Source organism: Ambystoma mexicanum, chromosome 4p (genome assembly GCF_040938575.1).
Source record: "Ambystoma mexicanum isolate Mex_15411 chromosome 4p, UKY_AmexF1_1, whole genome shotgun sequence".
In the NCBI taxonomy this organism is placed as follows: domain Eukaryota; kingdom Metazoa; phylum Chordata; class Amphibia; order Caudata; family Ambystomatidae; genus Ambystoma; species Ambystoma mexicanum.
The window spans coordinates 1068126989-1068199077 of record NC_090927.1 but is presented as its reverse complement, the minus strand read 5'-3'; positions in this window follow the sequence as shown (position 1 = coordinate 1068199077).

Genomic DNA, 72089 nt, shown 5'->3' with positions numbered 1-72089 from the left:
ACTTGTTTCGTTCCTTGGCGTTTTTCAAAACTGGACATAAACCCAATGTTTTGTAATTTAGGCCCATTATCTCTTTGCAAAGTGCCCCAAAAATGTTTGTGAATCAGGTTTAAAAAAAATGTCATGTCATATCTTTGGCTAAGTGCTGGATGTATTACCTCTAATTCAGCCCCAACCTTGGACTTTTGCGGAGTGGGAAAAATAACACTAAGGCCCTCATTAGGACTCCGGCGGAAAACCATGTTGCTATTAGCACCATGGTCGATGCCGGAGTCCTCCATGGCGGAATGGGGAATTACCACCCCATTACAAGGTTGGCGGGGCGGTAATTCCCCATGCCACCATGGCCCTTCCCCATTCCCATTTTTGCCCCATAGGGCATAATGGGAATGGGGAAGGAGGTAAGTACGGTACCGCAAATTGCAGTACCGTACTTACCTCGAGAGTCCCTTTGCAGGCCCCTACTTTAACGGCTGGTCTAACGCAAAGGGACCTCGTAGTAAGGTGTTAAGGGTTTAACAGTGCCGACACCTTTTACAGCGCCGTTAACCCCTTAACGCCAGGGTCCTAATGAGGGCCTAACTCTTTTATGACCATATTTTACCACTACGACCATGCTTGTAATGAGGCCCTTAATGCCAAGCATTACCAAGCAGATACGTTGCTCGTGATGCAGTGGTATCTGCGAGAGGATATCTTCTTTACTTTCAGCGGCAAGTAGTGCTTCTCTACTGGGAGCATCTGTTTAAAGCGAGCATTGATATAGCCAATAAATGTTCCTGTTGTGTAGGCATTTGCAGCTACAATCTTCTCTTCCAACCCGCTGCTCATTAATGGTAGCAATAATTTGGGAATTTTGTCAATCTATGTGCAGCTTGCTGGTTCACATCTGGCCCAATACCAGCACTGGGAAAGAGCGAGTAGGCTTCCCACCTCTCCTGCTGCTTACAGTAGCAAATGACCAAGGCATCTATGCTCCACCCTGTCCTATTGAGCATGCATTCATAATCAGTATTGGAAATACTATACAACAGTCTTCTATGTGCTATCCGATGAGGTACTGCACTGGATTCGAGCATTTAGTTAAAGGAATGGTTTGGCCAAAAAATGTTATTGCCCAAAAAGATGGGCAATAATAAAACAAATATACTCACACTTTTTTTTGTTAAGTTCCTATGTAAAATTTTGAGCAATTCAAGCTCAAAAATTGGAAAAGCAAGCACATGGGCGCATCCATTTTGTGAAATGGATGCCCGCCTCTGCTGGCTTTTGCGGCACTAATGAAGGAAAAGCCAGCCTGCTGTAGTAAGCAAAAGCTACCACTGGGTGGCTTTTCCTTCATTGGTGTCGGCACTCGGAGGATGTGGACCGGAGACTACAGGCAGAAAAGCTGCAGCTGAATCTCGGTAAGTGCTATTTTTTTTTTTTTTAAATAAGCACTAGCTTCTTTTTTTTTCTAAGTTTTCCGGGCTGGAGGAGCCTGGAAAACTTAGAAATAAAACTGCAGCTTTAAAAACGTATTTATGTTTGCGGTAGCTTTTGAAGCTACCGCAAACATAAATACAACGTTATTATGTTTGAAAACGCTGCAGTTTTTCTTTTTTTTGTTTTTCTCCATTGAGCGGCAATGGAGTTTCACCCTGCCTGGAAGTCATTGAAATCCCTTCTTTCATATGTGTTGCATGCTCAGTTTCTGCAGCAAAATATTACGTCATCAGGCAGTAGTGTCCAACATCATTACTTCTTTTAATCTAAGATTTCTTTATCATACTCTGCTCAAACACTGTTTAGCCATGTTTGCATACTTACTTAATCTGACCATTTGTAATGTGTGTTTCATCAGTATTACAAAAAGGTATCATTTGTAGGACCCCTTTAGAACGTTCACAATAATACATTTAAAAGTATAGATTTGTTAATGACTTATCCATACCTCCTTTGTAAGATTCCTGTATTGGGATCCAGCCAAACCTAATTGAGCCATGTTTGTATGTTAAATTACTTGAGGTAATGTGTGTTTCTTATTGCAAATAAGAGTGCTTTGTAGAACTCCTTTGCCTAATCTGATTGGTAAAATTTACAATAAGTATTTAGTGCAAAATTACCTAAACCTAGTATTATTACGTAAAAGGGAGACAGCAGAAATCCCACAAACAGATCAAAGAGTATTGCTGAAGTAAAGTGTTCTTACACATTAAACAACATACTTTACACTGTGATGTTGATTCTTAAGGTAATATTAGCTGTTGCAGATCTCCTAATGGGGATTGTTGGGATAATGAATTGATGAATATTGTCATTATCATTACTAAAATCATTGAACTAAATGATTACAGATCAACCTCAATGGAATATGTTCTAATTTGTTGGAGAATATGCAGTTAAAGAAATATATACCTATTTGCTGATTCATATTGAGTCTGAATTGGGCTGTTCTTTCCTTACGAATATATCTAGCTTTTATCTGTCTGTGTTTTGGCATTCTGTTGCCACTTCTTGCAGGTGCTTTTTTAAGTCCCAGAAATGTAATATTGTCCTTCCTTTTAAAGTCTGTTTTGCCAATGTTGCGGTAAAGTACATTTGCAATTTTGGCTGCTTATGTTGCTGATATGTTCACATATTCTTGCTCCCACTTCTCTGATAGTACTGCCTATGCACAATGCACCACATACAAAGACAGTACATTATGCAACACGTTTGCTTTTTCAAATAATACATTGGAAAATTTGCATAGATTCCTTATTATTTAAAAATAAATGTTTGGTATGATGCTTTGAAAATGTAACCACACCACATGACCCACATTTTAAGAAGACTGATTGATTAAGCCTGAGTCAACTATATGCTTGTATGTACTCGTATTGTTTTGCATAAAATGAGGGCATCATTTGTAATGTCAATTTTGGCCTCTCTTGTAATCTATCACTGGTTTTGTATCCAGATATTGTTTGTGTACCTCATCAAGCATAACGATATGTAAGTGTTTTTTTAAAGATGTCATGCATAATATTAATTTCACTGATATATTGTGTAACACAACCAAAACGTTGTACTTGCTTCTCTTTGTCCCTACATTTCGGTCTAAACAGGTCGGTCCTTTGTTGGTAAGATATTTCTATTCTGATTTATTTGCCCCTATCCTATTATATCCTGCTTTTAGGGCCCTTCTGCAAAAAGATATCTTTCTAACTGAAAAAACATGTTCCTCAGAGAAATCTCTGTGTTCATTTATCATCTCCACTGTGTGCATATTTTCAATAGTGCAGTTACAGTGAGAGTTACCTGCATGCAGTATTGCATTCACCTCTTTAGATTTCTGATATGAGATTTATTATTGATCACTCTAATATTAAGGTAAAGAAAGGAAATCGTGTTTTGCTAGAAGTACATGTTAATTTTCAAATGTATGGATTGTTGTTTGAATAATCTGTATATCGTTGTAATGATTCATCTGTTCCTTTCCAGATCATGAACATGCCAGGGTTCAACCAAGAGTTCTAGTGTATTTTCTTTAACTCATTTTGAAAATATCTGTCAATTTGTTAGCTAAATCTGTGTCTTCTCGATTCATTGAAGTCAGCACGGATATGAAGCATCAATCCTCTAGGAATTCTAGCTTGTTCCAAATATTTCATCAAGGTTACCCTGTGACAACATATTGATCTCCTTTTTAGATACTTTTCAAGTCTCACAAATTTGTATCTCAGTGTTTTCTGTAAATTGTGTGATGTTCCAAAAGCGTGACATACTCCCAATTGAGGAGAATAGTGTTTCTCATCTCGTTAATTTTTAGTTGTTGTGTTACATTAACAGTAGAAATTGAATGTCCTAGCAGCAAAGATTTGGTGATCATGAAAAACAAAGAAACAGATGGCAAAAACCCAATAGTTCCTTGTGCCTTCAACCTTATAGTAGCCAGTGCAGTTATCTAGCTTTGTGTCATTATCCGGCTTAAGGCACTCGACCCATGTGCCAAAAATAAGTGCAGTCTTCTATGTGCTATCTGGATGAGGATTTGCTTTGGATTTGAGAATTTAGACTATCTTAGCCATCTTTTGTAGTTTAGCTATTTCTATTTTGTAATAAAAAAACAAAAGCTGCCTAATGCCAACATGTGGGAATCCATCTATAAAGCACTGTTGCAAGTAGGTTTTGTCTCTGTCCTGCTACTTACAAGTAGTACATGGTCATGGCATCTATGTTCTCACCTGATTCTGCTCAATTTGAGCATGCACTCATGATAAGTGGTGGAAATGAAAATATATATACTCTAGGAACTGACACAGCCTATAGATCAACAGACAAATTAAGACGGAATACCTGTTCTCTTTTCTTTTTATTTGTACCAACAAAACAGGGATTACGTGTTAACTCTGCCCTCAGGATGGGTAAAGGTTTCCAAAATGAGTCAGCCTTTTTTTAAGACGTGGTCATTGGGTCCTTCCCACTCTCCCACAGTTCACATACAGCATTGTGGTAGCAAACTAGCCTTTCACAGTCTCTGGGTTTTATAATGTGCCACATATCTTTCTTGGCCTTTGTTGAGTCTTTCTTTGTCATTGCGAATGAGGTGTTAGTCCACCTGGACACTCTCACTATGTGCCACCACCTCATATGCATCAGTCTTCTTTCGGGGTGGGGCATCGGATAAAAATGCACAAATGGATGAATCCTGTGGGTTATCAAACATCCCGATTTCGGGGGTCATTTTCATCCTCATCTTGTGGGCCTCCAAGGTCTTTGTCTACGATCTTAGGCCTCTAAACTACTCTATTGGGGTCATTCCGAGGTTGGAGGTAAGTATTGGTTTTTACCGGCAAGGCGGAAAGAGCGAGTCCGATCTGGTACCACGCCGCTATTTACAGGCTATTCCGACCTTGCGGGCACGAGCTTTCCGCCATGCCGGTAAATCCCCTAGCGGCATACCGCATACAGCTAAAGGGCCCGTTAAACCCCTTACCGGCATGAAGCGAGACGTTCTTAACAACACCGCCATCGAAGCTTCGCCGTCCGTAATTAGCGGATACGGAAATTACGTCATCGCACAGGAATGGGAAGGAGCGCGGCAGCCATCTTTAAAAACACAATCCATTGCCATCCTCTCCAGGCAGCACCCTTGGGACGAACCTGAACCTCGGAAAAGGCCGCCAGCTATGCCCAAAGCACCGAAAAAGTCAGCGGACTGCCTCCGCAAGCAGCGCTTCAGCCCCAAGGAGCTGCAGGCCTTGGTGGGCCACCTGGAGGAGCAAGCAGACATAGTGTTCAGCAACGACATGCGCAGAGAGGCAGTGGTCCGGAAAAAAAACATATGGGCAGAACTTGCCCAAAGGGTGAGCGCAGTAGGCACCACCCCCCGGAGCATCCTCACAGCCAACCGCAGCCAGGCACTGCAGACTGGAGGTGGACCAAGTTCACCAATGAAACTAGCGCCATGGGAGGAGACATGCGCTGCATTGATTGGCACAGAATCAATCGAGGGCGTCGGTGAAATGGAGTGTGGGGCTCCGTCGTCTGCTGATGGAGGTGAGTGTCCAAAGTCAACACCGACAATGGCAAATACATGCTGAATACACTTCCAAGCCCCGTCCAATGCACCTTGCCATACTGCCCTCCACCCATTCTGATAATGGCAAGACAACTGCCACCAAGGGACAAGTCCTACCACATAATGCCCACCAACCACAGTGCAGTAACTAGCACATCCCAATAAGCACACTGTGCAGCAGGCTTGGCAGTGTGCGAGTCAGACTGCACATGACCAGGCCAGGATTAGTGACTCCCACACCTGCGTAAATATCCGACACATCCATAGAAACCAGTGATGTAGTAACGGCCAAAATGCCACCAATCCAAAAAGACTGAAATGTGAATGTTGCCATTAATGACATTAGCGTCTCACACAACCACTCATGTTGTACCTTTGTTCTACACCCACAGGCAGTGAGCATGAGGGCGATGAGCCTGAGAGAAGCCGTCCCACCACATCCAGTGCCAAAGGCAGGGACCTCCGCGTACCGGCCAGGAAGGACAAAACCACCACAGCTCCTCCAAGGCCCATTGAGGTTGCACCACCCCCATCCCTCACTGCATCAGCACCTGTAGCAATCACCACACCAAGGTCAGAGGAGTCCAGCATCTCTGGGGAGGTGGCAGCCACGGCCCCTCTGCAAATCGTGGACAGCCCCTTGTCCATCTGTGGGACGTCAGAGGAGGACTCCTACCCCACTGTATGCACCCCGAGCCCTGCAATTTCCCCCAGGTGTCATGCAGTGACTCTGGGGAGGGTGACACACCAGTCCGAAGTGCACGTGGCGATGCACCGGGAGACGCAGATCCCGTGCCCTTTACCCCATTCGAGGCCCTGTCAGGGCATGTCGACCCAATCCCCTGCAGGGATGATACGCCATCCCAGGAAGCACTACATGCAGGACAGCTCACTGCCCTCATCATTGACTTCAATGAGGACAACCGCCAGGGCAGGTTGGAGTTACTCGAGGAGCTCAGGCAAATGCGTCAGGTGTTCACGGAAAGCACCAACCGTGTGTGTGAGGCACTTGGACGCATTGCAGACACCCTTGTGGCAGCACGTCCCATTCATGCGACTCAGCAGGAGGACACCCCCTCAACTAGTCCCCCCACCCCGGCAAGCCCAGCGCGCACCTTGCTGCGTTCTCAGCGGCGCAGGAACATGCCCCCCCGGGCACCGGGAGCATGGATCAATAGACAATGCTGCCACATGTGGCCTCAATGTGCCACACGGGACTACTATTGCAGAGTTGGGGGGGAAGGGGGTGAGGGTGTGTATGGGAGTTGGGGGGAGGGGGGTGAGGGTGTGTATGGGAGTTGGGGGAGGAGGAGAGGGTGTGTATGGGAGTTGGGGGGAGGGGGGTGAGGGTGTGTATGGCAGTTTGGGGGAGGGGGTGAAGGTGTGTATGGGAGTTGGGGGCAGGGGGGTGAGGGTGGAGGTTTTGTTGTTCACGTGTGAACCTACTAATACAATACACCGGTTGTGCATAATAAATATCAGAGTGGACATTGATCAATGTGCATTTGTCTTTTAATGACTCACAGTGCATGGTGTACATGTATCCCCACAACCAGTGCCCGATGCCCTGTCATCCTGACACCCTCAGCTGACTTGAGTGTCAGAAATATTGTCCAATCAATGATTGCCACACGGCACATCCCTCCTGTGCATCTGCACTGTGATGCTGTCCTGCCAATTCTTCATCCACCCCCTCATCATCATCTGGTGGTAGCAGTCCCAGGTCAGGGGGCAGTGGCACATTCCGACGGATCCACATATTGTGCAGCTTTACACATGCCATGGTGATCCTGGCCACCTTCTAGTGGCTGTTGATGAGTGCTCCACCCGAACGGCTGTGGCAACAAAATGGTGCCTTCAACAGGCCAAATGTCTGCTCTATGGCCACCCGTGTACGGGTATGGGCTCGATTGTAGTCCTCCTCATGCCTGTTCTGTGGGTTGCGGTTAGGGGCCATGAGCCACGGCTTCGAAGTGTAGCCACCATCACCTGCATGGAAGGGGAATGAAGGTAAGTGTTTGTCGATTGATGGTGGCGAACTGTAGCAGTCTTGCATGGCAGCTGGTGATTCCTGGCCATACACACATGTCCCTGGTTGCATCAAGCCCATTACTGGCCCGGCTATGTGTCCTGTGCCATGGAATGATGGAGGGGTAGCTTCTTCAAGATGGCTTATGGTGTGCACTCACATCTTGTTGCACGTGCACCGTATGTGCGTGCAGCAGTGTTGGCCTGAATTCATTGATGTGTTAGGTTCTGTGAGATTTGGTGGCAGGGGGTGTTGACTGTAGTCAGTAGCATACTTGTCTTACTGCACTGATCAGTACCATGTTGACTTGCACCATTACTATGGGTGTGCGGAACCAGTGACACGTTGCCGAATCCCGGTTGGGCTCACTTCTATGCACTCCCAGGGACGTCTGTCTTGTGTGGTGGGATGCAGGAGGCTGCGAGATAGTGCATATGCAGTGCATGGTGCAGGATGCCCTTATGGTGTGTGAGGTCCGCCGATGAGAGGTGCTTGTGTATTGGGCCAGGTTACCTGTCGGACGAGTAGTGTTGTATTTTCTACATTCTAGCATCGCTGTGAGGTTAGGCAGTCATGTGCCATATCGATTGCCTTGGGGCACTGTGTTCTGCGGGGTGCACATTGTGAACCGGCATCAACATTCCCACACAGGTGTAGTATGCACCCCCCCTTTCCCACCAAGTTGGGGTATGCATCCACCCTACTCATGGCCCCAATACGCTGCCATGGCCCAATCAGGTGACTCACCAAGCAGCCAGGCACGTTGTCCAGCATGTTGCTCCATATAGCGTGGTAGCGTGGAGTTCCGCAGGACCAGGGGGTCATGTGTTCATCGGGGGTATCTGGCACAGCAATGTGTGATGGCTTTCCTGGCATTTCATACCATCTGGACGTCAATGGAGTGGTATTGCTTGCGGTTGCGATACGCCACCTCCATTGCATGTGGAAAGAACAATTCCACGTGGGTGCATTCGAGGGCATCTATGCAATTTGGCATGCCTGCCAGTGCATGGTAGGCAACTTATGTATCCAATATCTCCTGGGGTGTCCGGGGTAGGGATATGTAGTCCTTTGTGTGTTTGATGAGGGCATCCAGCACTTGGTTGAGTATCTCTGAAAATATGGCCTGTGGTATGCCATGCATGTGCCCCACTGTATGCTGCTACGTGCCTGTGGCAAGGAAGTGGAGAACAGACACTACCCTGAGTAGAGGGGGGATTGCAGTGTGGATTTCTATGAGGCTCACTATGTCGTCATGTGTCAGGTCCACTATGGTGGTGATGGTGTCCCGGTCAAGGCGGTACATGGTGTGGATCTGCTCTGGTGTGAGGTTGAAGGGGGAGGCTGTGATGCGAGGGATTGGGGGATGCCGGCGTGGTAATGGTGGCTGCACCGGTAGGGCATGCTGGGCCTGTATCACCCTCCTTCTCCTCCTGTGTATCCTCTGTGGTGGGGGCTGTGGTTGTTGTTGTTGCTGTTGTTGTCGTTGCTGCCTTGCAAGCAGGGCCTCCAGCTCCAGTAATCCTGCTACAATTGGTATCATCTTGGTGTGGGAGGGGGTGTGGTGAGTGGGTGTGCTCTTTTTGTGCTGTGCCAGACTCCATTGCCTCCACCTGTGCTGATGGAGTGCACCTGTGCCTCTAGGAAACACTGCTCAGGGTTCTTAACACCTTCTTGGCGATGCCGGTATTTACTCCACGCCGGTAAGGTACTTTGCGGCCTTGTAGCGGCCATTCTTTGCATGTCCGCATGACTTGGGATCAGCTCCGGTTTACGCCATGCCGCTAATTTCGGCATGGGGTGTCGTGCACGTGCCACAAGACTTCTATTTACGGCCTCGTACTTTACGGCGCCGTAAATAACGGTCCAGAGGGTCATAATGGCCCGTAAAGGTAAACGATGCCGGTAATCCTTTACCGGCATCGTTTTTCCCTTAACGCCCAACTCGGAATGACCCCCTATGACTTTTCTTAAGACGGATTATCTTTCTTTCTTCCTCCCCTCCATCTTTTCCCCCTATGCTCACTCTCTAAACGTGCCCCTGCACTCCTCTTCTATCTCCCTTTCCCTCCTCCATTGCTGTCTCTCTTAATCTCTTCCCATCCTCTCCTCTGTTTCTACCCTCCAATTACGACTCCTCTCCACCTCTCCTTTTTCTCTGCTCTGCCTCTCGTCCAATCTCGATCACTCTCTCTGCTCATCGACTTTCATGAGGTCTCTCTCTCGTCCTCTCTTCTTTTCTGGTCTCTGTTCCTTTCACCGTGCTCTCTCTCTCTACCCCCTCTCTCTTGCTCTCTCTCTCTCATGCCCGCTCTACCACCATGCAATTCTGCAGTTCTTTCCTTTCCTCCATTTGCTCCTCTCTCTTCTCTTCCATGTCACTCTGCCATACTCACACTTATTTCCCCCTCTTCTCCCATTCCCTCTCCTCTCCACCATACTGCTGATCTGCCATGTTCTTTTTCTTTTGTCCTTCTCTTTATCGCCTCCACATCCCCTTACCACTTTGCCTCACCCTGCTTCTCTGCTTCTTCTTTCATCCTTCTCCTATCTATCTCCTCCCATTTCCTCAATGTCCCACCGTTGTCTATTTCTCTACTCCCCTTCTCCTTCATCTTGCCTCTTCATCAACTTGTTTCTCCACTACACCATTTTCTCCATTCTCCAACTCCTAAGTTGCACTCCATGCGTCTGCTGGTTTTCAATTAAAGAGATCTGCAGGGTTGGAGATGAGCTATATATTTTGATGATGGGGCTCGGGTGTGTTAGTGGTGAGAGCGTGTCTTCAGAATGATTTGGGTTTATGTGGTCTACCAATTCCTCATATGTTTAATGTCAAGTTGTACACTGTCCCATGGCTCCACTTCCCAAGGATACAAGATGTTTGCCCATCATTCTGATACCAGACTGACTGGAGCCCAGCCTCTGGCATCCATCCCAGCAAAGTTGCTTGGATATTCTCTTTGGAGTCTCTGCACTTCACAAATCGTGGCTTCTTTCAGATGACCACAGGATGTGTCTGAACTCCACTCCCTTGTACAGTGTGTGCTCGCTATGCTTGTGATGTGGAGTTACAAGCATTTTCATGATCTATGTGTTTTTGCACATGTACCAAATATATTTTTCTAATATGTTATGCGTTAGGCAGAATCACATTCAGTACCTTTGGGGAACACTACATGCAATTAAGACTACAAGTGGCAGTAAAATTTCACCTTTGGTACAAGCCTGTACTACACAGTAATGTGGTAGCAGTGGCTGAGCAGCCAGACTTATCTCAAGAGTAAAGTGAGCAATAGAACAAGTTACACAAAGGACCAACAAATACAGTGATTCAAACAAACACTTACTCAAGGTTTCTTGGTAAAGGAATATACATTTATTTACACATTTATTTGGAAAACATTACACTAGCAAGAGCAGCTCAATATCATATACTAATATACTACAAATACACAACTAATAAGTTACTGAACAAGTTCAGCTCCCCTGAAGTGGGAGCAAAATGGCACTTCAGTTACTATAAAAAGGGGTAAAAAGACAAGGTTATAAGAAATGAAGCACTCATACTTTCATAGGCAGGGCAAAGGGTTTCAGTTAACTACAACCAGCAATCCAGTTCATAGGCTTGGGTGAAAGTCAATGGTTCAGAGTCTTTGTATTAGATAACACAGTTCTGGTAGTAAACCGTTAAGTCTTTGCCACGGATCTTAGAAGAATTTGGTCAGACAAAAAGTTAGATGTTGGTTTAGGGAAGGACAAGCCTTCGAAGTCATGAAAGTTTCACAAACTGTCACCATGGCTGAAAAGATTTCCAGACCGTGTTTGCACAATACCTTTAAAGTGAAGAAGAGATGTAGCTGAGGCAGTTGTTCCTTGCAGTTTGAGCAGATCTTGCTGTTCCTGAGCTTCAGTCATGGGGACAAGAAGGAGGACGTTGGGCGGTTCCTGCACTGCCCAGGGAAGAGGCCACAAGCATGGCAAAACATCGGTTTAAGGTGTGAGTGACATAAAGACCACAGTCTGGTATCCCTCCCACTGGCTATCCGGTTTTCCACAGCACTCTGCAGAAAATTCGACCAGGAGGGGACGGTGTCCAGACGGCTTGCGAGTTGGTTGTTCCCACCAAACTCAAGGGAAGAAGTTAACTTTGAAGGGCTTCTCTGTCAATGGAGTTTCAGACAATTCGGACCTGCAGCAGGCCTTCACCGGTCGTCCAGGTGTTGCTGCAGTCCTCTTCCTTCAGCTCATCTCGGTCCTTTCGTTCCAGTGGCCGACTCAGCTTTCCAAGTCCCAGAGACCTGCTTTTAAATAGTTTTCCCCCATTAATTCCAGCCTGGCTGTCACTCACACAGCAGGGTGGCTGTCCTTGCCAGACAGCCAGCCGGCCAATCACACCAGAGTGCATTCACGTCTCCTAGGAGACTAAGCAGTGGGAGTTTCGGGCACCTTCCTCACATCCTGTCCACCCCAGACACTCAAGCGCTAGAGGAGGGCTTCAGCACTGAAGCCCGCCAAAGGCCAATGAGCAAAGGGACCAAACCTGGTTTGGCGCGCAGAGACAAACACAAGAAGGACATTTCCAAAAAGAAATGGTGAAAAAAGTTGACCGGAGTCTGTTTTTACAGACAGGTGTTGGGTGCCCTATTGAATAACGTGGCTGGCCTGATTTTTAGCTACCGCTGTTCGCAGTCAGGAAAAATCATGGTAGTTTGATCTAAACCACTGCCACCATCAAGTAGGAAAGGGTAACATTTGACTGTTACATGAGTGTTTTGACCCAAGGGATGCTAGACAACCCCTCCAGCACTCTATGGGAAGATAGTGTGTGCTGAGTCTGTACATCTGTACATTTAAAGAGACTAGTAAAGTCAATTTAACTTTGCATGCTCTGGGAGACAGTAGTCAGTCCCAGAGAAGGTATTTAAACCTCGGGAAGTCTGAAAGACATCCCTGTGCCACTTCACTGAAGGTGCTGTGTGACACACAGAAAGAGATGATGCCTATGCAGTTGTTTTAAAACTCCATAACCAAAGAACACAAAAGTAAAACACATTGAAAATGAAAAGTTCAAAGCCCCAACATATAGCAAAAGAGCTGGAGGGCTCTAAGGTAGAGGGAATTTAGCACTTGTGTGAGAAATCTCCCTAACATTATAGCCTTGAATAAATGCCCTTTGATCATCATGTATTAAGTGCGGCTCGCATTTATTTAAATCTCTGCTACTATGTTAGACACTATTTGGCTTTGTAATCAATTAATGATATATGACTCTACTTGCTGCATTAACCAGGATTTACAATTAAGAATTGTTAGGATAATCAGATGTGCATAAGCAGGGAGTTCTTTTTTAGATGTGTTTCTACCATGTTCTGTAGTATTTTGGACCCCTTCTCTGGTCATGTGACCAGGGCAGATATCAAACATTTCCCTCTTATGGAAACCGGAAGCTCGCTGAGAATATTCTCTAGGCTAGAGCTGCAAGATGTGCTGTGTGGAGTGGTTCTACTGCATTTGAATTTTGGTCATTCACTTTTTTAGGAATTCCCACAAATGTTGAATCATCCTTGTGAGAGAACGGGATAGTTATTTCTGGCTGATTTCAGTTGCCCAAGCTCTTCTTCAATAACTGCATTAACGTGACCCTCCGAAAGGATGTCAGAGTAAAGGAATAGACTGTTAGCTTTCCGGTGTAACAGAGTGTGATTCGAAACAGACCTAAGCAAAAGGACTTTGCAGTGGCCTTGGGAGGACAGCGTTCACATGGTCAGTCTTTTCCTGGTCAAGTGTAATAAAGTTGATCTACTGCCTGCTTTGAATATCCTCAGGTACAGATGCACACCTCCCTTTTGTAACTTTCCATTTGTGACTTTCAAGGAAGTATTAGAACCATGAAAGGGCTATGCCAGAAATCTTTGAGTAGCAATAAAATATTCAACCTGATGTGGTAAGCCAAGGAGTAATAACGACCATCTTCTTCCCTTGATATTGAGCTTGCAAAATGTACTCACAAATTCCCAGGAAAGCTGCGTCACTTAATTACTGAAGTCTGAATTCTGCTTACACATTGACGAATAGATTTGTGCCTTTCAAATGTGTCCGCAGCTGGAAAGGTGAGGTAGACCATAATGGTAAACAAAATGTACAATATACAACATACATTGTTATACAAATGTGACAAAAAGGCAAATAGAAAAAAGATACACAAAATGCAAAAAGTTGTAGTCCTTATATGCCCTTCTGAGTATTTCAGGAATATTATGATTCCCTGTCGGTACCTCTGCTCTCTTTGATCGTTTATTTTATTGGATTGTGTTGCATGTTTGCCTTTTCTTTTTAGTTCAGATGTTGGACTACAATGTTGTCTTTTTAAAATCATCTTCTAACAGACACTGGATTTTGCCACTGGGCCACTACACTTTCTACCCACCCCTTTATGAAGAGGCAATGGTTTACTCTCTAGCACTACTGAATCAGCCTCGTCTTCTTATGCTTTTACCAATTCTTTTTTCTTACCCAGAATTCAGTGAGGGAAATTGAAGATGGTGGGGTGGTTCTGTTGATTCACAGGTGCTCCGCAAGTCTGAACCGCCAATATCTCTTTTTTCACACTCTTTATGAAGAACCTTCCCAATACTCATCCTTTGTAGTAAACTGTTACTAGTGCGCATAGCAAGCTATTGCAGTAAACATATGCTATGATGAAGACTCCATGAACAGGAAGGACATGTTAGATAAGTAGGGGACACTTTTTTATTGATCATGATCATTGAATGACGCATGTACGTAGGGGACCACAGTTAGGTAGCGAGGTAGGGAGAGGCAGACCCACAGGAGCATCCATTCATCAACTGCTCAGAAACTAACTGAAACACCTGACACGTTCACGCTAGCACACATGCGCCATCCGTTCACCATTCCACCTGAAATAGTTGACATCATCAGGTCAGCCACACGGACACACCCAGAAACACGAGACCAGACTCCTACAATTCTGCCACTGGAAGACACAAAACACACAAAAGGTCATGTGGTTAATCTCACCAACACTCCAGCAATGACATGGGTAAGCTGTGTGCACACACATATACACACTGCACACATACAATGCACAACACATGCACAGAAGAAAGCACATCTCTACACATCTTCATCTGATAGCAGAGAAAGTAACACACCCCAATAGGCTTAGGGCACACACTAAAACACATGCATCAACCTTTGGTTAAAGGTTGTGTATACAGGGTATAAGGTGTTCTTAAGCACTGCACAGAACCCCTGCCAATGCCAATGTTGATCAGACATGAAAGCATGGTCCACACAACAGGTCGACTAGAGCGGCCAATGGGAAAACACATAAGAGCACAAATGGGCACCTCTAGCCACTAAGGATGACAGGGGCATAAGTATGCCGTCAACTGTCAACACAATTGTAAGATCAAAGCACTATCAGGGCACAAATCTGACATTGCATGGCAGGAACCAGCACAGGGACACCAACTGCATCACTGTGGGTGAGAAAGACCAGCCCTAGGATAACAAAAATAAATGGAAGGGCTATAAGGTTTGAATATGTCCCACTCCAGTGAACAAAAACACTCAACTACGTGGATGAAAAACATTATCAAACTAAGAGAGCCACTGAATCCAGGAAGAGAAATGGAAAGGCAACCTCAAACCATTGCACAAGTAGCTCCATGGAGCAAGTTTGCTAAATGTTGCTGTAATGCAAACACAGGGAGGCCCCCTGTTGTGCCTCCAGAGCACTTGCACATTAAATACCTTTACGCCAGGCCTCCACGACACCAGCATGTTCATGCAATCAAGCCACCATGGCCCTATGCCGCAAACACAAGGATACCCAGGGGTGCTACCATCACACCAGTGCACACACGCACCTACATGCAACCAGCATGTTTATGACATAACACATCTAAATGAGAGGACCACCCTGCACATACCATTACACTCCCAGCAAGCGTAACCCTATGCCACAAGCAGAAGATACCCTGGCTCACTAACCCCTCCCAGCTTGCGCAAACCCCTACATGCATCTAGCATATTTAAGCCACAACACACATCATTCTGAGAGGTCCACTGTCCCCATAAATGAAATGGAGAACAGGTCAGTAAAAGTATCACCACGCTCAATGAGTAAGAGAGTGGGAATATAGCAGAACGTATGCAACACGATAATACATTGGATAACATTCCCCAAATATTAGGGTGACCAGACGTCCCGGTTTTTGGGCCTCTCTAAATTGTCCTGGTTTTGGAGAAATCGAGGGTGACAGTCCCGGTTTTGGGGAAAGGGTGGTGTTGTGTTGGCCATATGGGCAAGATTACTTGAGTGGGCCACACTCACTCTCACAAAAGTAGAGGACACAACCCATATAGTCCTTGTATACCTTATTCTTACACTAACTGTTCCCTGTGCGCCGCAACGTTACTTCCCATTCCCACCCCATCCCCTGAGGTCCCGCCCTCATGAGAACTAGATTTGGAGCAAGACATTACATCTCTACCTTTCTTAAATATCTAGTCCCACCTCCTACCCCATGTCTTCTATCAGTCTCGTGGGTTTTATGCAAGACCTCATGGGTCTGCCTTCTGATCGTCATTTAGGGGTCTCCTCATTCCACTCCTGATTGGATTCTTCACCATCCCCTAGGTAGGAGTTGGCGTTGTCAGCCTCACTCATTCGATTGTTGGACCACTCCTCTGTGTTGTCCCAGCTGGACCACCTCTTGAAGTGAGATATGTTTTGCATGATGGATCTCTGTCTGCCATCCCTTGCAGTTATCATGGTACCTTGTTTGTGTGACACTGTCATCGGGCCAGGTCTGAATGTGGATTCTTCTTTCCTGTCTCTAGGTTGTTGTACCACTACACAGTCACCTTCATGTAGATCATTGTCTTGATCTCTGTGTCGTTTAATTTTCTGCTTGTTTTCATCATCCTTGTGGCGGGCGTAGCTTTCCGCCTCTGTTTTTTCCTTCTCACACAGACTCTGTGGTAATCGTGTCCTCCCTCTGCAACTGAACATTGAGTTTTGCAGGGCATACTCCTCCAGTGCCGTGCGGGGTGAACCTATAATCACATAGCAACTGGTATAATGTCTGTTACAAAGGTTGGTTATTAATGTGTGTGATCCGCAATGTCCTTTTCACGTTAGCCATGAAATGCTCTATGGTGCCATTGGCCTCGTGCCACAGTGGAGTGATTCTTCTGTGTTTAAAGCTCATGTATTTGGCAAAATGTTCAAAGTCTTGACTGGTGAACGGCGGACCATTGTCTGACTTGAAGACTTGAGGAATACCATAGGTTGCCAATATCCAATCAAGTGCTGGGACAACACTTGTGGCTGCTGTCTACGCTTCTGGGAAAACATGAGTGCTCATCTATCACTATCAACACAGCATATACGTGCTGTCTCTGGTCGGTCCAAAGAAATCCACTGTTATTTCTTCTCATACACTGCCCAGTAGAGGTGGCATTTGTAGCAAGCTTGGGTGCATGGGTGGTGCTGCTATGCAGCAGGTGGTGCACGTCCGTATCATGTCTCAGACTCTGGTATCCATTTTAGGAACCATACCTTTTGCCTTAAGTCTTTTTGTGCACACTATCCCACAATGGTCTTCATGGGTGTGCTCCATCACTTGCTGATGAAGGGTCTTTGGTATCACAACCTTGCACCCTTTTAGGAGCATGTGATCTTCCGTCACAGTGAACTCTTCCTGTACCAGGCTGAGATGTTACACCTCTTTCTGGCTGTCTTGGTCCAGTTCTTTTGCCATGCCCTTGGCATGTTTAATTTTTCCATCTCTTACGCATCGTGCAATGATGGCAAAGGCTGGATCCAGTTGATGGGAAAAGGTTTCATCTGATGCATTACGTAATTGATGTTTGCATCAGCGATCAAGGGACCTTTAACGTTAGCCGTGCTTGGATGATGGGATAGATAATCTGCTGGGTTTTCATCCTTCCCTGGTCTGTGTCTGATTTTGAATTTATAATCTTGCAGACCCAAACCTCCATCTTGCTATTCTGGGAGGCATGCAGGCTTTGGGGTTCCCATACATGGTGATCAGAGCTTGGTGGTCTGTTGTTATTGTGAATTTCCTGCCATATAAAAATACGAGGAAATGTATGCATGCCCACACGACAGCGAGGACTTCTTTCTCGGCATGGGAGTATGCCTATTCCGTACGCGGCAGGCTTCGACTGGCGTATGCAGCTATGATACAGGATTTTGGTGTCTTGTCAGAATGGCAGCTAGCCGGACTGGTCCCACATCCACTGTGCTTTCGTTTCCTTTTCAACATTGAAGTATGCCAACTTTTTGATATACTTGCATGGATGCGTTCAAATGCCACCTGGCATGCCAGTGACCTCAGATCGGAGACGTTCACTGGCGATGGGGCCTCGTTGAGTTCTACAATCTTGTCAGGGTCTGGGTGAATGCCTTGCTCTGAGAATATGTGCATAAAGAAATTGAGAGTTTTCTTTTGTAACTCACACTTGGACTTGTTCAGTGTGAGGCTAGCTTCTCCTAGCACCATACAGACACTCTGCAGTGTAGCATCTTGTTCCTCGATCTTCTTGCAAAAGACTAAGATATCATCGCTGTCATTAAAGCTGTTCGGTATATGTTGTATTATCTTGTGTAGCTCCTCTTGAAAAATCTTGGCCACTGATGAGACTCCGAAGCTTAGCCTTTTGTATCTGAGGAGGTCCATGTGTGTCACAAATGTGGTGATATACCGTGAGTCGCGGCTGAGCTCTAAGTCCAATTTGGAGAACATTGTTGCTCCATGTAAGAGGTGTTAACATGTCATATATTATTGGTGCCTGGTGTCTCTCCCTTTGTATGGCTTCATTGGCCCACCTCATGTCTGTGCAGAGTTGTATCGCTCCATCTGCTATCTTCTTTGGCACTGGCACTATAGGGGATACCAACTGCCCTGTTGCCAGTTCAATTATGTTTTGGTCCAGTCATTTTTGGATCTCTGTCTCTACTTGCCTTTGAATGTTGAAAGGTATACTCCTGTAATGTTGGGCTACTGACTTCACGGAGGGATCTATATGCAGTTAGACTTTGCATCCTTGTAGTTTGCCTAGGCCTTTAAAAAGATTTGGGAAAGTTGCTTCTCTATCGTGGTCCACTGTCATGTATTTGTGTGCCATAGTTTGGTTCAAAAAATGTACCAGACCCATGCTCATCATGGTGCGGAAACTGAGGATGCATCCACTGTTTATTTTGGTCTTCAAGACATGCAGCTGGATACGGACCGAGTGAGACTTATATGAGCATCCTTCTGTGATTAACCCTCTGCATTGTAACAGGGTGTTTGATCCGTAGGAGTATATAAATCGACCTTGTAAGGTTTTAGCTTTGGAAGGTGGGGCATGTACTCAGTACATTTACTTTTGCTCCTGTGTCTATGAGGAACTCAGCTGGCGTATCATTTACTTGCATTGGGAGCATTGGGCTGTGTTCCTTCGTGGCTTCGTTCCCTAAGGCCCACCCATAAACAATTTCCTTCCATCTTCATTTGATGAGGCGGACTCGCTGCTTGAATGTGATTGCACTTCAATGTACCTTACAAGATTTCTAGGGCAGCTAGTTCTCACCTTTCCGGTGACATGTACATTTTCTTGTCGTGGGACCTACTACCTGCTCTGTCTGGTTGTCAATGACCCCTGCTCACCTTTTGGTTTATAGCCACTGGCTCTATATGTCGTGTATCTCCTTCCTTCTATGGGCAATGCATATCCTTGTCATCCTGGCGGCCTATTTCTGAATACCGCTTAAACTTAAAAATGTCTTTCGACCCCGCAGGCAGTGCATTTTTGTCTGATGGCAGGACAGGTGCCCTGATGAGGGTATTCATATGCGCAGTTCATGCATGACTGCTTTAATTTCCTTGGGGTGATGGGCACTGCCATTCATTTGTGAGCCTTCTACACACCCTTCGGTTCTGAGTTTAGGTGAGGTTTGCTTGTTATCACCATTTGTTGGTCAATCGCCAGTTCCACAGGTGCCATTGCCAGTATGTCTTCAAGGGATCTCTGTTTTTGCAACAGCTTTTTCCGGAATGCAGGAGCTCACACCCTGCAATGATTTGCGAGCAGAGTGCTTCTAGGATGGAGCAGTGGTGGAAATCACAGTGTTTCATGCATATGCATAGGAGCATTATGAAATTGTCCATGCTTTCTCCTTTCTCCTGTCTGGTGGAGTGAAATATGTGTCTTTCATAGTCCACATTGGTGTGTTGTGCAAAATAGGTAGAGGGCGCCTACCGCATTTCTTCAAATGTTGCCCTGTCATTATCGAGAAATTCTTCCAAAATATCCCATACCACAGTTTGCGCCACCCGGACTTCAGGAGACATCCCCAGACAGCCGCCGCCACCCCAATCCACATTGCTGCCTTCAGAAATCGAAATTGCACAGAGCCGCGAGGAGGCTGTGCTGGTTGCCCAGGCAACGGTAATAAACATTGCCCAGAGCGGGAACATGCCCGTGAAAATCATCGGGCCTACAGTGGATCCCCATTGGGCACTATACCCTGCCAGCTCCTCCCCTCCTGCCTTAAATGAAGGAGGAGGAGACCGGCAGGCAAAGCCGCAGGGAGAAGGCAGTGGGTAAAGGCCTTTCTCCCTCTCTGCAGCTCCGCTGCGAGGGAACAAGCTCCAGCAGCAAGTTTGCGCCGCCCGGTCTTCAGGAGACATCCCCAGACAGCCACCGTCGCCCCAATCCACATTGCTGCCTTTAGAAATCAAAATTGCACAGAGCCGCGACGAGTCTGTGCTGGTTGCCCAGGCAACGGTAATAAACATTGCCCAGAGCGGGAACATGCCAATGAAAATCATCGGGCCTACAGTGGATCCCCATTGGGCACTACACCCTGCCAGCTCCTCCCCTCCTGCTTTAAATGAAGGAGGAGGAGACCGGCAGGCGAAGCCGCAGGGAGAAGGCCGTGGGAAAAGGCCTTTCTCCCTCTCTGCAGCTCTGCTGCGAGGGAACAAGCTCCAGCAGCAAGTTTGCGCCGCCCGGTCTTCAGGAGACAGCCCCAGACAGCCACCGCTGCCCCAATCCACATTGCTGCCTTCAGAAATCGAAATTGCACAGAGCCGCGAGGAGGCTGTGCTGGTTGCCCAGGCAACCATAATAACATTGCCCCGAGCAGGAACATGCCCGCGAAAATCATCAGGCCTGCAGTGGATCCTCATTGGGCACTACACCCTGCCAGCTCCTCCCCCCCTGCCTTAAAGGAATGGTTTGGTCAAAAAATGTTATTGCCCCTACGGGTCGGCCATGTGTTTTCAAGGCTAAGTCGCACGATTTTAGAAAAATTTCCTATGGACCTTCCCCGAGTTTTCGTCCATTAAACGCACGCGAAAACAGGCATCAGGGAGCTGCCATTTTGTGATAATCCTATCATTTCCCCCATCACCCTGGCTGACCTGCTTTTGCGGCACTAAATCATATCCCCCGCCCCTGAGCCTGTCATCAGCAGACGCGTACCGCCCATTTCACAACGCCAAAGCACGTCTCGTGTCAACATTCGCTGCGCTTCAGCTAATGACGTGTCGCCATGGAAATGGCAGGACGCCTCTTTCCTCGATAAGTATGAACAGACCGTTTCACAACACACAGCAGCAGATTTTCGATTCCATTCCTCTCTCTGTGTTACTTTGAGTATTCTGTGACTCGTTTCTGTGCTCTGGTCAGCTACCTTCGTTGCTTGTAGCCCGTGTGAACAGATACCAGTACCACCGCTATAAATTATTTTAGTTTGTTTAACACACAATGGCTACAATAATGCCGTATATGTACGAGCCCGAATATACCGAAGAGGAACTACTGGAAAGGGAAACACGCGAAAACGATGGGTCTTCGGACGGCAGTTGGGAGGACGATTCAACAGCTGAAGAGCCTGGACCTAGTCGCATGGACGGTGTTTCCACATGGTGCACATGCAATCGGTGTGAGCTAATGCCAACCGAGGACGAGAACTGCTGCTGCTGTGAAAACTCGGGATGCGTGGCCTACATTTCAGTAGGCGAGCCACGACCGCAATGCATCACCGAGCTGCCAGACTTCAGGGCAGCCTGCCTCACACGGTCCGTGTTGAGGATAATGATGGTGCTTATGCACGAAATTCGCGCAACTGTTCATCCTCGTAATCCGAGTAACGCGTAAGTATACTCTGCTTGTCATGGCACTCCTATTTCATGGTCTTCTACTATATCCAAAATTACATATACATATCATTGTAACGCATGAAAGTCGTTCAATAGTGTGCAGTGTCTAGATAGCATTTGTCCGAGCAGAATGCCATTAGTTACAAGAATTGTCATTGACAACAAACGTTTATTAAACTTATCTTGGTCATTTAAAAACAGTTTGTTTCATTCCTTTTCACAGGTGGTACAGGCTGGTGGCCTATCGTTCCTTTACATGGTGGCTTCACGGGAGGCTTGGACACCGTGTTCGAAGAGTGATACCCGCCTGTGCCGTTCGTGCCATAAGAGAAACGTTCCCGAGTGACAGCGGTCAGTACAGGGGATTTTCTCTCGCTGTGCTGCAACCTGACCTGTACAATGTTTAAAGTCTTGTATTTTTGTGTCATCAAAATAAGATACAAAATAAAACACCACATATATTTTAACAATGGTTGTTTCGATTTTTTAAATGAATCCATTTTGTCTCCATTCAAGGATGGACGTCAGACATCTGTGCTCCGAATGGGTGAAGGTCAGGTCGCTGTGAAGCAGGGTGGTCACTATCTAAGCTAACATAATATATTCTCAATAATGCATGCACTAAATAACACTTGTTCAAAGTCTTTCAGTAGGTTATGTCTCTATAAAAGTCACACATATATCTATACTATCAATTAACATTGGATTATACAGACCTTAGGTTAAGGGTCTTGACCACTATAAAACACTGTTTGAAGTGTGGGTCTTTGCTCACAAGAATCTCCGATATGTGGCATTTGTTATTGATAGGCAACAACATACTGCAGTAGGGGTCTAATGTTAGTTGGGGATCTGCTAGGTGGGCATCATGGTGTGGTCAGTGGTCTGGCACATGAAGAGAATACCTTGCAGGGACACAGGGTCAGAATGGCAGTAAGTTTCCGCTGGCGAGGGTGCGTGGGCAAGGACATGTTTGTGGAGATGAACGAGCTATGTGCTTAGTTCAGGCTGGTTCACATGCAGGACAGTGATCTCAGAGGAAGAGTGATGTGTTACATTTATTAGCTGTTGCAAATACCTCTCGAGTTTTCCAGTCAGAGTGGGAACGAGGGTGGGGGCCATTTGCTCTGCGCAGTGAGGCCTGGTCACCAAGATGGAGTGGAAAGGGGGTACAAAAACGGATGCCGCGTGTCCTGCTCAGTGGTCCCATCTACGCGAATGTCAACCAAAGTTAACATCACATAAGGGCAAGGGGCGAACCCACTACTGGAGGCACTTGGTCCGAGTTTCTGCTGAGAAGTAAAAGATGAGAGGGGTCTCTATCAAAGCGGTCGATTCGCACCCGGGGATGAGCGCTGGCATGGGGGGCTGTCACGGCCGCAAACGGCCAAGGTGCCAAACAGCATGTACACTTCAAAAGGTATTCCACGCCCAGGGGCCATCGCTCACATGGCCTCCTCAGACTTTGTGTCTCCAGGCGGGCCTCCCCTGAGGCAGGCCACCCCCCTGCAATCCACATATGTGTGTCTCCGTTCAGCAGTCTTCCTGTGCCTTATAGGCCCATTCGGCCCATCCATCCCACCCCCTCTATCAAAGGCGGTCGGTTCGCACCCGGGGATGAGCGCTGGCATGGGGGGCTGTCACGGGCGCAAACGGCCAAGGTGCCAAACAGCATGTACACTTCAAAAGGTATCCCACGCCCAGGGGCCATCGCTCACATGGCCTCCTCAGCCCCCGTGTCTCCAGGCAGGCCTCCCCTGAGGCAGGCCGCCCCCCTGCAATCCACATAAGTGTGTCTCCATTCAGCAGTCTTCCTGTGCCTTATCTGCACGCCCCAGGCCCATCCATCCCACCCCCTCTATCAAAGGCGGTCGGTTCGCACCCGGGGATGAGCGCTTGCATGGGGGGCTGACACGGGCGCAAACGGCCAAGGTGCCAAACAGCATGTACACTTCAAAAGGTATCCCACGCCCAGGGGCCATCGCTCACATGGCCTCCTCAGACCCCGTGTCTCCAGGCAGGCCTCCCCTGAGGCAGGCCGCCTCCCTGCAAACCACATAATACCACGACATACACACGTCATTCATTCACAAACACACCCCTGTTTCTAATACTTTATAAACCACTTGATATGCCTCATGAGAACATCTTTGTGCTTTGCAAGTCAACTCCTGAACCTTCTACCTGAGAAGCACTGAGATCTATGCTAATCTGCTCGTCGTCGTGCTATCTGTGACCGCTTCGAGCAAACTCGTCAGTGTGCTACCTGTGGCCATCTACCTGTTCTCCTGCAACATACTGCTCGGCCTGCTGAATCCAACTGTTTGTTGGTCAAGGTAAGGCCATGTATCCTAGTCCTATTTCGGTCATTTTTACATTTCTATCTATTTGCGATTACAGTACCCAATAGAGCTATGGTCATTGGTCTCATTGCTATTGACTTGAGTTTCAATTGTTATGCTATCAATAGATCTATTTATTTTCATCTGTGTCAATTGTCATCGAATTGCATCCTTCGGGGGTCCAGTCTATAATGTAAGCATGTTTCCTTTTCGTGCAAGACAGAACATGCAAGGGACGAGTCACATGTTCAGAGTTTAGTCACATAATTAAAAAAATGTCTGTAACTTATGCAAATACTAAGCCGCACATGATGAACTGGTATAGTTCCCCCGACCAAAACAAACCTTGCATTGAGCATGTTATGGTTCATTTACTTTTTTATGACATTTTTATTCATCAAGCTTTTATAATAATCTTGATATTTACTTTTCAGAATTTTCAACAATGCCTGCCTGTTCGATTAGCGGTTGCCCTTCGAAGACCCATGCTAAATCTGAAGGCACTACAATGCATGTATTCCCGAAAAAAGGTTGATCGAATAAGAGAATGGGTCAGACATTGCGGATATCCACTGGATGAGCTGGAAAGTAGAGTCCAACAAGTCTTAGAGGACAAGAGGGGTGATCGATACCGCATCTGCAGCCGGCACTTTTCCTCGAACATGTACACCACATCTTGGGTAACAAAGAAGAATAAACGGCGAACGACACGAAAATTGCTCGCAAACGCTATTCCAACTCTATTCGTCCACATTCCGCCACTGGTGAGCCAAGTGTCCGGATGTAGCTTTAGGCCTTGCGGTAGTGTGTAGGTAGCCGAATGGATTAATTGATATTTTAGGTGTTGTGTCCCTTGTAATACTCCCTTGTAATACTTTCGATATTGATATGAGTGTATAGTTTTTTGAATAATGACATTTATCAATAAATTATTTTTCGATTTTATAACCCCCAAAGGAAATCTATATATGGTCACAGGTAACTGTGCTATATTGCGCATTTTCAATAGCATTACTCTCAAGTATTATGTCTCCTTACATGGCAATTTTAAATATTGGCATTTCATTATCAAACAATAATTTACCTTTACAACTTCTTGACTAGCCCTTGAATCTGAAGCAAGAACATTCTACTTCCGTGACGTGCTCGCAGTTATCAACTACTTCTAGCGCGTATCAGGTAATCATACTTGGCTATTCCGCTACCGACTTGTTTTATGCATGTCAAGTAATAGTTTTTATGTATCGTGTGGTTATTTTACCAATTTTTTGGTTAGTGCTTTCCAATTGATATACACCTTAGTTGTCGTCCCCTGGTGTTAGTTTTCAGTTATAATTAGTGTTATCCATACTAATGCAAGTACTGTCTTTCAGGGAGATGCTGAAGTGTCCACCACATTGACAACAGCCCTAGATGTTCTTCAGCAGCACGAGGTATGTATACTGACAGCTCCATCGACCGTGATCATCAGGACTGGAACACTTGTCGTTTGATTGTTCTACACCATGTTTCATTCGTGGTTAGCCATTGATACGTACCTGTGCGGTCGACCCCAAGTGTGTGTTGTGTTTTCAATATTGTAATCCTTACTAATGCAAATACTATGTTTCAGGCAGTTGTTGAAGTGTCAACCCACGCACTTGATGCAGAGCCTGACATTCAAGTAATTCCAGGGGAAGCGGGACCATGCGGATACGAATCGGCGCAACAGCTTTCGGAAGTGCGCACCACATTTACAACATCCAGAGATATTCTTCAGCAGCACGAGGTATGGATACTGACAGCTCCATCGAGCGTGATCATATAACGTGATTCCATTTGCTATACTTTCTTCCCTATTAACGCAAGTACTGTGTTTCAGGGAGACGATGGAGCTTACACTACAATCACAAGATCCCATTTAGATGATGCAGATGTAAAGAAATCGGAGAAATAAGTTGATTAAATCTGATCATATTTAAATATTCCTTGATTCTTTTAGACAATGCAACATTTGTGGTTATCTCTTTATTTGTACCTGTGCCGTCGACCCCAAGTGTGTGTTATGTTTACAATATTGAAAACCATACTAACGCAAGTACTGTGTTTCAGGGAGTTGCTGATGCCTCCTCTTCAATACAATCATTCGTGGCAGTCCATGCAGAGCCAGAGGTATGGATACTGACAGCTCCATCGAACTAGGTCATCAGAGCTCGAATACTTGTTGTTTGATTGTTCCACACAATGTTTAAATCGTGTTTGGCTATTGAGATGTACCTGTGTGTTCGTCCTCACGTGTGTTTTATGCTAACAATATTTTGACACACAGTAATGAAAATACTATGTTTCAGGGAGTCGATGGAGCCTCATTCCGTGCTGTCTATGCGGATACAGAAAATATAGTCGTTGCAGCGCAAGAGCAAGGGGAGACATGCGGATACGAATCGGAGCAACAGCGTGCCGATGTTGAAGGTCGAGTCAAAAAAGTTGCAAAGAAAAGAAACAAAAATAAGGTTAGTTACAAACAGTTCATAACTTTAGAAATTTCTTTGTGCTGGGGACTATTTTATGTTTTATTCCAGTCAATTGTTCTATACTTTATCTTGTGTTTAAACTGAACATCCTTTTTCCAATTTGTCCTCTAGTTACCCGTTGGTCTACGAACTATACATACACAGACAGTGAAGCGAATGAGAGATGTTGCTTGCCAGACCATTTACACTAGGGAGGAACTATTAGCTCAGACGCGGCGTGTTGAGACTCGGGATGCACATGTCCAATGGCCAGAACATGAAATGAATGTGTCCGGAGAATCCAGCAAAATTGTATTGGACCATTGCTACAGTACGACCTCACCGCCGCAACAACATGATACTGGATGTATTGAAGATAGCTCTGAAGTAGTCGCAGATCAATTCACACAATCTACACCCGCCAAAAAATTGCCACCAAAAAAGCTGTCGACATTGTTGTGTTCGCCCATCAATGTTGAGGTAGCAGATGTTGAAATGACAGAGAATGAACCAGCAGCAGCATTCACCAACGCATCAGAACTTGATAGCAGCGATATTTCTTTCAAATGTGGTGATATGTCCTCAACGTCACAGGCCGAAACAACTTTGATGCAGGATCACAGTCTAATGAAAGAGGGCAAATACATAGTATTCGACAGTTGTATGATGGATATTATAAGTATGCTGAAATGTGGGCATTCCGTCAGAGGGAAAGTATGTGGGAAGCCATTGATTCATGTGACTCGTCAAAAACAAGGCAGTAACGTCACAATACATGCTGCCTGTAGATTACATCATACGTTCTCATGGTCTGCACAACCGATGCTGTGGAAACTGCCAGCAGGCAATCTACTGTGTGCAGCTGCATCACTTTTTAGTGGCTCCAGTTTTAGAAAGTTAGAGTCTTTCTTTCAGTTTGTGGGACTCCATTTCATTTAAAAAACGCAGTACTACAAATACCAACATAATTATCTGTTTCCGGCCATTAGTGATGCTTGGAAAATTGAACAATTGTCTCTAGCAAGTACATTCAAAGGCAAACAATTCAGGCTAGCCGGCGATGGACAGTGCGACAGCCCTGGATTTTCTGCCAAGTACTGCACCTACCACTTTCAGGACATGGATAGTAAGAAAATTGTGAGTTTGGTGGTCGTGCAGGTAACACAATGTACATCCTCAGTGACCATGGAGAAACTAGGATTTATAAAATCAGTGGAATATCTACAATCGAGGGGAATGCACATCGACCTCATAGCCACGGACAGACACGTTTCAATTGCCAAGACAATGAGAGAGCAGTTCCCACATATTAAACATCAATTTGACGTATGGCATCTTGCTAAATCAATCAATAAGAAAATCTCGGCTGCAGGGAAAAAAAAAAGGTTTGGAAAGTATTTCAGAGTGGTCCCAGTCTATCAGCAACCATCTTTGGTGGAGCTCCAAAACTTGTGAAGGGTCAGTGGAAATACTACTTGAAAAATGGCGGTCACTGATGCACCACTGTACCAACGTGCACCGCTGGTCAGAAAACCTACATTTCCACCAATGTGAACATGGCCCTTTGTCCCCAGTGGAGGCACAGAAGAAGAAGTGGTTGAATCCATCTTCACCGACACACAAAGCCATTGAGAAGATTGTTTTCGATAAAACTCTATCAAGAGATTTGAGGGGACTGACAGAATTCTGTCACACAGGAGGTTTGGAGGTGTTCCACAATATGTGCCTAAAGTACAGGCCAAAGCGCTTGCATTTCAGCATACAGGGCATGAGACATAGGACTCTACTTGCCGTCTTGGCCCATAACGAGAATCTCGGCCGTGAACAATCTAGGACTACAGGTAATGTAAGGATGCCTTGCTACACTAAGGCCTTTTCAAAAAGAAGTAAGCAATGGGGGATCAAACCAGTCTATGAGGAAATGGAGTTTGACTTTGTCAAAAGCCTTATTGGTGCTGTATTAGAGAAGCACAGACATGGAATTTTGAACATTTCTGTGCAGAGCACTGATCCATTGCCACCCACATTGCCACTGTGCCATGTCCACCCAAAGGAGAGCTGGTTGTGAAGTACAAATCCCGGTTTAAATAATTGTAATACGATTGTCTTTTTGTAAATAAATGTTATTGTACAGTGTGCATACAAAGTACGCTAACCCTAACCCCTACCTTCACCATCCTGGGTGGCGAACAACCTGGGTGTCATCTTTGAATTCTCTCTCTATTCACCTCATATTGCTGACCTTGTCTATATGTGTATGTATATATTTCTGTTGATGTAACTTATTTTCGCAATCTCATGTAAATGCTGCGCACTGTTAACTGAGGGGAGGCTTGCGTATTGCAAATAATAAAACAAACAATAAATCTCACTTTCAACTCAACTACTCGGGTACTTTATACTTTCCCTGACCTTCCCCAAAAAATTAAAAGTCTCAATAGTTATGGTTCTTTGGGGATTCAAAGCTCACAGACAACGAGGACAGAATTGGGGGCCTTAGAACTCGCCAAGCAAGCCGTTGCAGATGGGAGAGAAGCCAGTTCGCATTTGCACATTGAGGCACAGTAGGTGGATTTGAAACTTCAAGTTCTCACAGATGGCTTTACTACGGGATGTTGCAAAGAAAGAATGTATGTTCATTTCTAGTGAAGGTCAGCGGCTTTGATTTTCAGCTCGCGCCCTGAAGAGGCCCACAACTCGCACTGGCACTGTAAGGTTCTATTGTTTTTTGACCTTGAGAGACAGGGACCATGCCGAAAGAACTTCATTTGAAGGGGGGGGTGCAATAACGTAAGAGACGATAAGGCAGAAAATTCTGAAACTAGACTGAGTTTCATGTTAGTTCAGTATACGAAAAATCGTTGTCAAGAGCACAGTGGGATTTACGGACTGCATTACGCAGAGACACAATGGAAATTGCAAATATAATGTAAGTAACTCTTTAGACGCTTTTATACCGGAATGAAGAATTAATGAATGGATGCATGAATAAATGAATGAATGAAGAGCTTGGAAAACGTTTGTGGGATAGTCCTTGTAGCGGGCACATGGGCATGCAGGTCCACATTCCACACGCATGTAGACAAAAAGTCGTTTCTCATTGTGTACTAACCTCGATTTATTTGGTTACTTTTCGCATTGATTTTAGAGCCGAACATACTCCATTGCACTATCCTTGAAAGCAAATAGTTTCAGCTCGGCCGTAATAAATAAAATGAATAATATTAATAAAGTTCGGCTGGAGAGACTAATTATACATTTTATGTTTTCAAAACAGGTATATCCTTCCCTATTGCTACTGCCAACAGTTTCAGACACCGGCAGATGGTTTTTTCAACCACCAGCTGCAGCTTAATGAACTTAAAAACTGCACCATTTTGATGATTTTATGGGACGATCGCCAAGGGCCCATATGCCCTTGCGCGGTACTAGCGGCTAGAAGCAACATAACCTTTACGCTGGGCTAGTGCCTACTTGATGGAACAGCCTTTCGGTTCAACGTGCAACCAAAGTGCTTCTTTCAACGAAAACCAACACCCTGTGTACCAAAAGGAACAGCGCGTGACTCACGATAAAATGTTACGGATTTGCGGATAGAGATAAAAGAAAATAAATGGCATTCGGAGTTCATATGGCAATTGCTGAATATTCTATAAACATTTAATGTCAAATAAATGTACTTTACCAAATGTACCGTGTTGCTGTTTGATTTTAAAGTACAGTTTCATATTCCGAATTGTGGCGCGCTGTGTTGTGAGTTGATCTGTGTTGGTTTCCGGGTTCTTTGTGAAGTCGCGTAGAAGACGACTGGGCGCGTATGCCTACGCAGCACAGAAACGTCACGGAGAGAGGCGGGGAATATGAATGTTTTGATAATGTCAGGCTCAGGGGCGGGGGATATGATTTAGTGCCGCAAAAGCAGATCAGCCAGGGCGATGGGGGAAATGATAGGATTATCACAAAATGACAGCTCCCTGATGCCTGTTTTCGCATGCGTTTAATGGACGAAAATTCGGGTAAGGTCCATAGGAAATTTTTCTAAAATCGAGCGACTTCGGCTTAAAAACACATGGCCGACACGTAGGGGCAATAACATTTTTTCACCGAACCATTCCTTTAAATGGAAGAGGAGGAGACCGGAAGGCGAAGCTGCAGGGAGAAGGCCGTGGGAAAAGGCCTTTTTCCCTCTCTGCAGCTCTGCTGCGAGGGAACAAGCTCCAGCAGCAAGTTTGCACCGCCCGAACTTCAGGATACAGCCCCAGACAGCCACCGCCGCCCCAATCCACATTGCTGCCTTCAGAATTCGAAATTGCACAGGGCCGCGAGGAGGCTGCGCTGGTTGTCCAGGCAACCATAATAACATTGCCCCGGGCGGGAACATGCCCGCGAAAATCATCAGGCCTGCAGTGGATCCTCATTTGGCACTACACCCTGCCAGCTCCTCCCCTCCTGCCTTAAATGGAGGAGGAGGAGACCGGAAGGCGAAGCCGCAGGGAGAAGGCCGTGGGAAAAGGCCTTTTTCCCTCTCTGCAGCTCCGCTATGAGGGAACAAGCTCCAGCAGCAAGTTTGCGCCACCCAGACTTCAGGAGACATCCCCAGACAGCCGCCGCCACCCCAATCCACATTGCTGCCTTCAGAAATCGAAATTGCACAGAGCCGCGAGGAAGCTGTGCTGGTTGCCCAGGCTACCGTAATAAACATTGCCTAGTGCGGGAACATGCCCGAGAAAATCATCGGGCCTGCAGGGGATCCTCATTGGGCACTACACCCTGCCAGCTCCTCCCCTCCTGCCTTAAATGGAGGAGGAGGAGACCGGCAGGCAAAGCCCCAGGGAGAAGGCCGTGGGAAAAGGCCTTTCTCCCTCTCTGCAGCTCTCCGCCGCTCGACGGCATGCCAGGCCGCTTAACGTCATATTCAAGGTAAGACCACAAGCCTCGATGAAAGTAGCGCGTCCTGCAAACTGTCTCAATGCAGAGGCCACAACTCCCTCACCCCGCACTGCCCCACCACTCGCGAAAGGAACAAATGAGCCTGGGCGCGTACTCGCCCCTCTACACCTCTATCCGTAGACGATCCGCTGCTATTAGATTTTACTTTGAAGTGCAGCACGAGTGAAACCTTCTACCGCGCTCGCTCGAAGCACTGCTTTACAAGAACTACAATTCCCTTGCTTTTGGTAGTTCTTGCGTGCACTAAAGGACACGTCAGGCGCGTCAGCGCCGGCGCGTCTAAGCCGGTTTACTCCGGTTCACTTCGGTGAGCTTCAGCTTCACCACCCCCGTTTTCGGCCTCTCTGTCTTTCCGGGTACTCGGAGCCTCCCTGTGTTTAGGTAAGCCTGAACTAGGAATATGTTAATATTAGATGCTGAAAGGCGAGTGGACTACACTACAACAGATTTACCACAGAAGTCTATGTATCTAAACATTGGTCTTCTCAATACACGTTCTTTAACTAAACATGCTAATAACATCAAAGATATGATTACTTCTAATAACTTCGACATTCTCTGCATAACAGAAACCTGGCTCAAAGACCCAGTGGGGCCTGCTTGTGAGCAGGCTGTACCAGAAGGTTACACTATTCACATGGAGATTAGGCAGCAGGGCCGAGGAGGTGGGGTGGCAATTATCGCAAAGGACAGCCTTAAACTTTTCAAGGTGACTCTAAGCTGTAGCGGGTGCGAAGCATTGCAGCTGAAACTGGTGTTCTCCCCCAACAACTCCCTAAATCTAGTAGTCATTTACAGACCACCGGCGCTGGTTTCGGATTTCTCAACGGAACTTTGCTCACACTTAAACACCCTAAGATCCGTTAATGTGTCCACAGTTGTTATGGGAGACTTTAACCTCTGGCGAGGGAATAAGAAGGATAAAGGAGCCATTGCTTTGGAAAAAGCGCTGAACAACCTTGACTTTAAAGTTTAATGAGGATCCCACTACCCCTCAGGGAAACCAGTTAGACTGGCTGTGTGGATATAATGTATCCCTGCAAGATTGCAGAACCACGCCCTGCATTTGGAGCGACCACTATCTGATATCTGCTAATCTAAAACTGCCAATACACGTACTTCAACATAATCCCCATATCCAAGTAATTAATAGAAACTTTAAAAATCCAAACAGGGCACAGCTTAAGTCATGCGCTGATGAAATACTGTGCTCCTTTCAGGATCACGATTTGTGCACAACTCTCTTAGACAAATACAATAAGCATGTTCTTGAGCTGGTGGAGGCAGAGGCCCCTCTCAAATCTAAATTAGCTAGAAAAAACAACAACTGCCACAAATGGTTTACTACAGAGCTCCACACATTAAAAAAGGAAAAACGAACTCTGGAGAGGAAATGGATCCTAGATAAATCAGTGGATAGTAAAAATAATTGTAAAATAAAGGACAAGGAATATAGAGACAAAATCAAGTCAGCCAAGGCCAACTTCTTTAATTCAGAGATTGAACATGCTGACAACAGGACTAGTAAACGCTCCGACATACTGAAGAGTATTGAAAAACCTGCTAGTCTCACACCCCCCTTTACGCCCACAGAGGAGGATTGTAATACTATCTCTAATGCTTTTCAAGCTAAAACAGAGAAAGCACGACAAAATATTATCAAGGCTAGAACCTCTGTTAATCAGGATACACAATCTATAGAAGTGGAGGCAACCATTAGAGAACAGCTATTCAAATTTGACTCCATTACAGAAGCAGAATTATTAGAGGTGCTGAATAATATGAAACCCACCACTTGTGCAGAAAACATTTTACCACCTAGCATTATTCTCCAACATAAAGACATGTTTGCCCCCATTCTCCTGAGAATAGTGAATGCTTCGTTTCAGGAGGGTGTAGTGCCTAAGGAACTTAAGAAGGTCACCATCACCCCTCTTGTAAAAAAAGCCGGCCTGGATCCAAAGGACCCAGCTAACCTGCGCCCAATAACAAACTCCAATTGTGTTGTTAAATTATTGGACAAGTTAGCAACCAGCAACTACAGTATTTTGTAGAGAATCAGGAGGCCTTGCACCAGCAACAATCAGGCTTCAGAGCGTCCCATAGTACTGAAACAGCCATGCTGGACCTACAGAATCAGATGCTGAGCCTGTTAGATAAAAAAAAGTTAGGGATGCTGAAGCTTCTTGAACTAAGCGCCGCTTTCGATCTGGTAGATCATCAACTCCTCATTAAGGCACTCAGAGAGAATGTGGGCTGCGCCGAAGGAGCCATTGACTGGTTATTGTCATTTCTATCGAACCGCCAAGCCAGAGTCCATTGGGGCAGCAACTTCTCTGTTCCCTGCGACATCCTCTTCGGAGTGCCCCAAGGGGCCAGTCTGCCACCGATGCTGTTTAACATATATATGCGCACTTTGTGCAGGATTTCGGTGAAAGCTAGTGTGTCGTTTACGAATTACGCAGACGACACCCAGCTTATTTTGGAACTGGGGGGTAGCCATCACGCCGCTGACAGCAAGGGTTTATAAGACAATAGACGACTGGATGCAGGCTAATTGGATGTGCCTGAATGATTCAAAAACCGAACTGATGCTGTTTGGTTCCAGTCGTCAGTTGGCTTATCTAGGGGCAGAGTATAAATCTTTCCAAATTAAGAAAGCCATCATTTTGGTGGCCCCTAAAGTGAAAACCTTAGGCATGATGGTTAACTCTGCGGTTGATTCTCATGCCCAGACCAGCTATCTCCAAAAAAATACGGCTTATTATCTTAGGCTAATGAGATATATCAAGCCTTTCCTTAATGAAAGCAACCTGGCCACCATAGCCAGAGCCATTATCCTGTCACGGCTCGACTATGGCAATGCATTGTTGTTAGGGGCCTCGTCTAAGGACTTATCTAGATGTCAGGTTATTCAGAATAATGCGGTTAGGTTAGTTAAAAATCTGAAGAAGAAAGATCATGTCACCTCCGATAGGATTTCCCTTCATTGGATTAGAGTAGAGGAACGTATAAAGTTCAAGGTCCTCTCCTTGGTCCACAAGTGCCTTTATGGTAAAGCACCAGAGTAGTTGAAAAACAGCCTAGTTTTCTACACTCCCAGGAGAAGACTACCCTCGGAAGGAAAGTGTCTGCTGGTGGCACCCAAGTTCAAGCTGAAATCTGGGTTGAGTAGATCTTTTCTGGTGCTGGCACCCAAATTGTGGAATAGCCTCCCTGATGCTCTGAGGTCAGAAGCAAACCACCTTGTATTTAGGAAACGGATGAAGACACACCTCTTCAGATAGGTTTTGGGGTGCTAGTGGCTGTTGGGTCTTCCGAGCCAACAGCTCATGTTATATTATGCCTGTCCTCTTCATTCTCTTTATTCTGTGTCATAATGTTCAAGCGCCCTGATGCCCTCGGGCTACCGGTGCTATACAAAAATAAATACATGCATACATACATACATATCCTACTGTCCCAGCACCAGCGACCCCATCTCACACCACCCCATCATTCCTCTATATCAATCTGCAACCACCACAGGTGCCGTTACTACGCTTACCACAGTAGCAGTCTCGCCCTGCATCTCTGCTGTCGTGTAGTCCACCCCACCAGGACGAGCGCTCAGCCAAGGCTGGACTCCAAACTCTAGCTCCTGCTTAGCCCTGCCTGCACTGCTGGCAACAAGCATGCATACCCAAGCACCCAGAACATGGTCTGTGCTTTCACCTGCAACCTTTTATGTGCCACTGCATTCGACTCCCTCTACAGACTCGTCCATGTCTTCTATGCTTGCACCAGTTGCCATGGCCATGCCACCACTTGCCTATACTACCAATGCATTATGTTCTATGCCTGCTGTGCCAGTTGCCATGCTCATGCCACCACTTACCTGTACTACGAATGCATTATGTACTATGCCTACTGCGTCAGTTGCCTTGCCCTTGCTACCACTTGCCTGTACTACCAATACATTATGTACTATGCCTGCTGCGCCAGTTGCCTTTCCCGTGCCACCACTTGCCTGTACTACCAATGCATTATGTTTTATGCCTGATGTGCCAGTGCCCATGCCACCACTTGCCTGTACTACCAATGCATTATGTTCTATGCCTGCTGTGCCAGTTGCCATGCCCATGCCACCAAATGCCTGTACTACCAATGCATTATGTTCTATGCCTGCTAGGCGAGTTGCCATGCTCATGCCACCATTTGCCTCTACTACCAATGCATTATATTCCATGCCTGCTGCGCCACTTGCCATGCTCATGCCACCACTTGCCTGTACTACTAACGCATTATGTACTATGCCTGCTGCGCCAGTTGCCTTACCTTTGCCACCACTTGCCTGTACTACCAATGCATTATATACTATGCCTGCTGCGCCAGTTGCCTTCCCCGTGCCACCACTTGCCTGTACTACCAATGCATTATGTTCTATACCTGATGCGCCAGTGGCCATGCCCATACCACCACTTGCCTGTACTACCAATGCATTATGTTCTATGCCTGCTGTGCCAGTTGCCACACCCATGCAACCACTTTCCTGTACTACCAGTGCATTATGTCCTATGTCTGCTGCGCCAGTTGCCACGCCCATGCCAGCCCTTGATTGTGTGGACCCGATCACGCCTAGCACCCCTATTCCACTTGCGGTGCCCGCGCCACTACCTGCCTCCACACCCCTAGTGACTGCCACTCTTAGCTGTGCTCTGGTCAATGCACGCGCAGTACCTGCTCATGCCCTCGACATCCATGACCTCATCATCAAGGATCAACTCGACCTCTTGATAATCACAGAAACTTGGCTCAATGAAAGCTTGGGCCCAGCACTCTCATTCGCCATACCAACAGGCTATACGATCTCCAGAAAAGACCATACTCACCAGAGAGGAGGGGGAGTAGCCCTTATTGCCAAGGAAACCCTCGCCATTAGAGAAGTTGAAGGACAACTTGGCCATAACTGTGACTATCTCCCACTCAAAATCAACCCCTCCCACAACTGTACCATTACTTTCCACATTGTTTATCGACCCCCTGGTCCCATTACAGATTCCCAGGACACCCTCATCCTCTCCCTATCCGATAAAATTAGGAAGACATCCCAAGCCGTGCCCCTGGGCGATCTGAACCTAGGCCTCAACGACCCTAAGGATTCCCACGCCAAAACTCTTAACAAAGCCCTATCCACCTTGGGTTTCTCGCAATATATCTCTGATCCTACCCATATCAAAGGATGCACGCTGGATTGGATTAGTCACCAAAACTGTGCTATCCAAATCACTGCCAATTCTCCTATCCGCTCGTCTGACCACCACTATATTCAATTTAACCTCGCTACTAAAAAAGGAACCCCCACACCCACTACCCCATATCCAGCAACCTTTGCGAGAAGCTCACGTCAGTTAACAGCCGAAAATATTGCACCCTTTCTAGCGATGCCCGCCCTCCAGGCACCATTCTCCAAAAACCCAGAAATACTAGCCAACACCTTTAAACTCACTGTCACCCAAGCTGTTGATGCCATCGCCCCACTCGCCCTCAAGAAAGCTAAAGAGTCAAACACTCTAACGCCTGGTTCTCTAAAGAGTTGTCCGACCAATGTTCTAAGAAAAGACTTGCCCTCTTTGCATGTAAAGCCAACCCCTCCGAAGTCACCAGAGGTGCCTTTAAGGCCATTTCCAAAACCTACAAAGCTAATATCACCCAGGCCAAAGCTGACTCTTTCAACTCAAGGATTAATAATGCGAAATCAGGGTTCAAAGACATTTTCACCATCTTTAGGGAGCTGGAAAAACCATCCACTCCTCCGCCAACCCTCCTCAAAAACGAAAATTGCTGTAAGAGCATTCAGTTTGCCATGTTAGACAAGCTCAATACCCTACAAACTAAAATCCAGGGCCATCAAAAGGCACTTAACCTACTTATAGCCAAACTGCATAGTAGCTCGCCTGAGGCCACTAAATCTAAATCCTCCTTACCTTTTCACATTAAAGATATGTCTGAACTGGAAGTTATTGCTTTGCTCAAATCCATCAAACCCTCAAATTGTAAGGGGGATGCATGTCCGGCCCAACTCATCAAAGACTCTGCACACATCCTGGCCCCTTTTCTAACCGCCTTCATTAACTTGTCCTTCCATACAGGACACGTGCCTACTGCACTTAAGGAAGCCTGGGTATGCCCGCTCCTTAATAAAACGTCCCTTGACCCAACGGTTGTAGATGATAACTGATGCAAGAATCTCAGCACTGTAAAACCTATGTATGCACCTGCTCTATATGTAATCACGCTATGACTAATGCTCCTGTAACGAAGAGACCTACCTGGTCACCTGGAAACTGCTTAATCAAAATATCATTAAAAAATTAATGTAACAGCGCCTTGATGCCTCTGGGCTGTCAGTGCGCTATACAAATACAAATAAATAAATAAATAAAATACTGCAAGTGATAACATGTTATTTTTCCTTTCATCATCCAGCAGTTTTATGGCACCTATGTGTACTTTGAAATCTCTCAGCCATTTGACCCATCGTGTCCCTAGGCTGCTAGTGTCTATCAAATCAAATGTGGCGGGTAATTTCAGCATTGTCTGCTCACTAGCCTGAGGTTGGAAACATGTCGATGCTCTTGTCGGCAACATGGCGGGAATGTCCTCACCAGACATTGTGGCGAGTCCAGAGTAGACACCTCTTGATAGGTACTGCACCGCCTGGCTTCCAAACCTTGCTGGTTTCCGCAGTGTGTATAGTATGGGGCACCATTATGTTGTGTCTTGCCTTTGCCAGCCCAGCACTGGGTACAATGTGTGTAATGTCGTGCTGTGTCTCCTGACACGCAATTATGGCAACAGGAGGTCACTGCTGTGCTCCCAGTCAATGAGGCAGTCCCCTAGAGACAAACGCGCAGATGGTGCTTGCCTTCCTGGGTTCCTTTGAGCCTTCAGATGGCAGTCAGGGTACATTATGAAGGAGAAAGCACGGATGGAGCTTGCTTTGCAGGACTCTGGCAATCCTCCACACAGTGGGCACGCCGTGCTGGACACTCTGCTTTCCAGACTCTGTTGAGCTTTCAACATGGCAGGCAGGCCGTGTTCAATAATCATTGTGTTGGGAGGCCCTCCTGGCACACTGCACTGCAGCACAGAGTCTGCCAGACACGGCCCCCTGCATGCCGACTGTCAAGGCATCTTCAAACTTGCCCGGCGCAGAGGCAGCATGAACTCCTGCCTCCCCGTAGGGTCTTGGCACCTGGACCTGATAGGAAACACAGGCTACCGCAACCCGCCGGGGAAAGAGGGTTAGGGTCCGTAGAATGGATGGGTAGGGGGTTGTAGGTTCAGCGGAAAAAAGGTTTAGGGAGAGGTTGAGGATGGGAATGGGAATTTTAGGGAAAGATGCTCCTCAGCTCCTGCCGCCCCATCCACTGGTCGTTCTCGTGGTGAGTTCTCCGCCCACTCATTCAATCCTCAGTCATACCATAACCAGTTATTGGGAGACTTTGTGGTGGAGCTTGGAACCACTACAGGAGCTTTTGCTTGGAGCTCTAACCACAACTGTTGCACCAAAACAGCGTTAGCATGAGCTTTGTATTCCCCACTGCATTCTCTTCAAGCAGTTATCAAAAGCTCGTGCTAACGTGCACAATTACACGATATGACTTGTCATTACATAGCACCTTGGGGTCTTTACACAGTACCTGGCAGCTTAGACAATATATACTTTAGTAAAGAACCAGAAATGCACTTAGCTGCGGGTCGTGAGCTTGTTCTCCTTGACGCGGCACGGGAAGTCCCCGAACGTTCGTAGCGAGCTCCGCCGGAAAATACCAAAAAAATACAATGAGCATGTGCTGGGTCAGACTACACGTTCTTACACTGACTTGTGCTCCCAAACCACTACGTGACCCGCTGGTGTGCTCGAATCGGGTTGTTTTCACCCGTGGTTCCGCATACATGCCTCCTGCCCTGCCCCGTAGGAGACTTGAAACTGTACGTGTCGGGTTGCCTCACCCGGAACGTTACCCTCAGAGTGTGCTCGAATCGGGTTGTCTTCACCCGTGGTTCCGCACACGTGCCTCCTGCCCTGCCCGGTAGGAGACTTGAAACTGTACGTGTCGGGTTGCCTCACCCGGAACGTTACCCTCAGTCACCCCCACATATGCACTCTGCATGCGGGTTATTGTTCAGCCATACGTTGCGGTCCGAACCGCCAAAATCCTATGTCTGCATGCACCGCGACCTCAGCCGCTTCGTTAGTCTTTCTCCCTGCACGCGGAAAATATCAAGAAGCACTTATCTCAAGTTGGTGCGGGGCCTGTGCTGAGTTCAGGCGGGCGAAATGCCCCGCGAAGGCTGGCCCTGAGTGGAGCGCTGGGAAACACGTCCGTTCTCCTCTGAAGCCGGAATAGCAAGCGGGGAAGCTTGGGCGCGGTTCGCGCATGCGCTGTTCGTTGGGCGTAGCCCACGTGCAGATCTTTTCCTCCCAGCAGGCTTGTGAAGCACACGGCCTGCTGGGATATGTAGTCTCTTGATGTTTCTTAGCCCCTGCATACTTTGCCTGCAATAGGGATGGAACATCCTCCTTACGTACAGCATATAAGGTTTACACAGAGGTTTCACAGAGCTTTGGTGACTGTGGGATACTAGTTTCCTACATGAAGTGCTGCCAATCTGCCCATCCCTGACAGTACTCTCCCTCCCTCTCGCAGGCCCAGGTTTAGAAGGGTGCATATGATGAAACTGACGGAGGAGCCGAGGAGCATGCAGATTAGAAGCTGGTTCCCACGATTGTTCCTCCGGGCCATACCCTTTCCAGTCTACCAGGTACCAGAGTTCATTTTGTTTAACTCGTGAGTCAAGAATAGATTTAACCTCAAACTCGGGATTGCCGTCAACAATTAGAGGTGGGGGTTTTTTGGGTTTCAGGGACGGGGGTGCTGCTTTTAGAAGAGACACGTGAAAGACTGGATGTATGCGCATGTGTTTTGGTAGTGTCAAACGTACTGCCACAGGACTTATCACCTTCTCTATTGGGTATGGGCCAATGAATCTTGGTTGGAGTTTTCTTGGTCCTTGGAGGTGCAGATTTCGCGTAGACAGCCAGACGGTATCCCCAATGTGGTAAAGTGGGCTTGGTCTGCGTTTCTTGTCAGCATGTTTCTTATAGCTTTGTTTTGCTGAGAACAGGTTGTTTTGCATGACCTGCCAAATGTCGATGAGTTGTTTCCTTCGTGCTTCCACAGCTGGTGCCATTGGAGCAAGGTCAGGTACTGGTTGAAATCTCGGATGATATCCGTACGTGCCATAAAAAGGAGTCACCTTAGTGGATGCGTGAACTGCATTGTTATATGCAAACTCGGCCAGCCATATCACCTCGGCCCAAGATCTTCCTTGGCTGTGTATCATACATCGTAAGTTCTGTTCTAAAGTTTGATTTAGGCGCTCAGTTTGACCGTCCGTCTTGGGATGGTAACTTGTAGACAGATGCATTTCGATTCCAACTGCTTTACAAAAGGCATTCCCGAAGTGGGAGGTGAATTGCGGACCTCTGTCTGAAATAATTCCTTGAGGGATACCATGGAATCGCACTATATTCCTCAAAAATGACTCGGTGAGGCCGCTGGCAGAGAGTGTTCCAGTACACGGTATAAAGTGTCCCATTTTAGTTAAGTAGTCTATGACCACTAAAATTGACGTGAAGCCTAAACTCTCAGGTAGTTCGACGATAAGATCTAATAAAATCGTGTGCCAAGGTCTCGGCGGTGTTGGTAAGGGTTGAAGCAAGCCTGCAGGGCGTTGATGATCAGCCTTATTACGTAGACAGTTCTCACGTTGATTTAAGTATGCTTGGACATCTCGGGTCATGTGAGGCCACCAGAAATGTCTATGCAATAGTTCAAGTGTTTTAGTTACTCCAGGATGTCCCACGAACGGTGAGTCATGACACCATCGAAGGGCCTTGTTTCGTAGTAGAGCAGTGGGTAGATAAAGACAGTCTTTGTAGATTGGTAAACCTTCTTTCACAGTTTGATCCACATTTTGTGCTTTCCATTGTGCTAGTTCTTGTGCAGTCATAGCTTCTCTGATACCTTGGAACATATCATCCACTGTAATACTTCCAATTATCCGAGCTGGGTCAACTATGGGTTTTGTTTCAATCGGATTTTCTGCCAAGACCGATGAAGACTCTGGATATCTAGACATGATGTCGGCTTTTCTATTTTCTGCGCCAGGCCGAAACGTGACTACGAAGTCGAACTCTGCAAAGTACGTTGCCCATCTTAATTGATGTGGGCTTAGCGCTCTAGCTGACTTTAGAAATTGCAAATTCCGGTGATCTGTGTAAATGGTGATGGTATGCCAGGCTCCCATTAAATAGTGTCACCATTCACTGAATGCTGTCTTGATTGCCAATAATTCCCGGTCAGCTATTATGTAATTTTGTTCAGCTGGTAGTAAAGTTCTTGAATAATAAGCTACAGGGTGTAGTTGCCCATGGTCGTCGCGCTGCGACAAAACAGCCCCAATAGCATAGCTTGATGCGTCCGTTTCAACGATAAAGGGTTTAGCAGGATCTGGGTGTAGAACTACTGGAGCTGTGGTGAAGGCCTTTTTAAGTGCTTGAAAACTTTCCTCGGCCGCTGAATCCCAACGGAAGACCACTCCTTTCTTGAGAAGACGAGTGATTGGAAGTACTTTTTGAGCAAAACCGTCGATAAATCGCCTATAAAAATTGGCGAATCCTAATATGGTTTGGACTTCCTTAACTGAGCCAGGGGATGGCCAATCTACAATGGCCTGTACCTTTCGCTTGTCCATGGTGACTCCTTGAGGTGATAGGACATATCCTAGAAATTCTATAGTTGACCGATGGAACTCACATTTCTCTAGCTTTGAATACAGTTGGTGTTTCCTTATCCTGTGCAAGACAGCTCGTACATGCTCTCGATGTTCCTCCATGCTTTGTGAATATATTAATATATCGTCGATATATACAACCGCGAAGACATCTAGGTAACCTCGCAGGACTTCGTCCAAAAAATGTTGGAACGCTGCTGGGGCGTTGCAGAGTCCAAACGGCATTACTTGATATTCATATAGACCAAATTTGGTCCGAAACGCGGTCTTCCACTCATCTCCTTGTTTTACGCGAACTAGATGGTACGCTCCACGTAGGTCCAATTTCGTATATACCGTGGACCCCTTCACTTGATCTAGCAATACTGGTATCAGAGGTAACAGGTAACGATTTTTAATAGTTATCCGATTTATTGCTCTGTAGTCGATGCAAGTGCGTAAATCTCCTGTCTTTTTAGGGACAAAGAATAATGGAGAAGAGACTGGTGAAGTCGAATGTCGAATAAATCCGTTTGCCAGGTTGGTGTCAATATAAGACTTGAGGTGTTCAATTTTCAGCCTCCGTGAGGGCATAAATTCTGCTACATGGCAGCACAGCTCCTGCTTCCCAATCAATGTGACAGTCGAATGATCTATGTGGTGGTAGAGTCTCTGCCGCGGCCTTACTGAAGACATCCCTGAACTCGGTGTATTCTGCGGGTAGCTCCATGTCCGTACTCCCAATAATCTGCGTGCTAAGTGGTTCCAAACAGTATTTTTCACAAAAGTCTGATGAGAACTGGACTAAACCTAGGGTCCAGTTTATCCTAGGGTTATGTATGCGTAACCATGGTAAGCCTAAGATGAATCCGAAATGCGGAGCTGCAATGATGTCGAATCGTACCTGTTCACGATGGTGGTCTCCGCATGTCAACTGTAGATCTTGTGTCTGGTGCGTGAGGAGTCCTGAAGATAACAGAGACCCATCCACCGCCTTCACTTCTTCTTCCGGTCTTTTCTTGACTAGGGGAAGTCCTAGCTTCTGTGCCAACTGTGCATCAACGAAATTACCCGTGGCGCCTGAGTCGACCATGAGAGTCACTGGGACCTGTTCACCCTGCCAACGCAACTCTCCTTTAAGCAATACATGAGCCCCCTGTTTCTGATAGGTGTTAGCTAAGCTCTTTGGGTTGTCTTCTACTAGGCTCGCCTGGGCCACCCTCACTGGCGAGCGGTGGCGTTTCCCGATTGACTACCTTTTGGCTTTGTGGGACACTCTCTCACAAAATGCCCTGCCTTACCACAATATAAGCAGAGCTTGTCTCGTCTCCTCTTGTCCTTCTCCTCGTTGGACAATGGTCCCCGTATTGTCCCAATTTGCACAGGTTCTTCTGAGCCTGTACTCCTTTCGAAGGGTTTACTGGGTTTTTGCTGATCTAAACGGACCATTGGCTTGGCATCCCATTTCCTTCTTTCTTGACGCCGATCAATTTGGCGTTGATCTAAGCGCAATGCTAGATCGATCATCCCTGAACAGTAGCATGGCTGTGGGTCTACTTGCGCAATTAAATCCTTAAGGTCTTCTCGAAGGCCTTGATAAAAAAGCGCCATTCTTTTATCTTGGGGCCAGTCCGTTTCTACGGCTAATCTGTTGAATGCGGTAACATAAGTAACTAGCTCCTTACTTCCCTGTCGTAGAGTCAACAACTCCCTGTCTTTCTGCAGGGCGGCTGAACGCCGATTGAAAATCCGGCCAAATTCTTCAAGAAAGTCTTCCCAAGAATATAAAAGGGCATCATCCTTACGAACCATTGGTGTAGCCCAAGAAGCTGCATCCCCACTTAAGTACGATATTACGAAGGCAGTGCGGGCCTGTTCAGTCCGGAACACCGTGGGTTTGGTTAAAAAATGTAGTTGGCATTGCATGATGAATTGGTTATACTTTTGAGGGTCACCTTGGTACCGTTCTGGGGCTGCCAATGGTAGCGGCGGTTCGCTAGAGACATGTACTTGAACAGGTGTCGAGGGTTCGCGGGGTAATAGGGTTGCTTGGGCTTGACTTTGAACTGTTAAGGTATGGACCTGCCCTGCAAGAGTTAAGTATTCCTGCCTAGTTGCTGCGAGCTAATGTTTGAGCTCTTGTAATAAAACTACTACCTCAGCCATGGTTGGTCGTGCTGCCCGGGCGCCTGAATATACGTGGGCTTGCTATTCTGTCAAGGCGTCTTCAAACTTGCCCGGCGCAGAGGCAGCACGAACTCCTGCCTCCCTGTAGGGTCTTGGCACTTGGACCTGATAGGAAACACAGGCTACCGCAACCCGCCGGGGAAAGAGGGTTAGGGTCTGTAGAGTGGATGGGTAGGGGGTTGTAGGTTCACCGGAAAAAGGTTTAGGGAGAGGTTGAGGATGGGAATGGGAATTTTAGGGAAAGATGCTCCTCAGCTCCGGCCGCCCCATCCACTGGTCGTTCTCGTGGTGAGTTCTCCGCCCACTCATTCAATCCTCAGTCATACCATAACCAGTTATTGGGAGCCTTTGTGGTGGAGCTTGGAACCACTACAGGAGCTTTTGCTTGGAGCTCTAACCACAACTGTTGCACCAAAACAGCGTTAGCATGAGCTTTTATTCCCCACTGCATTCTCTTCAAGCAGTTATCAAAAGCTCGTGCTAACGTGCGCAATTACACGATATGACTTGTCATTACATAGCACCTTGGGGTATTTACAGAGTACCTGGCAGCTTAGACAATATATACTTTAGTAAAGAACCAGAAATGCACTTAGCTGCGGATCGTGAGCTTGTTCTCCTTGACGCGGCACACGAAGTCCCCGAACGTTCGTTGCGAGCTCCGCTGGAAAAAACCAAAAAAATACAATGAGCGTGTGCTGGGTCAGACTACACGTTCTTACACTGACTTGTGCTCCCAAACCACTACGTGACCCGCTGGTGTGCTCGAATCGGGTTGTCTTCACCGTGGTTCCGCACACGTGCCTCCTGCCCTGCCCCGTAGGAGACTTGAAACTGTACGTGTCGGGTTCCCTCACCCGGAACGTTACCCTCAGAGTGTGCTCGAATCGGGTTGTCTTCACCCGTGGTTCCGCACACGTGCCTCCTGCCCTGCCCGGTAGGAGACTTTAAACTGTACGTGTCGGGTTGCCTCACCCGGAACGTTACCCTCATTCACCCCCACATATGCACTCTGCATGCGGGTTATTGTTCAGCCATACGTTGCGGTCCGAACCGCCAAAATCCTATGTCTGCATGCACCGCGACCTCAGCCGCTTCGTTAGTCTTTCTCCCTGCACGCAGAAAATATCAAGAAGCACTTATCTGAAGTTGGTGCGGGGCCTGTGCTGAGTTCAGGCGGGCGAAATGCCCCGCGAAGGCTGGCCCTGAGCAGAGCACTGGGAAACACGTCCGTTCTCCTCTGAAGCCGGAATAGCAAGCGGGGAAGCGTGGGCGCGGTTCGCGCATGCGCTGTTCGTTGGGCGTAGCCTACGTGCAGATCTTTTCCTCCCAGCAGGCTTGTGAAGCACACGGCCTGCTGGGATATGTAGTCTCTTGATGTTTCTTAGCCCCTGCATACTTTGCCTGCAATAGGGATGGAACATCCTCCTTACGTACAGCATATAAGGTTTACACAGAGGTTTCACAGGGCTTTGGTGACTGTGGGATACTAGTTTCCTACATGAAGTGCTGCCAATCTGCCCAGCCCTGACACCGACACTGTCAGTGGGGAGCTGTTGTTGCATGCAGGCTCGCTAGCCCCTTGCATCACCAGTGTTGTGTTGGTCATACGGGCCAGATTACTTGAGTGGGTCACACTCACTCTCACAAAGGCAGCTGCAAAGCACATCCAGTCCTTGTATACTTTATTCTTACACAAACTGTTGCCCGTGGCATGCAACGTCACTTCCCGTTTCCACCCCCCCCTGAAATACTACCCTCATCACAACTAGACTGTATGCAAGACATGACAGGAGGCTATGCAACAATTATAAAGTAAATAAACAATACACTTCACTCAGAATGTTGCTGTGGCAGAAGGGGCTCAACCCCCCAACCTACAGGTACCAGCCTCACACATTAACTGATTGTACCACCAGACCAGTTGGTAAATGAATGGCCAGTAAGGCCTGTAACATGTATCAGAGCAAAATCTCTGTTGTATTCTTATATCTACGGTTAAAACCTACGAGTGATATGCGCGAGCAGCAGTGGCATATCCAGGAATCAAATTTAGGGGGGGCATAGAAGGGGCCACAGACTAAAGTAGGGGGGCCGCCTATAAAGGGCCAATGTATATGCTTTTGTCAAATTGACGCGGGCAAAGTAGTCCAAAGTGGCCCGGGGCAAAATTGCTATACTTCTGAAGCCAGGCCATCAACTGTAAGCTGCATGCCATGAATCATAGGTCAGTAGAAATTACAATAGTTTTAATATTGGCCGAGGAGTACATGGGAATTGGGTTCCGATGTTCCAGAATATAAAAACATATCTGGTAAGTCACCATGTACAAGGCGTAGCCTTGCAGCAGATGCATCATATACAAAGTAGAGTGTAAAATCCCCTACAATAGTGCCTCCATAGAGCTGCTAAGTACCCAATGCGTAAGCTTTAGTATCACTGCAGAAAGTACTTCTCCTGAGCACATAAAATGCAGAACTGGCCTAATTTAGAAGACTAGATTTTTTTTTATAAATCATTTTATTGTCAAATGCTTTTCCTACCTCAGTTGCAACACGTAACTTAACTTGAAAGCCAAAAATCATAAAGCTAGGGCTGAAACTGAACATGCGGGTTTGTGGTCTCAAATTTCAGAAAACTGTTTACATTAATAAAGATTCAAACGTACATTTTTGTGGATCGATGCAAACCTGTCAATTACAATGTCCATGCTTATTTGACCAGCAGGTCTGGACTCAATTGCTAGTGTGGCAAGATCTGTCAGCCTTTCCTCTGTCATTTTTGTGAGCAGATATGACTTTATTAACTTTAGCGCAGAAAAGCTTCTCTCACATGAAGTGCTGCTCACTGGCAAAACACAAGCAATTTTACACAGTCGGTACAGTTCGAAGAATGGAACAGCATAAGGCTCCAGAAAGTTTGTGAACTCCAGAATTGTATTCACCTTATTGGCATCAGATGCCTTCTTGCTTGCTAGAGTTACCAGTGCCTGCTTTAGTTCTGTTTGCAAGTTATCCAGATCACAGGAGTAGAATGTGGCCATTTGTGACAATTTCTGAAAACTGGGAAAAGAATCAGATCTGGGATTTAGTGCCTGTATACCTTCCATGATCAGCAAAGAATCTTTTGAAAAGCGTGATTTTAGTACTGAGATTATCCGGTCAAGAACTACATTCACAAAATGTTTAGTGAAATTATCTTTTGTGTGCAGTCTTGGTCGTTGTACAACAGTCTCCATTGTGGCACTATTTCTTAAGTGGAAAGGCAGTCGACAATCACGCTTTTTGCGAGGCGGTTCAGCCTCATCATTTGTATATGCTGCTATACCACACTTACTGCTCAGCTGGAGTGCTTCATCCCAGAGATTTTGTATAGTTGCATCCATGTCTTGATTACGCACTTCCTCAAGTTCGTCTATGGCTGTGCGTACAAGGACAACAGCGAAGGCCAAGTCAAGATCTGCTTGCTGTAACATATTTGATAGTGTCTCAGTCCTTTTTAATATGTTTTTAAAAAGCACAAGTGCTAGAATAAAACTGAAGTCAATGAATTGCCGAATGCCATTTGCTTCTATTGCTCTTTCTGTATGTCTCCCTTCTGCCACTAGTATGAGGATTTCCAGAAGAGGCTCAAGTGTTTGGAGGACAGATTTACAAGCAGAATATTGGCATGTCCACCTTGTATCACTTAAGTGTTTTAACTGTATGACCTGTTTTGGCATTTCTGTTTGAACACTTACAAACAGAGTGAACAACAGATGTACTGCAAAACACATAAAGCTTCTCCAATTTCGCAAAAAACTCAGTTACCTCATATACGTTTTTAACCATGTCAACAATAACTAAATTAAGCCGGTGATTCATACAATGAACATAAAGTGCAGAGGGCACCTCTTTTTGAACCCGTGCTTGCACACCATTAAGCCGACCACTCATCACTGAGGCCCCATCATACCCTTGCCCAGCACATTCATTTTTATCAATGCCCAATGATGATAGGACATTAAATATATAACATGTTGAAGATTCTGTATCAAGGCTATCTGCTTTGTAGAATTTCAGAAACCTTTCATGGACAGAATTATTATGGAAGTATTTCACAACAACAGGCAGCTGTTCGGTTTTGCTGAGATCTTTAGTCTCATCAGCAAGAATAGAAAATGGGCTTCCTTTAAGGCTTTCAACAATGCCCTCTCTAATGAGAGCAGCCATAACGGTTTTAAATAGTGTGCATTTTTGGGCCCATTAAGTTTCTTTTTTACAATACTGTCTCTTTCAGCAAGTAAATACAATATTTCTCTCACATTTCTGTGATTGATGTCATCAGAGTTTCAGCGATGCTCCCTTTGGGCAATTTTAGTTTTGCCAGTTAACAGTAAAACTTGAGCAATTGTTTTAATGTAATGCTGATTTCCAGCTATCTCTCTGGTATATGCATCACTGAGCCCTTTCATGATTGATGTATCATCTTTTATATTTCTTTTGAAATCCTCCCATCTCACATAGCCTTCCTTATGGTAAGCAGACTTCTCATGCTGCAATATTCCTTTGCCATTTTCCAATGCATTTTTCCAGTTGGTGAAGCCTAGACGAATAAAAGTTACATTTTTAAGTTCTCCATGAAGAGATATGGACATAGAAAAAAATCGGCATGGAACACAGTATGCTGCATCCTGGGAAATGGAGTATTCTAGCCATTTGTATACCTGAAACCAATGAAAACAGAATGATCTAAGGTGTGATCCCAGTTTTGTTTGAGGATATGTTTTTAAAACAGGCTGTCAAGGGCATTCACTAGCACACTGGCTGATATCACTGGGACCTGGCGATGCCTTTCCCTTCACAGCATCAACAGCCATTACTTCTCTCTTAGGTCGATCAAAGTCAGTGCATACTTTTCCACAAGCAGTGTATTGGTTGCTGGGTAGAGGCATTATGCTTGAACCTGGACTTTGTGATGACGAGGGTTCAACACCTTCTGTGGAAGCATCAGCACTCATAGGGTTACTATATTCCACATCTTGTCTTTCAAACACTTGATCCTCATCCACGGAAGAGTCATTCAGCTCCCTCTTGTCTTGCTGCTGCTCCTTTACAGTATTATCTGTTTGATGCTTCACTGTTGTACGGGAATAATAGGACCGGATATCCATTTATGGGGTTGTTGTCTCACTAGCAAGTAAAATCAATAAAGAGATATGTTTTATTTGTTCAAGGTAGCCAGCATATGTGGCTCACTCACCGGTAATCACATTTTAAAGCACGGATGATAAACCACCTCCCATGCTGCTTTTTCTGCCTCCCTCCTTAAATGTATAGCCATGTATAGCTCTAGGAGGTTGAGCATGCAAGCCAGTCTTTTAAACATTACATACATCAAGGGTAAGGAAAAAAACGTTGTATTTGGGCAATTCATTCTAAAATGTTCTGCTTACTTTACTCAGACGTGCATGAAATTAATGATCTATATGATATGATATGGTATTTATAATGCACCTATACACAAGTGTTTCAGTAGTGATGAGGCAAGGGAGGGGGAACAGAGGGGTAATAATAGGTAAAAAGTGTAGCCAGCTAGTAGCAAGTGCAGGGGTAAGTGCAGACATCAGGTGTCAAAAGCTGGTGGGGACTGCTGGGATACAGAAACAGCCACCAATGGCAAGGGTTGCCTAGGAGGCAGTGCAGGTGTGCAGCTGGCAGGGGAGGGGCCCTGGGCCCGAGATCAGAGGCTAGCCAGGTGACCGGTGTAGTTTCAGTCAGGAGATCAGCAGGGTCGAGAGGAGAGACAGCAGAAGCAAATAGGAAGGTCTTGAGGTGCTTCCAGAACAGAGATGGTTCTCCTCAAGTTTCTGGGGTGCAGGGAGGTGTTTCCAGAGGGAGGCCCCAGCAGAAGAAAGTGATCTACCACCAACACGTTGCTTGGAGAAGCGACTGACCCTGAGGGAGTTGGAGGCGGATGAGCAAAGCACTCGAGAAGGAAGATATTTAGGAAGAGAGAGTCGAAGGTATTCAGGCCCCAGGCCCCAGAATGCTTTGTCGACAATGCAGAGGGTTTTGAACTTAATCCCCGCCGCCACTGGGAGCCAGTGCGGAGATTCTGGCAGTTCTGAAGCCAGACTGATGGTCATGGAGACAACCAACAGATTCAGTGTGAACATTAAGCTGGGAGATAGCCATCTTTTCCAGGAGTTTGCCCAGGAAAGGAGTGATGGAGATTGTCCGGTAGTTAGCAGGGCAGGAGGGGTCGGCTGAGGGTTTCTTAAGAAGAGGGTGCACAAGGGAGTGTTTCAGAGGAGACGAGAATGCTGTCTAAATCACTTAGCAGATCTCTTGACCTATGTAGCACACGTGGTTAGTCTGATTAGTTACTTCAGCAAGCAAGTAGAGAGGTTAGCTGGGTGCTTCCACTACTTACTGGCTACAGGGACTTAGCCCTGTGGGCATGCAGTGGGGTTCAGGAGTACTCAGTCCTACTGACGTGCTACCCTAGTGAACGCAGAGTAGAGAGGTTAGCTGGGTGCTTCAATACTCTGTGGCTACAGGGCATGCAGTGGGATTCAGGAGTACTCAGCTCTACTGACATGCTAACCTAGTGAATGCAAAGTGGAGAGGTTAGTTGGGTGCTTCCAATACTCAGTGGCTACAGGGACCTCGCACTGTGGGCATGCAGTGTGCAAGATGGGGACCGTGTACACCCACAGCCAACATGCATAGAGCGCGGTTGGGGGAACTCTGTGCCACCAACGGGCATCTCTCGCTTATCTGATCACCTTCTGGCAATGTATATTACGGGCAAATAAGTAACCCCTAGCACAATCATTATCATCCCAGAGCACATGCACTGAGGAGGAGTCATGTGAGGTCGCTCAGGTCAGGCCGAGCCCTAGCCGGACAGGCATTGGAATTTAGCAAAAAATGTTGCTTTTAGAGGATCATAAAACCAAGCATCCGGGGCTGCAATGCAGACCCCAGGTGCACAGCTAGCCTGGGCTTTGCCGCGGCAGAAACTGAGGTAATGTATCTCTCACTAGATGATTGGATGTTTCGGACGTGTGAGGGAGAGGGCAAAGGCATATGTGTACTGCTCCCCTGCGCAGAAATGTGTGCATGCGCTACATCTTTAGTAATGGCAGGAAGATTAGCAGTTGACAATGTACAACGATGCTGCGTGATCAAAATGTCATCCATTTCAGGAATGAGAAGATCATCTTTCAGCATTGTGCTCTGTAGATTGTACACATATAATAGGAACAATTAGATATAACACTAAATGTTGTTAGTGTCTAAATTGCTCGTGTGAGACTCCAAGGCACTACCTACGGCCCGCAGTCACCCCACTAGAGCTCAAAAAGTCACTGCAGTAGAAGAAAAAAAGCACACGGAAATCAGTAGACCATGAACTACTGCGAGGAAATTCAGCAAAACAGTGTTGTGGTTGTCGTACTTGATTTCCAACAAAGAGAACAGTCGAGGCTCAAAGGAAAATATGCCCGCAGTTACCTCGGCTGTCTGATTTATGAATAAAGCCCCAGATTTTACAATTGGAGGGGTGTAATTGCGGTCAGCAAGCCGTAAAACCAATGATGCAACAAAAGTATTTCAGACTTCTAACATCTGTTTACGTAATGGTGTGCTTGCTGTTTGCAGGTCTCAACTGTAATAGCAGCCGAGGCTCAAAGGCAAGTGTTCCCACAGTTGCCTCGGCTGTTTATTTTCCAAATTAAAGCACTTTACTATAAGTGCTGTGACAACAATCAGTGGGTGTGAGACGTGTGGAAATACAGAGTCATGAAGTCACTTCGCAATTCAGCTTGGCCCGTGCGCCGTTGCTGCTTACAAAAGGTTGGCTGGCATCTGAGAGCTGAGGTAGTGAGGGCACATGGGGGGCACATGATTTCAGAGGGGGGGCACTGGCCCCCCCAGGACCACGCCTAGCGACGCAACTGGCGGAGCAGTGCTGGAAATACTATGGGATGGAGGGGGGAAGTTGGACATGGAGTGGTTTGGGGGAGGTGTGAATGCAGGGTTGGGAGACAGGGCGTGAAGGGGATAGTGTATTTATGTTGTTTTCCGGCCCGGTTGTTGGCATTGAAAATATGGTCACCCTACCAAATACCCACAACCACAAGATAATGCAGATGGCCGAGGTTGGGAAATGAATGTCCTAAGATTCAACAAAGGTATAACCTAAGTTTTTTTAAGCATAACTATGAAATCATACAGTGCATGTACCAATAACAGCAGAATAGGCATGGCATCGGATACCACAATTGGTAAATAGTTGTGATTGCTGGGTGATTGGAAAATGATTCCTCACTTGCCCAGAGCAAACTCATTTCTAGTATCAAGGTCAGGAGGCCTGGGTGTCATGCTGCGCGGCACTTGGCGCCTGTGGAACCGCTGGCGGCGCGGACATTATCCTGCCGTGCACGCTGGTAGCCTGTCACGCCCACCTGCAGCTCCGCCCGTGCGTATGCGTGCTTACGCGGCCCGGAGTATAAATACAGCTCCTCCGGGTTGTGTACGCGTTGCAACGCTTCCGGTTTCCTCCGTTAGTGCTGTCTGCCTTTTGCCTGCTCTTCCCTCGCTCGCACTCGCTGCTGTTGTACCCGATCTCTATTGGGTCCTTGTCCTCTTCCCCTTGTCTTGCCTGCTGCCCCTTTTTTCCTTCTACTATTTCCCTTTCTCTCTCCTCGCCACCCTCCTTCTCCCGTTCCTTCTCTGCTTCCATCCCTCCTCCTTATTTTTCCCCTTCCTGTTTTCTTCCTCCTCCTGCCTGCCTCCTTGTGTACCAGACCTAGGCCTGTTTTCTTGGATTGCTGATTCTTCTGATTCGGATACCTTCCTCTGTGATCTCCCGTGTACCAGATCCCGGCCTGTTTAAGGACTGCCTATTCATTGTGCTTCACCTATGGACTTGGTTCTCCTTGTGAGATTCCGTACTACTTACTGTCTACTTTCCTCCGGAGCCTCATCCTTTCTACCACTGAGTTCAGCTTCAGCCGACTGCATTCTCCCAGCATACCAGCTCATTCCTTAGGAGAGTCACGCAGGTCGCTTAGGGGTTTTTTGTGCCTTTTGGCTTTTTCCCCTTCCCGGTGTTCCCGGGAGGAGGCACCGGAAACCCTTTTTGGGTGACACGGTGGCTTCCTTCCGTGGGCGCCCCTACCTACATAAAACAAATCAACGACCAAGAAGTAAAGGAAAGAAGGGTACAGGAAGAAGAGACAAAGGTGAGGAGTTAGGGGAGGGTGGTGAATCGGATTCTACGTTCTCTGGCGAGGATATCACCGATCCTGGTGACACTGGGTCAAATTCTTGAACCAAGGCTCTGATCTGAAGTCATCCTCGAAGGGTACACCACAGATCATGCATCTCCCCAAAACTTTTTTGACAGTACCTTCTTTATCTATACAGCGAAAGACAGGTAGCATGGACCAAGGGGCAGTCCTCTTACCCTATCCTTTTCTTTGCTGGTGTAGTGTCTAGACCAACAGCGGACTCACACTCTGTCTTGGAGGGATCTCTCCTCTTCCTCTCCTCAAGCCTTAGTCTGGCCATCCCCATATGCCATGTTCTATTCCACTCTATGGATGTTAAAGCGGCTGGACCTGTGTGTTGTATCCCTCTTATGCCATTCCAAGAAGGACTGACATTAGAATTCTCCCCTGACATTGCATACCTGCTGTGAAGCGCATGGTACTGAGGCCAAACTGTCCTTTTAGACCTTCCATAGTGCAAATGGTTTCTGCACCTTCCACGGTGCATGAGGGTGCATCACTGATGCTCTAACAGTCTGGGTTGCGCGGTCCCCCACACCTCGGACAGCATCACTCAATGCTGGCATTGTGTGGAAAGGGCCTTCAGGGTTTGTGGCCTGTCGGCCCAAGTCCTGGCAGGTAGCGCACTTTTTGAAGATGCGTGGCCCCAACTGGCATGGAGCAGTGCTCCCAGCTGCTTGCATGAATGGCACACGCTTAGCCTCCTTACACAGTGTGCCATCATTAGATGGAGGGCTGAAGAGTGCCACATTTAAGCCTATGAGGCATGGGTGATTCCCATGACCATTACCTGTCCTACACATCCCCAGATGGACTTCACCATGCTCAACAGCCTACACTGGTTCACTGTAAGCTCTGCCGGCCCAGTGCAGACAAGACGCTCACTCTCCAATCCAGGGTCATCATCATAGAGGTAGTTTGTGGAAAGTATGTTACGAACCGCAGGTAGAGATTTCCCCGGTACAGATGTTGTCTTCTGCGGGTGGAGGAGGAGAAGTGGGTTGTTTCCTTTTTCTCTGCTGTTCCCCCCCACCCACACATCCACAACTCTCAATGCCAGTGTGTTTTTAGGAAAAATCCATGGACCATGCAGGAGACATCAGGTAGCTAGTGGGCTATTCTCTATTGATCGTTGTAGGGAGCAGGTAAGTCGAGATCAATGGTTAGGTAGCCAAGTAGGGAGAGAGACAGACCCACCGGAGTACCCATTCATCAACTGCTCAGATACTGACACTCCTGGAACTTTCATACCAGCATACATGCATGCATTATGAGCGACTCAGTATTCCACCAGGAATACTAAGATCGTCAGTCTAGTCACACAAGCACACACACAAGTTAAGTTGGATATTTTATCCCATTTCCATTCCGACTTGCTCAAAGCCAACAATTTGGACAAAGTCATGACTTTGTTCGCACAGCTCACCTCCCTAGTGTTCTGGAAGGGGATCAACTGAAACTGGAAGGCCTGATTACATTGGAGGTGGTTTCTCAAGTTATCCGTTCTCTTCCCACTTTTATAAGAACTTCTCTGGGGTCCTGATCCCGCATTTGGTTGAATTATTTAACAGCTTTGCTGAAACTGGTGCCGTTATGTCCAAAATGGTTTAGGTGTCAGAGTCAATAAAGATTTCTTTATTGACTCTCCTACCTAAACCGGGTAAGGATGCCACATAATGTTCTTCATATAGACTGACTCTGGTCCTTAATTATGATTAAAGATTCCAGTTTTCCGGTTTTAATGATTTTTTGCACATAAATACAAACAGAAATCAATCTGCTTTCTGTCTGTAATTATTTATAAAAGTGGAAAAAACGGGAAAAGGGTCTCTCTGTCTGGTTCGCTGTGATGTCACTCACATCACAGATTGGCAGCATGGAGAGTATAATGGGTGTATAAAAATATCATTAAAGTTCTTCAAATTGCTGACAGCATATATCTTAAGGCAGCAGCAGTCACAGGAGCAACCGTTTGTTGTTATGGAAAACGTGGAACTAGCATCTCTTTCCTATGTGGCTGCATGTGTGTGTTAATAAATACATTTTTCTATTAGAATACATGCATAAAAATACTCGTTGCGCATTATCTTTTCACATCACAAAAAATAAATGTGGATAAATACAGAAAAAAGGCACAAAAATAAATATGAATATAATACAGACGGAAATGGCAGAAAAATAAATACCATAAAATCGGAAGCCTTAATTATGATGCACGTATTTACTCCAAGATCTTAGCCAACAGACTCCCCGGAATTATTCATAGGGATCAGACAGGATTCATTCCAAGGCAGCAGACTCAAGATAACATCTGAAGGGCCATAGATGTGATTGAATGGACTAGAAGGGTTAACCAGAAACTGGCGGTTCTGTCAGTCAATGCTGAAAAGCATTCGATAGAATGGACTGGACCTATCTCTTGGAGGGTACTGCAGGGATTTCATTTTGGTTCCATCTTTGTTAAGAGAATCCTTGCCAATTTTGCCCATCCGACCACCAAAATTAAGATAATGGGGCACTTTCCGAACCTGTTTTGTTATCTAGGGGAACCCGCCAGGGGTGCCCATTATCTCCTCTTTTGTTCACTCTGCCCATGGAGCAGTTGGCATGCAAGATTAGGGCCTCTGAGCCCATCCAGGGAATTGTCATATCGGGTACTTAGCATAAAGTCCCATTGTATGCTGGTAATCTCCTATTTTTATGTGAAATTCACACTCCATGCTCCCGCACGTTGTCTCCTTACTAGACATATTCGTTCAGTCCTTTGGATTTAAAATGTATTTCAGTTTGTCGATAATATTGAATGTCTCAGAAGTCCCTCCCACAGTCCGTGAGTTAAATACTGCTTATGCCTTTCAATTAACTCTGTCAGCCTGAAATATTTGGGAATTCATCTCGCACCCATCTATGATCAGCTGCATGCTGCCAATGCCCCGGGGTGATTATCCTCCCTTAAATTATACCTGGAAAGATGGGGAAAGGCTGACATCTCTTTGCTCGGGAGGATAGCGGCATTCAAAATGACCATGTTATCGAAACTCCTGTATATCTTTAGGGCTCTTCCTTTTTTGATTCGTAAGTCGATGATGAATGAACTCCAATCTCGAGCTTTTCACTTCTTCTTGTCCAAGAGAAGTCACAGGGTCCCCAGACGCACACTGTTGGCGACTAAGGAGAGGGGAATTTAGGTGTACATGATCTGGAAGGTTATTTATACGGGGCGCAATTTGCCCCTCGTCTGGATAGTCAAAATGCATCTCTCTCCCTCTGAAACACCGGGTAGATATTAAGAAGTCAGCAATTGGGATCCCCCTAAACGACTGGTGTTGGCACACCCTTACAACGCGGAATTGGTAGCTGCCACCTGCTATCATCTACTAAAAGGATGCTAGACTACTGGGATAGAGAAGCACGTATACATGCTGTGACCACATTCCCCTGCCCATTTACGCGCATTTGGCATTCCCTAGACTTTCCCCCAAGTCGGCGGGTGAGGTGTTTCGCTCATTGGAAGGAGGGCGGAATGCTGAGGGTGGGCCAACTATTCGCAAATGAGCAACCATTAACCTTTGCCCAATGTACACAAATGTTCAAGGCTGGGGATGTAGACATATATCGTTTGATTCAGCTGCGGCACTGGGTCGCGACTGCTAAAGTGGTGAAACAGGCTAGGAGGATCAACACCCAGTTTGAGAATTTGTTTCTAGGTGATCCCCCAGCCCGGAAGGTGTGCTTGTTATATAAAACTCTGAATGCACATCGCTTCAAACCTCCACAATCCCTATATGGCCCAGTGGGAAGCTGACTTGGGATCCCCGATAGATGAACTAGCATGCTTCAATATGTGTTCTAGGGCTGCAAAGTCCTCTAGGTGTGTCCAACTAAGAGAACAGTTACAAATTATTATACAGATGACAGTTCACTCTGGAGCGGCTCCACACGATGAATCCCAAATTGTCGCCCCTCTGTTGGCGATGTGTTCCCACTCCCAGTACACTCTATCATATATGGTGGACATATAAATCCAATTCAGATTTGCTGGAAGGAGGTACTCGCTCAGATCAATGAGAACACAGGAGTGGACTTGCCTGTTGACGTACAAGTTGTGCAGTTGGGGAATGAAGACCTGGGGGGGCCTATACAAGCTGGGGAGAACACTCTCCATAACTGATTACTCATCTTCTGGTCTCGGCCACGGTGGTGGTAGCCCGTAACTTGAAAGTTTTTCATACCCCTGGTGTACGCGAATGGTGGGCTAAAATATGGTTTGGGGCAACCATGGGTAAGATCGAGGCCTTTGGTTGGGGTCAGATATTCAAGTTTTTAGTTGAATGGGACCCTTTCATTTTCTTTTGTGAACCAGAATGATTTCCCAGCCGTGCACCATAAACCCCAAGATATGTCCTTCGTTTCATTGCTGTGATGGTTACAATATGTCCACTGCGATAATCACGTTTTTTCTGTCCTTAATTTTGTTCAATTGTATTCCCACTGAGTTATGAAACCAAGGTTTGTTTTCTTGTTCCTATGCAAACATGCACTATTTTTTCCTTTTCTGTACAAGAGAGAAATCGTGAGTTTTGTGTCCTCTATATGTTTGTACTCACTGTTGTTATTGTTGCTAAGCAGATCTGTACGTTCTCTTTTGTTTTGATGCACAATAAAAGCGAAAGACAAAAATAAAATGCGATTAGATGGACATGAATAATACCAGTCCCTGAAGGATTATTTTTTTTCAACAGCGATTCACTGCTTCGATTAAAAATCCTTGGTCTGGCCTTCCTGGCTGTGAATACAGCGTAGTTTTTATGGAACTTCCCATTCCCTATTGACCGATTTTTCAGGAACAATAGCGGCATGGGTATTACCGGAAAACATCGGACTATATATGACATCCCCAACAAACCCTCTCACTGGGTGGTCGCGCCTCAATATAGGAATGTTTTATCGGCAACTTTTCATTTGCGATTCGAATTACTTTGATTGAAGCAGGAAATCAAGACAAACACATGAGCCGGCACGGGCAGCAGCATGCAAGCAATAACCTCGAAATCGTGTGTCCACACTACAGCAGTTTACCAAATACAGAGAAGGGCCTGATGCAGGAATCCACTTCTTGGTTCCGTGAAAACTGTCACGTCACGTGACTGTCCGCACGCGAATCAATGACTGGCCAGACGTAACTGTTGTTGTGATGATGATTTAGGTAAGAGTGATGGACCGCGTCACAGGAACCCATTCAGGCGTAATTCCCTCTGCAGCAGTCCATTCAGGTATGCTTTGCTTTTTTTTTTTTAACATTTCCTTGGATTTGTTTAGCAGCAAATGACAATCATTTCAGGGAAGGGCACTGTATTTATGATGCAGCTGCAGCGCGTGGTCAGCTAATGCATCTTGTGTGAGACAGCCAGTGCGCGCCCACAAAGGGAATGTTTTATGGCAGGTGCTCAGCTCTGTATGTGTTTTTTTTCCGGGAACCTATAGCCGTCTCCAAATATGAGTGTGTAACCACAAAATCATCCTGGATATAGTATTACAGTAAAGGCTCTGCTGCCCGGCACCCCATTAACTGGAACCTACCATGAACCAGCACCTCTTATTGAATTACAATACACAGTGTTGGTTAATCAAATGGCAGATAACAGAGTTTAAAAATCGCAAGAGTGCTGGTAAACAGAGAAGAAGGCCAGAGTTGGCTGATCTTGGGCCTCTTTGCTCTTTTTCCTGCCTCCCTGACATCCAGAAAACCGATTCTTTTTTTATTCAGTATATTTTCTTATCTGTCACCACTGGCAATAGGGACCCAACCTTTGGTATAAGTCTGAACTACACAGGTTAGTAGCGTGGCTGGGCAGCCAGGTTTATCTCAAGAGGGGGTCAATGTGAGCAGTAATGTTGTGGCACAGAGTTTCACAGTAGCAGTTATTCAAATAAACACTTATACTCAAGGTTTCTTGATAAAACAATTATTAATTTATTTCACGGTCAGTTGTATAAGCCTTCTTCAGAAGGGAGCAATATATATTACACTTATTAAACGCTTCAAAACACACTGTTTCTCTAAATCAGATGATACCCATTGGGTAATGGCACACAGACACTTCTACACCCTCAGGTGACTTAAATAGCTAGGACACTGTGGACATGGATTTATCACTGGTACATTTAGAGCAATACTGAGTTTGGTGCAAAAGATAGAATAGAGGAATAAAACAAAGGTTGAAACATAATTCACAAACAGGCAAGTACTTTTAAAAACCTTCCAATGTCAAATAAGTTTTACCCTTTCCTGGGGGAAAAGATAAAGCACAGAGTCAAAGGTAAGAGGAGTCTCTCAGGGAGCCAGGGTAGCCAATGTTAATTGCACAATGTCAAGGGCAGCTGAAGATCTTCTTTGCAGGTAGGTAAACAGTTTTGCACAATGTTTTTAGAAATATTTGCAGAAAATAGAACACTTGAAGGGCCACAAGCTGGGAGGCTTGTGAGTGGCAAAGCGTTAGCAACTCTCTGATTAGAAGAAATGGTTCCAGCTGGCTTCTGTTCCTGTACAGCTCTGCAGATCCTGTTATTCCTGAGCCTCAGTCGGGGCAAGAGGGAGGACATCTGGGGACTTCTGCTCTGCAATGGGAAGGTCAGCAGCGGCAATGGGCAAACTTCAATTCAGCTGTCCTTCAGTGTTTCAGCTTCTCGTGTCTGACAACAAATAGCAACATCCCGGTTCTCGGATACCACTTCAGACTTTCCTTGCTTCTGGCGTCGAGCACTCTGTTGAGGTGGCTCGGGCTTGCTCAGTCCTGCATTAGGGAAGTCCAGAGGATCTTCCTAGCGCTCGGGTCTGACTTAAAAGCAACGCACACAATCTGGTGTTCCTCTCCCTGGCACTTCAGTTCTAGCAGCAGCATCATGGAAATACAGCCAGCTCCGAGAGGATGTCCAGACGGGCTTACTTTGGAGTTGATTGGTCCCACCAACTCAAAGGGAGAAGTCGTCCTTGCAGGGCTTCTCTAGTCGAGGCGAATTTGGAGCTTCATCACAGCAGCAGGGCTTCACCGGACAAACCAAAGATCCAGGAATTGCAGCAGGTGTCTCTTCCAAGTTCTTCGATTTCTTTCATCCAGTGATCGACTCTGCCTTCCAAGCCAAAAAGCCTCGCCTTCTATGCAGGTTTCTCCCATTCATTCCAGCCTAGCTGTCAATCACACAGCAGGGTGGCTGTCCTTGTCGGACAGCCAGCCGGCCAATCACCGTTGGGTGAATTCCTGTAACCAAGGGGTTGAAGCACAGGGAGTTTCAGGCACCTCCCTCACTTCCTGCCCCTGCCAGACATACTGAAGCCAGAGCTGGGCTTTACTTGTGAATCCCGCCAAGGACAAAATGAACAAAGGCACCAAACCTGGTTTGGCGCGCAGAGTAGATCTCAAGAAGGACCTTTCCAACAAGAAATGGGGAAAAAAGAAGACCGGGGCCATTTTGACAAATTGGCACCTATGGGTGCCTTAATGTGGCTGCGAACGCAGCCTGCGGTAAAAACACACAATGGTAGTAAAAAGTAAACCACTGCCACCAGCCATTAATTATAGAAAGGGTAACATAAAAATGTTACATGAGAAACTGGACAAAGGGGATACTAAGTAACCCCTCCAGCACCCTATGGTAAGATAGTGTGTGCTCGGTCTAGAAAGTTAGAAAATGTAAGTAAAGTCAATTTCATTTCACTGCTCTTGGAAACAGTAGTTTCACCAAGAGAAGGTATTTAAACCTTGGGAAAATCTAAGAGACATCCCTGTGCCACTGCACTGAAGGTGCTGTGTGTCACAATGTAAAGATGATGCCTATGGAGTTTGTCCGACTCCAAAGTTAAAAGAAACAGAGAGTCTAAATCACAATAAAAAAATCCATGAGAGAGTGAGAAAAAGGACTCACTCTCTGCAGGTTAGAAATTAAAAGTCCTAAAGTCCAGCAAAAAGAGCTGGGGGTCTCTAAGGTAGAAGGGAATTAGCACATTTTTGAGAATTCTCCCTAACAGAAGCTTTTACTTTACTATGTTTCCTCCAAAAATCCATGTTTTCTGCACCTCTGCCTTTCGCGCAATTGTTTTTATCATAGATGTTGAACTCCCAGCAGGGAAACAAGCTGCCATCTTTGATATGCGAGGCTTCCTATCCCAGTTGTGGGCTCAAGAACTCTGTGGTGGCGATGTTTCACGTGTTTCTGGCTGTGGCCCTGATTGCGTGTGCTGCTCGATGCTGTGTGTGACACTGCTTTGCCGGGCTCGTGAAGCAGCATATTATATTCCTGCACTTGCAAACCACAGAACGTATAAAGAGTAAAGGGGAGTAACAGAGTGCTGTGCCTGTTTCCAGGAACATCACCCATGTATCCTTTGGAAGCGCATGCTGTTGCCTACCGCCACAGGGTTAATAGAAGCTCTGCCCACCAAGGGGCAGACTGACATGACGTTTGGGGGTCAGAGGGAGTTGGGAAAAGGAAAAGGCGCGTTTGGCACCAGTTAGCTGTTGGAAGCAGAAAATAAAGGTAGTTCCAAACCTTCTTCCATGTGTGCATGTATTATTGCATCAGGGCCCGATCCCGGGCAACACTGGTGACGAGGACAGAAAATCGCACGCAGCGGAGCTCCTCCACGCCGGCTCATCGCCGATCCTCCTCCTCCATCCAGTAGCCTCAGCGATCCCGCCGCACTGGTGCCGGGCCCTCCTTCACGCGGGCAGTCCGCCCTGCCTCCTCCTTCACTGCGCCAACGATCCAGCCAGGCGCACGATCAACTCCGGGCAATCCGCCCCACTCCACGTCCTCCGACGCACGCCAGCGATCCCACTGGGCACGTAGACCTGCACTGGGCAACCCGCCCTGCCGCCGCCTCCTTTTCCAGGCGTCAGCGATCCAGCTGAACATTCAGGCAGCATGCCCGCCTCCAGCTCCGTTTTCCTACACCCGCCGGGGACCCTGCTGGGCAAACCAGTGCTTGGACAGCTCCTCCAACACCCATCCGCCTCCAGGGGGGAGTGGCCCAACAGGACAACACGAGCGCCATCCGCGCAGGACACGTGGCCCTTGGAGCCTCAAAAATAATAACAGGTGAGTGATAGCCCACATACATCCTCACCACGGACAATAATAGGCTGGGGCCTGCCAAATTAATTAAGCCACACATAACTGCACTCCCATAAAAGACACAAGACCCTACAAGATGAGCAACCCTGCATCTCCCCAGCCTGCACGCACTGCCAAGTACATCCAGCTAAGGATGCCGCCACCGTTCTCCACAACACCACAAGCCACCAAAGGGCTGAGATGGACAGAGTGGATGGAAGATTTCCACCATTTTGTGAGAGGATCAGAAGATGGAGACTCTCCTTACATAATAGACATTTTCCTCAACCTGGTAGTGGGGGAAATAAAAACCATTGTCAAGACAATCCCACCTGCTGAGCAAAATTACTTTGTGAAACTGATCAGCGCCTTAGACAAACTACTCATAATTGAAACAAACTGTGATTATGAGAGATACCTTTTCAACCAGTGCTCCAAAAGCCCCATGAAACGGTAGACAAATTCATAACCCGATTAAGAGTGAAGGATGCACACTGCAAATTCGACAAATTCTCACTAGAAGAAGCATAACGCCTTAGAGTCATTGAAGGCTGTTTATTGTCCGCTCTTAAAAAGCAACTGTTAAAGAAGCCGCTCACTATCCCTGAAGTCAGCGAACTTGCACACATTTTCGAAAGAGTGGACGCACAAGCCGCGTCCATGACCGGCACCAACAACCCAAAACAAGATGCAACAGAACATCACTCAGAACTCATAGCCGCTGTCCAGTCACCCCGCCACAATGACAGAGGCCCTCACTCTTACAGACTACAAGCACCACAAATCCCACGCCAACAGAGACAATGGTACCGGTGCGGCATGGCATATCCACACTCAGATTCCTGCCCAGCACTGTCACAAAGGTGCACAAATTGTGGCCAAGAGGGACATTTTCATTCAGTATGCAGGGAAGGAAGACCGTTCCCCACGGTCCCACCCCAAGTTCCAGTCAGAACGCCTTTCTGCCCGACAGCTCCACAATTTGGGGTGCAAAGATACTACCAACAGAACCAGCGGAGACACGTAAGAGCAGTTAACGAATATCAAGACCAGGACCAAGCTCTGGCTCCTGAGTACACAGATCGACCGCAACCGTTAACAGATGAATATGACAACCCTCCAGAAGAATATGGCGAAGATGCACAGTATTATGATCCGCCAGCAACAGCATACTACATGCAGTACGGCCCACAAAATACAGACGAATATGTCAGCCTCGTACTTGACAATGAAGAGGCCTGAGAAGCCCTGAAAATACTGATCAAACGGAGAACTGCCTTTTTCATTTTATGGTGGACTCAGCCGCCACCGTAAACATCATGGGTGAACAGGAGTACAGGAGAATCCCACAGCCACCGGCGTTGGAGCCATCACACGGCAGAATTTTTCAATGGGGTGCGGCTACGCCATTAAAAACAATCAGACACTTCACACGAAGGTTCCTCCTGAATGGACATCAAGCAGACACCACCATCCACGTAATCAGATCGCTCACTAAAGGAAGATGCCTGCTCAGCTACCACACCGCCTCTCGCTTAGGCCTAATTGAGATCCACATGGGTGCCAGAGACACCATCACTTCCAATACAATCCGACATGAACCGAAGGAGCGGGCGAGGTCAATAGTCCAAGAATAACCCCAAACCTTGGTCCCGAAGGCAGACATTGAACACAAATTCCCAAGCATATGTGCGGGCCTAGGAAAACTGAAAGGTCCCCCAATCAAACTGCACATAGACCTCAAAGTGAGACCAGTGCCACAACATCTGAGAAGAGTCGGGTTCCACCTCCAAGAGGCAGTGTCACGTGAACTTGAACAATTACTGGCTGACGCCATTATCGAACCAGCGACAGGACCAACACCGTGGGTTTCTCCCCTCGTCATAGTGCCCAAAGAAGGGGGCAAATTAAGACTATGTGTCGACATGAGGGTCTCATCTTTGGCTCGTCAAAAGAAGCACATGACACAGTGCTATTCGCCACCTTTAAAGCAATACAATCAACTGGGCTCACACTCAACATCGAAAAATGTAGGTTCAGCAAGACCAAACTAACATTTTCCGGGCACATTTTCTCCAGTGACGGGATGATGCCGGACCCTGAGAAAGTAGACACCATCTCTAACCTTGGGGAACCACGACAAGCTGCTGATGTCCGCTCCTTTCTGGGGATGGCCGGTTACTGCGCAAGAGGCATACCGCACCACGCATCCCTCACTGATTCTCTCAGGAAACTCCTACAAAAGGACGCAACGTTTGAATGGACCGCAGGATGTCAATGTGCATTCAACAACATCAGGAAAGCCCTCACCGAGGCACACCACCTGGCCTACTTCAACCCAGACTGGCACACGGAAGTGCTCGTGGATGCAAGCCCAGTTGGCCTGGGTGCGATTCTAGCATAGACTAGTGGAGCTGACGACAACCCCAGACATGTAGTTGCATATGCCAGCAGGGCGCTATCCACCACAGAAACAGCATATTCACAAGCTGAAAAGGAGAGTCTCGCCACAGTTTGGGCATGTGAACATTTTCACAACTTTCTAATTGGAAAACGATTTACCCTCATAACTGACCATCAGGCATTGCTAACCCTGTTTGGCAACCCTCACACCAAGATGCCCCCGAGAATAGAAAGATGGGGAATCCGACTTCAAGAATATGATATCATTCATCGATCCGGGGGTGACCTAAACCCCGCTGACTACCTGTCTCGACATCCAGTGGGATCCCTGCTAACGCGAAGAGATGTTGCATATGTCAACTACATAGCTGAAAACTCCTTACCACCAGCGTTCTCACTGGACACAGTAGCCGCGGTGTCCGTAGCAGACCCCACGACTGCGCTTGCCATCAGTTTGACGTCAGCCAATAAGTGCAGAGACCACCGATGAGCAGCGTTGGGCCACCCGGGGGTGTGCAGAGAAGAAATCGAGAGACTAGCGAGGGTGCACAGTGAACTAGCGGTAAAAGATCACAACATCCTACTTAGGGGCTGCCGCATCCCAGCGGCCTTGGGAAAAGAAGTTGTCCACACAGCACATGAAGGGCATAGAGGAGCCGAAAACACTGAGAAACAACAAAGGTGTCACGTCTGGTTCCCATTCCTAGATGCTGCAGTAGATGAGTGGGTAAAAAACTGCCACGCATGTCAGTGCACGTCTCCAGCCGAAACCCCGGCTCCTCTGCAACACACTCAGATACCAGAACGCCCGTGGGAAAGAGTGGCCATCGCTTTTTACGGACCCACAGAGTCAGGGGAATACCTCTTACTCCTGATAGACGAACATTTGCGTTTTCCCATTGTGACGAAAGTAGCCACCACAGCGTTCTCACAAGTGGCGGCTGTACTGGAGGAAGTCCTCAGTGAATGGGGAATTCCATGTGTAATTAATTCAGATAACGGGACCCCTTTCTGTGGACATGAATTTGCAGCACTGGCGAACCACCTAGGCTTCAAACACATGAAGATCACTCCCCGACATCCACAAGCAGATGGGATGGCAGAACGGTGTATGGCTTCCATCAAGAAGACAATCCGGAGAGCACGAATGGAAGCAAGCAACCAACATCAAGCACTATGCCGGCTCCTCAGAGACTACAGAAACATGCCACACAACGCCACCAACAAGACGCCGGCTGAACTAATGGTCTGATATGAGGTGCACACCCGCATCCCGAGAAACCCATCAAGAACAGAAAGCATGGACACAGAAATGCTACAGCGAGACGCCGAAGGGAAACAATAAGCGAAACGAGATACTGACGCCAGACGTAAAGCAACGCCAAAAGACTTTCAGATTGGAGATGAGGTGTTGGTACAGCAACCCATGGTCCGCAAGACAGACCCTCGGTACGCACCGAGCCCAATGAGAATCACGGCGGTAAAAGGAACAACCCAGATAAGGTCATCACGAGGAACTGCCAGCAGTTCAAACATGATATCAAAAGAAAGGAACACAAATCTCCTCCGAGACCCGACACTCAAGAGCCAAGGACTCCACGAGACGACCTGTGGGATCCCCCAAACGAAGACGCAAGTGGGACGAATCAAAGTGATGGAGCCCGGCAAGACAATGAAACGGAGGTCCGATACGAAAGACCCCAACGAGATATCAAGAGACCAACAAGACTGGTCGAAGAATGTTAAATGGGCGTTTGGACATTCGTCCGGGGGTGGTGTTGCCTGCCGCCACAGGGTTAACAGAAGCTCCGCCCACCAAGGGGCGGACTGACATGACATTTGGGGGTCAGAGGGAGTTGGGAAAAGGAAAAGGCGCGGTTGGCGCCAGTTAGCCGTTGGAAGCAGAAAATAAAGGTAGTTCCAAACCTTCCTCCGTGTGTGCGCGTATTATTGCATCAGGGCTCGATACCGGGTAACACATGCCACCGGGCAATACTAGCATGCCCTTCTTTAAGAAACGGTAGTTGTATGTGCATGCATTACATGAATTTATTGTATAGTACATATACAAAATGTAGGTGCGTAGATTCACTATATAGCATGCATTTAACTGGTTTCGTATACATCTGTATCGCATATTTCCCACATAAATTGCATGTATGCGTTGCATATGACATATGTGTTCCATATCACAATATCGTGACTCTAAATTCAGTGACACTAAATATTGCAACCATGATATCCTTCATTGCTGTTGTAAATAACTGTTGACTCACTGAATGGATCTTGCCAAATGTTTTCCCAAAAATTGCCTGCCACAGGACCCTTCAAAGGGGACAATTTGGAGCAAATTCTTTCAACAGTTCAAAAGTTATTCAGCATTGAAAGAAATCTGGTTTTGCATATAGCCCATTCTTTTCCCATAGAGAAAACGGTGCTCTTTTTGAAGATGCGCCTTCATGGGATGAGTTAGGCAGTGGCAGCCCTCCTGTTTGGGCAGGGAGGTACCAACGATTATTTAACTACTAGGTATTACAATGATCACACAGAAGCAATAACGCCAGAACTGCCATAACTGCAATGGCTACTGAACTACAGAGATTCCAGGCAGGGCTTTAGAATTAAGTCATACCATCAAATATCGAAGTGCTGTCAGGGATGTCTTGAGCAGTGAAGGGCCCGGAGGGGGTGCAGCTAACATCCGGTGGATGAAGATCCCAGTGAAGAAACGCAAACTTTGCACATAGCAGGAGTTGCTCACAAGTGCAATTTGATAAAGTGTCTAAAACATTTTGACAACTTGACGGCCAAGGCAGAACATGGTACAGCTGGGAGCCAACTCAGATGAAGACCAACTCTTAATCGATGCAGGAGTTGCTGCTTCCAAGTTCTTTTCTGTGTGTAGTAGGTACCTGCAGTGATAGCTGGGCCAGGCGAGTCTGTGGTAGAGGTGACTAGGCAGTCAGGATTCCTGAGCTGACCAGGGCGAGTCTGTGGTAGAGGTGGCTCGCCAGATTCCTGAGCTGACCAGGGCGAGTCTGTGGTAGAGGTGGCTCACCAATCAGGATTCCCGAGCCAGACAGAGCGAGTCTGTGGTAGAGGTGGCTCGCCAGTCAGGATTCCTCAGCTGGGCAGGGCAAGTCTGTGGTAGAGGTGGCTCGCCAGTCAGGATTCCTTAGCTAGTCAGGGCGAGTCTGTGGTAGAGGTGACTCGCCAGTCAGGATTCCTGAGCTGAGCAGGGTGAGTCTGTGGTGGAATTGCAGCAGGCGTCTCTTCCAAGTTCTTCGATTTCTTTCATCCAGTGATCGACTCTGCCTTCCAAGCCAAAAAGCCTCGCCTTCTATGCAGGTTTCTCCCATTCATTCCAGCCTAGCTGTCAATCACACAGCAGGGTGGCTGTCCTTGTCGGACAGCCAGCCGGCCAATCACCGTTGGGTGAATTCCTGTAACCAAGGGGTTGAAGCACAGGGAGTTTCAGGCACCTCCCTCACTTCCTGCCCCTGCCAGACATACTGGAGCCAGAGGTGGGCTTTACTCGTGAATCCCGCCAAGGACAAAATAAACAAAGGGACCAAATCTGGTTTGGCGCGCAGAGTAAATCTCAAGAAGGACCTTTCCAACAAGAAATGGGGAAAAAAGAAGACCGGGGCCATTTTGACAAATTGGCACCTATGGGTGCCTTACTGTGGCTGTGAACGCAGCCTGCGGTAAAAACACACAATGGTAGTAAAAAGTAAACCACTGCCACCAGCCATTAATTATAGAAAGGGTAACATAAAAATGTTACATGAGAAACTGGACAAAGGGGATACTAAGTAACCCCTCCAGCACCCTATGGTAAGATAGTGTGTGCTTGGTCTAGAAAGTTAGAAAATGTAAGTAAAGTCAATTTCATTTCACTGCTCTTGGAAACAGTAGTTTCACCAAGAGAAGGTATTTAAACCTTGGGAAAATCTAAGAGACATCCCTGTGCCACTGCACTGAAGGTGCTGTGTGTCACAATGTAAAGATGATGCCTATGGAGTTTGTCCAACTCCAAAGTTAAAAGAAACAGAGAGTCTAAATCACAATAAAAAAATCCATGAGAGAGTGAGAAAAAGGACTCACTCTCTGCAGGTTAGAAATTAAAAGTCCTAAAGTCCAGCAAAAAGAGCTGGGGGTCTCTAAGGTAGAAGGGAATTAGCACATTTTTGAGAATTCCCCCTAACAGAAGCTTATACTTTACTATGTTTCCTCCAAAAATCCATGTTTTCTGCACCTCTGCCTTTCGCACGATTGTTTTTATCATAGATGTTGAACTCCCAGCAGGGAAACAAGCAGCCATCTTTGATATGCGAGGCTTCCTATCCCAGTTGTGGGCTCAAGAACTCTGTGGTGGCGATGTTTCACGTGTTTCTGGCTGTGGCCCTGATTGCGTGTGCTGCTCGATGCTGTGTGTTACACTGCTTTGCCGGGCTCGTGAAGCAGCGTATTATCTTCCTGCACTTGCAAACCACAGAACGTATAAAGAGTAAAGGGGAGTAACAGAGTGTTGTGCCTGTTTCCAGGAACATCACCCATGTATTCTTTGGAAGCGCATGCTGTTGCCTACCACCACAGGGTTAATATAAGCTCTGCCCACCAAGGGGCGGACTGACATGACGTTTGGGGGTCAGAGGGAGTTGGGACAAGGAAAAGGCGCGGTTGTCGCTAGTTAGCCGTTGGAAGCAGAAAATAAAGGTAGTTCCAAACCTTCCTCCATGTGTGCACGTATTATTGCATCAGGGCCCGATCCCGGGCAATACTGGCGACGAGGACAGAAAATTGCACGCAGCGGAGCTCCTCCACGCCGGCTCATCGCCGATCCTCCTCCTCCTTCCAGTAGCCACGGCGATCCCGCCGCACTGGTGCCGGGCCCTCCTTCACGCGGGCAGTCTGCCCTGCCTCCTCCTTCACGGCGCCAATGATCCTGCCAGGTGCACGATCAACTCCAGGCAATCCGCCCCACTCCATGCCCTCCGACGCACGCCAGCGATCCCACTGGGCGCGTAGACCTGCACTGGGCAACCCGCCCTGCCGCCGCCTCCTTTTCCAGGCGTCAGTGATCCAGCTGAACATTCAGGCAGCATGCCCGCCTCCAGCTCCGTTTTCCTACACCCGCCGGGGACCCTGCTGGGCAAACCAGTGCTTGGACAGCTCCCCCAACACCCATCCGCCTCCAGGGGGGAGTGGCCCAACAGGACAACACCAGCGCCATCCGCGCAGGACACGTGGCCCTTGGAGCCTCAAGAATAATAACAGGTGAGTGATAGCCCACATACATCCTCACCACGGACAATAAGAGGCTGGGGCCTGCCAAATTAATTAAGCCACACATAACTGCACTCCCATAAAAGACACAAGACCCTACAAGATGAGCAACCCTGCATCTCCCCAGCCTGCACGCACTGCCAAGTCCATCCAGCTAAGGATGCCGCCACCGTTCTCCACAACACCACAAGCCACCAAAGGGCTGAGATGGACAGAGTGGATGGAAGATTTCCACCATTTTGTGAGAGGATCAGGAGATGGAGACTCTCCTTACATAATAGACATTTTCCTCAACCTGGTGGGGGGGTAATAAAAACCATTGTTAAGACAATCCCACCTGCTGAGCAAAATGACTTTGTGAAACTGATCAGTGCCGTAGACAAACTACTCACAATTGAAACAAACTGTGATTATGAGAGATACCTTTTCAACCAGTGCTCCCAAAAGCCCCATGAAATGGTAGACAAATTCATAACCCAATTAAGAGTGAAGGATGCACACTGCTAATTCGACAAATTCTCACTAGAAGAAGCATAACGCCTTAGAGTCATTGAAGGCTGTTTATTGTCCGCTCTTAAAAAGCAACTGTTAAAGAAGCCGCTCACTAGCCCTGAAGTCAGCGAACTTGCACACATTTTCGAAAGAGTGGACGCACAAGCCGCGTCCATGACCGGCACCAACAACCCAAAACAAGATGCAACAGAACATCACTCAGAACTCATAGCTGCTGTCCAGTCACCCCGCCACAATGACAGAGGCCCTCACTCTTACACACTACAAGCACCACAAATCCCACGCCAACAGAGACAATGGTACCGGTGCGGCATGGCATATCCACACTCAGGTTCCTGCCAAGCACTGTCACAAAGGTGCACAAATTGTGACCGAGAGGGACATTATCATTCAGTATGCAGGGAAGGAAGACCGTTCCCCACGGTCCCACCCCAAGCTCCAGTCAGAACGCCTTTCTGCCCGACAGCTCCACAATTTGGGGTGCAAAGATACTACCAACAGAATCAGCGGAGACACGTAAGAGCAGTTAACGAATATCAAGACCAGGACCAAGCTCTGGCCCCTGAGTACACAGATCGACCGCAACCGTTAACAGATGAATATGACAACCCTCCAGAAGAATATGGCGAAGATGCACAGTATTATGATCCGCCAGCAACAGCATACTACATGCAGTACGGCCCACAAAATACAGACGATTATGTCAACCTCGTACTTGACAATGAAGAGGCCTGAGAAGCCCTGAAAATACTGATCAAATGGAGAACTGCCTTTTTCATTTCATGGTGGACTCAGCCGCCACCGTAAACATCATGGGTGAACAGGAGTACAGGAGAATCCCACAGCCACCGGCGCTGGAGCCATCACACGGCAGAATTTTTCAATGGGGTGCGGCTACGCCATTAAAAACAATC